Genomic DNA, 71,102 nt, shown 5'->3' with positions numbered 1-71,102 from the left:
TTGGGGGGCTGTGCCCCCCATCACCTGACCCCACCCTTCATGGGGGCCATGACTCTGCTACTTCTCAGTTAAAGGCCAGGCTCATCTCCTTTCCCCCAGGCTAGGGTTTACAGCAATACAAACTTTATTAAAATAAAATAGTAAACAGAGTTTACTTTAAATATTCTAAATCTGTCCAAATTTTAGTACTGAATCCAAAGTTCTCTTAAAGATCCCATCAGTAACTAAAACCTAAATGAAAAATGGAAACCAAAAACAAGGCTTAATTTAAAACCCAAACATTAAGAAAAACTTTGTTTGTAAAAATAAAAACAAATGCTGTAAATTAATAATTTCAACATTTTATCAAAAAAGTGTGCTACAGCAGAATGATAAAATAACATCAAATAAATAAGCATGACCACTAAAACCTCCTGTAAAGGAATTGAATCCTTGAATACTGGTCAAATCTGTATAAAATATGCAGAACTATGTCAAAACTGGTGTTGCAAGTCAGCCATTCAAATCCAGCAAATGTCAATTAAAAGCTCCAGTCCAACCAAAAAAACCAAAACAACCCAATAAACCAAAATGGTCACAGCCTGAAACAAACCTACACAGAAGCAAAATTAAACTATACCAACGCAGGAACAAACGATCTAAATTTCTAATTCTAACTTCTTGTTTCTCCCAGGAGGAAGGTGTTTTGCACCCCAGTAACCAGGCTGTCACTGCAGTTTTCCTTTCACTAAATAAGATTTTTACCAAATATAAATTGCCCTCCAATTTCTCTAAGAGAAATTGAAATTGTATCTTTGTACTAATATCCCAAGTGTGCAAGTCCATCCCCTCAGAGCAGCCCCTCACCCTGAGGCCAGGGGAGAATCCCAGCTGGTTTGTGCATTTGTAACCCTGGGGCCTGAAGCTGATGAGAGAAAGGGAAGTGAGCCATCTTGGAGCTTTCCGATACCACCTGCGGGGAGCACAGGGATTTGACTGAGGGTACGTCTTCACTACCCGCCGTATCGGCGGGAAGCAATCGATTGCTCGGGGATCGATATATCGCATCTCATCTAGACGCGATATATCAATCCCCGAACGCGCTTATATCGATTCCGTAACTCCACCAAGCTGAACGGAGTTGTGGAATCGATAGGAGGAACCGTGGACATTGATCCCGAGCCGTGAGGAGGATGAGTAATTTGATCTTAGATATTCGACTTCAGCTACGTTATTCACGTAGCTGAAGTTGCTTATCTAAGATCGATTTTCCCCCATAGCCTAGACCAGCCTCAGTGACATCCTGACTAATTTTCCCCTTGTTCTCTGCCAGCAGGCTCAACTGAAGAGCTCGGGAGTGACTTGACCATGGCAGCACCCTATTTACACATTAAAAGCCGGCATTTGGGGGCCAATGGGGTGAAATGTGGTTACTTTTGGGGTTGGGACCCAAATAAGAAGGGATGTGGACAAACTGGAAAGAGTCCAGCAGAGGGCAATAAAAATGATTAGGAGACTGAGACACATCATTTATAAGGATCTATCCTGTATGTTAAGCTAAGGCAAAGTTAGCATATCTATATTGTGACCTTTTACTCAGAGAGGAAAATCGACCTTTATCATGTTACTTAAATAGATAAGTACCCATGCCTGTCCAAGACCTTTACCTAGACCAATCGACAATGGAAAATGGCATAGGGGTTTTTTCAGTGTTATACCCACAGATTTAACAGGTACACCACAAGGTAACTTATGTGCATATGTACATGTCATCAACAAGCACAAACATACTAGCCTATGAAGTAAACGTACCCTAATGTTTTGTGGGTGAGGAATGAAATTTGGGCATAGGAGGAAGGATTTCCGGCCCTTGTGCCCTATAAAAGAGGTAACCCACCTCGCTAGAGCACTTTGCTCTATCATTCTGACTTACTTCCTCCACTCTCTCTCTATGTACTATCAGTAGGCTGTACTTGTTCTTAAACTTTAAGTTTCAAGGGAACTAGGTTAAGTTCAGTTTCCCTAAGTTGCAAAGAATCCTGTGGCACCTTACAGACTAACAGACGTTTTGGAGCATGAGCTTTCGTGGGTGAATACCCACTTCCTCAGATGCATGTAATGGAAATATCCAGGGGCAGGTATATATATGTGTGCTAGCAAGCAAGCTAGAGATAACGAGGTCAGTTCAATCAGGGAGGATGAGGCCCTGTTCTAGCAGTTGAGGTGTGAAAACCAAGAGAGGAGAAACTGGTTCTGTAATTGGCAAGCCATTCACAGTCTTTGTTCAATCCTGAGCTGATGGTGTCAAATTTGCAGATGAACTGAAGCTCAGCAGTTTCTCTTTGAAGTCTGGTCCTGAAGTTTTTTTGCTGCAGGATGGCCACCTTAAGGTCTGCTATAGTGTGGCCAGGGAGATTGAAGTGCTCTCCTACAGGTTTTTGTATATTGCCATTCCTAATGTCAGATTTGTGTCCATTTATCCTTTTCCGTAGAGACTGTCCAGTTTGGCCGATGTACATAGCAGAGGGGCATTGCTGGCATATGATGGCGTATATTACATTGGTGGATGTGCAGGTGAATGAACCAGTGATGGTGTGGCTGATCTGGTTAGGTCCTGTGATGGTGTCGCTGGTGTAGATATGTGGGCAGAGTTGGCATCGAGGTTTGTTGCATGGATTGGTTCCTGAGCTAGAGTTATTATGGTGTGGTGTGCAGTCACTGGTGAGAATATGTTTCAGGTTGGCAGGTTGTCTGTGGGCAAGGATTGGCCTGCCACCCAAGGCCTGTGAAAGTGTGGGATCATTGTCCAGGATGGGTTGTAGATCCTTGATGATGCGTTGGAGGGGTTTTAGCTGGGGGCTGTATGTGATGGCCAGTGGAGTCCTGTTGGTTTCTCTCTTGGGTTTGTCTTGCAGTAGGAGGCTTCTGGGTACACGTCTGGCTCTGTTGATCTGTTTCCTTATTTCCTCTTGCGGGTATTGTAGTTTTGAGAATGCTTGGTGGAGATTTTGTAGGGAACTTTCCCTAAGTTGTTATTCTTTGTTTATTAGGTTTTGATTCTAAAGTTTAACATATTCTAGTAAACCTTAAGTAACACCAGCTTTTTCTAAGCACTGCATCTTTCAATTAAGAATTGAGAAACCTGAACTGCAAGGCTGGTCCTGTGTCTCTTACCATCAGGTTATCAAGGAAGGCTGTGAGTATATTAACCAAAACTTTGTTGCATATAATGCCATATGTATCTTCTGAATAGCAGTAATGCAACTATAACTTTGTAACTCAATTAAATTAAATTAAATGCAAGCTAATAAATTAAATTTTCATCAAATTATCCAAATTAATATTATTAGTATACCCTAAATCAGGCTACATGGGACAGAGAGTTGGAGTGCAGAGGGATGAAGACACTGGCTCTGGGGGTGCAGACTCTGGGGTGGGGTTAGAATGAGACATTGAGGGTGCACTAGAGAACTCAGGGTTAGGATAGAGAATTGGGCTGTGAATGCTCTGGAATGAGACCAGGAAAAAGAAAATTGAGATGCAAGAGAGAAATCAAGCTGGAGCAAAAAGCAAAGAAGTGTGCAATTTGAGCTCCAGAGGGAAGAAAAAAACCTCTGCCTGTCCCCTCTTACCAAAGCATCTAAGAACCAGATGAGAGACATTTTTCCCCCACTGCAACAACAATTCCAGTTGAATTAGACTGAGAAAGGAACTCTTCTTTTCTGCAGCACTAGCAATCCTGGACTGAGTCAGGAACATCTCATCCCCCCCACCTCCTCTGGTGTTCCTGGCCTGGGACATGGGAGAGGCTCCTCTCTTCTCCATTTGGGACATGGTGGGATGAGAGAAGTGACAGGGCTTTACGGGAAATCATTATTTGCCTGATTCATGTGCAAGTCCTAGTCCTTATTAACCCAAACAAACCATTTATCCCGCATGCTGATGCCAGTTTGGAGGGTCTGGGAGCAGTCCCGTACCAGGAAGTGGAAGGAAATGTAAATCTGTAGACTTTGCCAGCTGAGGACTGTCTGATAGCGAAACTCGCTATCCCATTCCACCAGCTGCAGTTCTTGGTCTTGAAATGGGCCATCACTGAGAAATTTGGAGACTACTTGTGTGGTGCTCAGTTTCAGGTGTGGACAGAGAACAATCCACCGACTTATGTGCTAACAAGGGTTAAGCTGGATGCTACAAGGCAGAGATGGGTGGCAACTTTTGCTAGCCATAACTTCGCATTCAATACCAATGAGTTGGTATAATAGAGAATATGATTTATCAGGACCACCAATTCTTTGCTTGGGAGAGGATGGAAGCAGATGAGAATGAACTCTACCCTGCCATCTGTTGGTGATCTGTTGTAAAGGCCTTTTGAGGCTGCTGTCATTTGCATGGTTCCACCCACCCCAGATTGCATGATGGGGGTGCTTGTCCAAAGGATCATTTCAGCTGCTGTGGGATCCTTAGTCTCTTTCTGATTAGGGCAGGGGTAATAAAGTGCAGTTATTCTGGTGATATGAATCAAGGACAGTAGAACGGAACTTAGCAGTTCATGATTTCGGGACTCACCCGAACCTACATAAATCTTGTTAGGCAAGGGACATGGGTTCCAAAAGATGGTGGAATAAAACAGATTGCAAAGGAATATTTGCACTTAGTGCTGTGGATTTTTTGTAAAATCTCTAAAGGCACACTTTAGGTCCTTTGCATCTCTCCAGTTTAAAAATACAATTTTTTATACTTCTATTCCATGTTTTGATCTATGCATAGATAGAGAGTGGTTAATGACTAAATGCAGTTTTTAAGTATTTCTAAACTGTGGGCTGTGATCTTTTTTCCACAGTGAAAACTGAAAACAACTCTGTAGTTGGGGAAAACTCTCCCCACCAGTCAGGCAGCAAGAAAATTTTGCAGAGTGGATTCTGGGAGTTAAGCTGTGGGAAGCAGATTTTGTGACACACTCCAAAACCAGATTCTTAGCCACAAGTCAGCAGGTGGGTTTACGCAAATTCTGGCCTCTAGGACCACAGCTGGGGGGGCAGGGCAGGCCCCCACAACTTTTGTGGCACATGCACCACCTCTGCAACCAACCTTTGCTCCCTCACTCCATAACACCACACACACACAGCAGCCTTTTACTTCTCAGAACCAAAACGCACCCTGAAAGAGATCCAATAGCATAAGCTTAAGGCAAATGACTGCACCACTGACAACAACTCAAAGAGATTCAAACAGACCTCTGTCTTTACACACGGGGGATGGCAGGAACCAAACCAGCAGGCACAAGCACAGGCCAGCAAGACCCAGACAAACATCTATTCCAGCTTTCCACAAGGCTTGGGCATTGGGAACCCAGACCCCTTAATGAGGAATACTTTTCAGGCGAGGGTGAAGCTCTCAGGCCTCAAATGCCAGGTACAGTTACTCTCTCCTTGATCCAAAACGAACATCAAAATACACTGCATTACTCCTGCCCCAATAACAAAGAGACTGGGGATCCCACAGCAGCTGAAATGACCCTTTGGACAAGCACTCCAATCATGCAATCCGGGGTAGGTGGAGCCATGCAAATGACAGCAGCCTCAAAAGGCCTTTACAACAGATCACCAACAGATGGCAGGGTAGAGTTCATAGCGACCTTGCTTAAACTAGATTGTGGAAAAGATTAAAAAACACTGAACGTTCAAACTCACCAAATGCGGGTCAATCCATCCTCATCGTCCTATCCGCTCGTTATACTCCACACCTGAACTTAGCCCTCACATGGACAACATACCCTCCCAACTCAGTGTCTGTACGTTAACCTTTTACCCCCAGTCGGGGCTATTGCAGATTATGTATTCCTTATGCTCCCCGATCTTAAACTGAACTTCGCACCCCCTGGGTAATCTGTACGTTGTTCCCTGATCACCAGAAACTTCTGCGCCTAAAGGCTGTACCGTACCCTTTTTTTTTCATTGAAGGTCATCTTAATAAAATGTTGACATTTGTTTGAGATCCTGGCTCCTCTTCCTTTGCAAGGCGTGTGCGTTTGCTCTGGGTTTTAGTCTGCTAAGACAGCGAGGGGGGCCGATTGAGCCAGAGGCGCTTGACTGCTGCAGACACGGATCCAAGGCTGAACCTCGTCCCCCACCAGCTGAAGACTTAACTGAAAACAGTTTAAGAAGTGCTCCCGTCTCCGGCACTCAGCTACCCAGCTCCCAGTGGGGTCCAAACCCCAAAGAGATCCCTTTTACCCTGTAGACGCTGTAAAATTCTGTGACCAGGGCAGCTGCCTAGCAGCCTGGGCATCTACCTGCCAGCGCGAGAGCGCGTAAGGCACTAATCTGGATAGTGCCGGCCAGGTGGCAGGCCTGTGAAGAGCTACGAGAGTGGCGCAGCAGAAGCGTGCTGGGCCCCTAACCCAGCGGTCAATGGATCGAAACCATCCTCTTCTATGTGTGCGTTTGTTTCTTTTCTCTCTGGGCCTTCCAGCGAGGTGGTGACCAGCAGAGCAGCAAGAGGTGGCTGAGGCGGTGGCCTGCCAGAGAGCTCCCTGGCACCTCTGGCTGCCTGGGCTGAAGGCAAGAGGGAGGTCTGGGTGTGGCAAGGGCCTCCTGTCCCAGAATGAGGCTGCAGTGCTTCCTGGTCCCCTTTTCCCACCCACCCCAGCGGGCTGCGGGAGAACACCAGGGAGGCTCTCGGGGCGCTAGGCAGTGCTGTGTGGCTGTCGGGAAAAAGCGGAGGCTACCAACTCGACCTGCCATTGACTCGCGTGGCTCTGCGTGCTGTCAGCCGGGGTGGGCCAGGCTGCGCACGTGACTCAGGCTTGGGCAGCATGGCCACTCTTTCCTGACGAGGCACGAGGCAGGCCAAGAGCTTTGCACAGCCTACAGGGAAGTGGGAAGGAGGCGTCTTTGAGCCGGCGTGTCTCATCCGCTTCTCCCTTGCCACTTGGGCGGAGACGAGAAGGGAGCAAAATGTTCCTGGCTGAAAGCTTTTGTGCTCGGCCTCGAGGATTAAGCCTGAGCTTCTGGCACAGCTGCTGGGAGACGGGTTTCTGAATGGCATCCAGCACGCTCTTTGGGCCACCAGCTGAAAGCACTGAGGCCAAGAGGCAGCAAAATGGGACTAGATGCTCTTCAGCCTAAACTCATTTCCTCGCTTTTCCTAGTGCCCCTCAATCCCAACCCTCACTCCCTCCTATGCACACTGCTCCTCACTCCCAACCAGAGCCTACTCCTCTTCACCTTTCTCCTCTGTCCCAACCCACAGCCCCCTCCTATTCCCAGTGACCCTCAATCCCAACCCACAGCTCTCTTCTTCCCTCCAGCAGCAGGTGCTTCAGACTCCCTCAGGAAGATTTTCTTGCAAAGTTTCATGTATGAGTTTGCATGTGGATTTTACAGTATGTTGGAAATATGTTGGGTTGCCTGCTGAAATGATCACTTTTGGCTGGTGTTGGGTTCCCAGTTTCCTTGTTATTGGAGCAGGAGAAATAAAGGGTTCTTATCCTTGTTGTGCAAATTGAGGGCAGCACAACTGTGCTTGGCAGACACCGAATGAGAGACTCACGCTCAGTTCAGTAGCACTTGCTAGGTGGGAGACATGGGTTCCAAAGACAAATGAGCTGGGTCCTGGGTCCTAATATTAATACTTGGGAGTTAGAGCAATGCTAGTATAGGGTGGCAGTGAAGGGATGAGTGAGTCCCTAGACAACATAGTGAGTATGGTGCCTTCTTATTTTACCCCCTTTCCACCCGGGATGGTAGATGAACTGTACAGAGGCACTCGTGGGCTTGCACTGACTCAGGACAACAGCTGTGAGTGGGGTGCAGAGAGGGGATGGCTCATGTTAAAGGACTTTTTGTTGCTGGACTTACAAACCGTAGGGAGAAGGACACTGCCCAGCTTATTTGAGGGGTAGGCCTATTCCTTGTAGTTTATGTTTATGCATTGGGGCTGCTGGCATGACTTTTGCTAACTCTGGGCTTACATTGCAATGTAGACATACCCTGAGAGGGCATCTGTAACGTAATAAAAGCAGTGTGGCTCGGCTGGCCTGGATCATCTGACTTGGACTCCTGGGGCTCATGTTGTGAGGCTAAAAACTGCAGTGCAGACATTTAGGTTCAGACTGGAAGCCAGGCTCAGAGACCCTCAGCCCTTGTGGGGTCTCGGAGGCTGGGCTCAAGCCCAAGTGTCTACACTGTAATTTTATAACCCTGCAGCACAAGCCACACAAGCCTCAATCAACTGACCCAGGATTTGAGAATAGAGACTTGGGTGTGTTTATGACAGTGTAGACATAATGCTACGCCATGTCCACACTGCAATGAAACACCCAGGGCTGCCCCATGCCAGCTCAGGCACCCGAGGCTTTGGCCATGGGGTGGTAAATTTGCAGTGTAGATGTCTCATCTCAGGCTCGATACTGGGCTCTGGCCCCCTCAAAGTTGGGAGGGAGTTTAGCAAGCAAAAAAAGTAAAACCACAATGAAGTATTACCCTGGACTCAATGGCACTTCTCCATTGATCTGTCTGCTTTGGGGCAGGGACAATAGCACATCCTGCTGCATTCATTATTTCATAGAGTGGTTTAGGATTTTCATTCTCAGACACTGGGCACAAAGCAGGACTCAACTCTCGGCATAAACTAAACGAGCTGCCCACAGATTCTGGCAGCCACAATGAGCATTTGGTGTGAGAGCTCAGACCTGCCCCTGTCCAAGAGGGAGGGGGTCATCCATGAGGGGACTGGACCACTGACCTACCAGCTCCTAACTCCCAAACGTTCAGTAACTCTGTTATCAGTGCCTGTGTGTGTAATTTAAACCATAAGAAAACCCACACTGGGCTAGACCAAAGGTCCTTCTGACAACAGCCAAGAGCAGGTGCCCCAAAAGCCACTCAACAGGTCACCACTGGCAGTTATTATCCCTGCCTCAAAAGCAGACAGACCAATGGAGAACTGCCATGAGTCCAGGGTAATACTTCCCTGCGGTTTTACCATTTCCACTTGCTAAACTCTCTCCCAACCTTCTGGGCTCCTAGACCTATCCTAATGTTATGTCTACACTATGATTAAAACACCCAGGTCACCTGTCTCAAAGCCCAGGTCAGCTGACTCAGGGTTATGGGACTTGGACTGCAAGACTATAAAATTACAGTGCAGACATATGGACTTGAACCCAGGCTTCAGTGTGAACACAAATATCTGCACCACAGTTTTTAGCCTCTCAGCTTTAGCTCCATGAGCCCAAGTCAGATGACACAGGCCAGCCATGCTGCCATCTTTATCCCAGGAGAGATGGATTCTAAGAGTACGTTCCCATTGCAATGGAAGCCCAGGTGTGGCACGCTGTGCTCAAAGCAGCACCCTGCAAGCCCCATATTCACCACTCTCATATAGTGATGATACGTTTTGAACAACGTCTGCCTAGCGAGGTATCATTTCAAAAATCTTGAAGTGTTCATCTGTTGAACCTTAATGTCTTCTTGCATTCTATGCGCTCACATTGGTTTGGGAAGTTATGAAGTTTGCTCTGTGTGCATTACAGAACTATATTATGAGGTTGGGAAATGCCCCCCACCAGCCTTTCAGATGCAAAAATGGAGGAGCCAGACTCTCTGCTGGCCCATTAAAGGTGGCTACAGTCCCAAGGACTATCCCAGGAACCGTGTACAATGCAGACTTCGCCGAAATAACACAGCAACAATGGACACTGCTTGACTCACATCATAGCAAAGGAGCTTTCTAGAAAGTTGGAAGAAACTATGAAAGAGGGGAAGAGACATCATGACTTGGCATCTCTCCCCCACAAATCAACAGCTGGAAACACACCTGGATGACAAAACTGATTCATAAATCGGACGATAATAATAATAATACATTCAATCCAAAGTCCCCAAATAGCTAGTATTGGTTTTTCAGCTGAAAATTTTCAGTCTGGGGAATTTTGTTTTCCCAGTCAGACCTTGCCAAGGAAAACTGGGAGAAAATGTTTGAGTTGCCTCCTTCAGAACAGCTTAGCCTAGACACTCTAGCTGTGGGTCACTGTCATGGCCTTGCTGAGAACTGGGGTATTTTAATAATTTGGGGAGGTCTCAGGGTGTTTGGGGGAGATTATGAGGCTTTTACCTTTTGAGATAAAAACTAAGACATACAGGACTAGAGCATTTTTTTTTAGAAATCTGAGATTTAGGCATTTTATTTAAAGCAAGGGGGTTTCTGAACAGGCTTTTGTTTGCAAGAGGCAACATTGTTTGATCTGTCATTGTACCAAAGGGGGAGATGGCTGTCTAGAAAGGAAGAATGAAGACTAAATGCATCCTTTGAGGATGGAATTTGAACCCATGCATGCAAAGCACAACAGATTAGCAGGCCATCACCTTAACCACTCGGCCACCTCATCTGAGATGTCAGAAAATGGACAGGATGAGATATCTAAGGCCAGCAGAGTTAGGGACACTAAGGTGTTTTTAAATACTAAGTGGAAGCAGGGGCTGAATGAGCTCCCCCATCACACCTAGTGACCAGCTGTGGGAAAGGCTTCAGGAACAGACCGTGTTTGCATAGACACACCTACTCCGCCTAGGTATGCATGGGGCCGCTTCCCCAAAATGACCAGTTTTAGCTGGTGGCGGGTTACAAATCACATTAGCACTGAGTGGTATGAAATGTTATTATCCTTCCTGCATGAGTGAAGGGCAGCAGAACATACTTAGTCGGTCCTGATGGGTGAGGAATAGCTTTTATTGGACTGCATAGAAGTGATTCAGAACGTCACCCTAAAGCAGTGGTCCCCAAACATTTTACAATGTGTCCTCTTATCCATGGCTGTGGGCCCTCGGAGCCACAGTTGAAAACTGGGGCTGGGAGTGGGGTGTTGCTTGCTGAAGAGAGGGGTGCAGATGGGGTAAGGGGGTCGAGGCCGAGCTGGCAATCAGGGGCCCAGGCTGAGGGTGGGGTTGGAAAAGAGCTGGGACAGAGTGGGGCTGACTGGTGCTCCCTCCATGGGGGCTGGCTCAGCCCCTGAGGTGCCCCTATGAATCTTCCTCTGTGTCCCCCTAGGAGTCATGCCCCACATTTTGGGGACCAGTGAACCCTACACGCTAAGCAGGGGCTAGTGATGCCAAAGCCCAGGGAAAGGGAGAACAAGTGCAGGGGCCCGAGCACTGGAACGAGGCCTCCTCACTTCTGTCTGTGGCTCTGCCCCCTGCCACATCTTCCACCCACGGCCCCATCCACTTTCACCTCTGTTCCACCCCTTCCCCCACTAGCCCCACCCTGTCACTCCTTTACCCCTGCCCCGCTGTGGCCCCAAGACCAGAGAAGCTCTGTGCCCCGGCTGCAGCCCTCGGGCCCTAGCACGGAGTGAGAGCTCCTCCAGCCCTGGGGCTGACATGGGGGAGACTTTTCCAGGGGGACCTAATTTCTCCAGGGCCCCTAGTCATGGGCTTCACTGCCCCTTGGTGACACAAGGTTTGGGGAGGCTGAGCCCCCCTGAGCCTCCATTATGTACTGTCCAGGCTACCGCTGCTCAGTGTGTGGCCAGTCTGTCTGTGTTCTCTGCTGTTTGTGCTGGGGAGCCTGGCTGGCCTTAGGGGTGGGGCCCCCGGCAGCCGCCCAGGACTTCAGGGGGTCAAAGGGCACTGTGTGCCAGTGCAAAGGTGCTCACTGCTCTCCCCTGCCCCAGTGCTCCTCCATGGCCCCATAGGGGGTTGGGGGGAGAGAGGAGCAACACTATGTGCTCCATACGTCCTGGTCACTTTCCCCACCTGGGCTGTGCTGTGAGGAGAGCATCAGAAGCTCCTGCTCTCTGCCCTCCCCTTATGCAGCCTGGCTGAGGAAAGTGACCCGGATGCAGGGAACTCAGATGATGTCGCTTCTTGCCCCTGCACCCCACCCCCGCAGCCCCTAGGGGTGCCCGGAGGAGCAGCGTTCCAGGGAGGAGCGGGCAGCAATGCCAGCTGCTCCATGCACACAGGTCACTGTCCCCACGTGGGTGCAGGAGGGGGTGCAGGGGTTAAGGGTGAAGGGGGTGCAGCAGAGGGGCAGTGGCTGGTAGCACAGGAAGGGAGTGTGGGACTTAAGGGCAAAGGGGACACAATGTAGGGGTTAGGGCACAGGAGGGGGCAGGAGATAGGGGTGAAGGAGGTGCAAGGGTTGGGAGTGCAGGAGCTGGGGGGAAAGGGGGAGGGGGATCGTCCAGGGGCGATGGGGAACTGCTAAAGTACAAGTTTTGCCCAGGGCACCATTTCCCCTAACTCTGGTCCTTGATAACATTTCTTGCTGGGAGGGGGAGGGGAGAGAGATGAGGCGTTTTCTCTCTGTTTCTTTCCTCTCCATTTTCTGCTCCTTCCTTCAATTCCAGAAACCTCCCTTGTGTTTCAGACTGTGCAGTGACGCCCTCCCTACCCCAGGCCTCTGGAGCCTTTGGAGCCGAAAGATCCCAGGAGCTGAGGAGGAATCCAGGGGTGAGTAGCTGGCAGGAAGGAGTCCTAGCAGCTCTTCTGGGAGTGCAGGGGAGAAATGACTCCCCCTTCTCTAGATTCTCCCCATGGGGCTCTGGGGAGCAGGGAGCGTTTTGTGATAAATTCCATCCAACATCCCCCTTTGATCCAAGCTGAGGGACATCTCAGCTCTGCACGTTCCCTTTGGTAGCACCAAACAGGGGATGTTTTCCACTACCTAGGAGACCCAGCCAGGGACTGATGTGCTGGAGATATGTTGGGAAAGGAACTGTCTGAATTCTCAAGGCAGGAGACGAACAATCTACAGCGACATCATTAACCACAAACACACTCTAACCATGATCCAGCCAGTAGGGAAATGGGCAGGAATTCTTGCTGTTCAGCCATGGCCACATGTACAGAGCTGCACAGCAGTGAGTGTGCTGGGGAAGCTGGTCTGAGCAAACAATTGGAAATGCCCCTTCAGTGAGAACAGAACCAGAGTGTAGAAAGGCCCCTGTGTTAAGTGGTTGTGGCTGAGGGCTTAGGGAGCTGGGGTATGACAGCATAGGGGTCTTTCTGTGGAGGTTTGATTTTTGCCAGCTAGGAAAGGCTGGTGTGTGGTGTCTTCATGGCTGTACTTTCAGTGATGCAGGTTTCTCTATCTCATTGTTCCATGGGCATCCTATCAGATTGCCAGCTGCTTTTCAACTGCAGTACGGAGACTGTTTGTGGGTGGGGAGAGAGAGGGTGTGTGTTGAAGTAGGTAAGACTGGATCATTATTTTCCCTACTTGAAAGAGGGAGAAGCTAAAGCTGAGAAAGGAGAATTGACTTCTCTTAGGTCACACAGCCAGTCAGTGGCAGAGCTGGGAAAAGGACTCAGGAGCCCTGATTTTGAAACTAACCATCAGATCTTGAATTTCAGACATGGAATGACCTGAGTAAAGTGCTCTCACATGAGCTCAAGACCAACAACAGTGCACAGTAATTATTCAGCAAGTATTTGAGGAGAACTGCAATGTTAGAGAGAATCACGAACTGCTCAGAGACCATTAATGCAGAGAAGCAGCAAAATTCTTCAAACATATGACTGGTTATGACTTATTTACTTGGTCGTAAAAGAGAAGAAAAAGGACCTGAGTCTCCTCCTTGTCAATAACCCCCTGCTCAGCCAATCAGGGTAGAGACTGAGGACAGGAGGCTGAGGGTTCTCACCAGAGGCCAAAGGACGGCCCAGGTCACTGGTGGGGATCATTGCCCGAGCACTATCTCAGCTGCACATTTTTGGGTGGACCTCCCAGAGTGGGAGCTACAGAGCACTCCCCCGCAACACACACACACACACACACTTTACTCTTGGTGTTGGGAGGGGAACAGGTGAAAGGACAAAAGAAGCAAGAGACAAAGAGAAAGGAGGGAGGGATGGATGGAGGAAAAGGTGAAACAAAAAGGACAAACCCTAATGTCCCTAGTGATTCTAAGGGAGAAAATCTCAGATATGGAATAAAATTCAGCCTCCTTAAGCTCGTGTTTTCCATGCCTAGAATTCAACTGTCACCAGATGGATCCGACTGAACAGGTTTCAAACCTTGAGGAGGCTCTTACCTTCTAAACAGGGATGGCTGTTTTCTAGTAAAATCAGGCAAAGGGAAGGAGAAAACTTGAAAGAAGTTCCTCCTGGCGCTCACGTATGTGAACCCGAATACTCTCTCAGTCCTCAAAGAGAGACCTGGAGAAGGAGACTTGCTGAAGCAAAGCCACAGGGGTCTCTGAGGTTTCCTTGGCCCCTCGCCGCCTCTCCTGCCTGGCTGATGTCAGCATCTCTCTGTGAGGTCATCACCTCCCCACAACCTTTGACCAATAATGTGAGGTCCTGGAAAAGGCTTTTGTGATATCATTGCCACATCCCTCCCTTGCTGTGCTAATGTCCTGCCCCTGGCCAGGCACTTTGGAGGTTTGAGCTACTCCCTGTGGATCACCCCACTCAAGGAGCGTTCGTTCTAGGAAGCAAGCCAGTAGTTTTGGATCATCTGCAAATTTTGTCACCTCACTGTTCAGCAGATCATTTATGAATATGTTGACTAGTCCTGGTCCCAGTACAGACACCACTAGTTACCTGTTTCCATCCTGAAAACTGACCATTTAGTCCTACCCTTTGTTTCCTATCTTTTAACCAGTTATTGATCCATGTGAGGACCTTCCAGAGGTGAAAGTAAACCGGTATGTTATGGTATGGGGTACTGGCAAGAGCCAGTACGCTGTGCCAGCCCGGCCCGTCTTCCCCAGGCTGGTGATTTAAAGGGCCCACGGCTCCCTGCTGCAGTTGGACCCCGGACCCTTTAAATCACCTCCCGAGCCCCCCTGCTGGAGTCCTGGGGAGCAAATCACTGCAGTGGATGCTGCTCTCTCCCACTCTGCGAACACAGAGCAGGGGTAGCAGAAGCTTCCTTACAGTGGGGGGGCACTGTTATCTGAACTGTGGCACCCCCATGACACTCCTTCCCTAAGGACCCCCACTCACAGCACCTCTTCCCTCGAGGCCACACCCACAGAACGCCTCTTCCCCAAGACTGCACCCTTCCCCCCCCTCGATCATTTGTCCTAACAGCCAGTAAAGCGTGGTGGAGCCATGGCCCTCTAACCCCCTGTTCCAGCACCCCTGACACAGAGCTAAGCAGGCAGCAGCGTGTACGTGTATGTGTGTGTGTGTGACAGAGAGTGCTGTGCTGTGCTGAGCTGAGCCAGTGAGAGAAGGGGGGCTGATGTCGGGGCTGTCCCCTGCCTCAGGACTGGTTGCTTCCAGCAGCTGTCGGAACTTAGAGACAGTGTGCCGACACACTCACTCTTCTGCAACACACACACTGTCTCTCCTCCCCACACACACATGCTCTCTACCCCAGCACGCACATTGCAGTTGAAAAGCAGCTGGCAATCTAGTAGGATGCCCATAGAACAATGGTATAGAAAACTGTATCATGTGATGCTGTACCAGCCTGTGAGGCTTTGCAAACCCTTCCCAAAGCACCCTGCAGCCAGTTGCACAGTGGGATAGCTACCACAATGCACTGCTCTCTGTGGCCATCCAAGAGACGCTAGCATGGATGTGCTCTGGTGACACAGGATGGACATGCAACAGCTGTTCAATTAAAACACTTTTACTAAAGTCACATCCCCCTTTATTGTAGGCCTAGCATGAATGTGAGACAAGACCCAGCTCCATTGAAATTAAAGGACCACAACTTCCTCCACTGTTGGTAGGACTGGAACCTGTGCAGGGAGCCCACAATGGACTTCTAGCCCATTGCCTTAACCACTTGACCACAACTATGTGCTTGACATGGGGCTCTCACTGCACTCTAGTTCTGTTCTCACTGAGTGATCAATTCCAGTTGTTTCCTCAGACCAGCTTCCACAACACACACACTGCTGTGCCGTTGTGTAAGTGTGTCCATGGCTGAACAGCAAGAATTCCTGCTCCTTTCCCTTCTGGCTGGAGCATGAGGAGAGTGTGTTCATGGCTAATGACGTTGCTGTAGCTTGTCCATTTCCTGCCTTGATCATTCAGACAGTCCCCTTCCCTTCATATCCCCAGGGCTTTGCCAGGAGGTTGATGGCTCCTTTCTTTCCTCACCCTGGGGTAAACTCAGCTTTTTATTCCATCCTTGATGTTTCAAGGAATAACAACAGATGGCCAAAGAAAGAGGTGGACAGGGTGGGTCTCAGGGGAGGGGTAGAGAGATGTGGGTGGTGGGCAGGGCCGGCCTCAGGGGAGGGATCAGAGAGGTACAAGCAGTGGGCAGGGCAGGTCTCAGGTGAGGGTCAGAGAGGTGCAAGTGGTGGGCAGGGCAGGTCTCAGGTGAGGGTCAGAGAGGTGCAAGTGGTGGGCAGGGCTAGTCTTAGCGGAGGGGGCAGAGAGGTGTGAGCGATGGGCAGGGTGGGTCTCAGGGGAGGGGGCAGAGAGGTACGAGCAGTAGGCAGGGCAGGTCTCAGGGGAGGGGCAGAGGTGTGGGTGGTGGGCAGGGTGAGTCTCGGGGGAGGGGGCAGAGAGGAGTGGGTAGGGTGAGTCTCAGGGGAGGGGGCAGAGAGGAGTGAGCAGTGCGGGTCTCAGGGGAGGGCTCAGAGAGGTGTGGGCAATGGGTAGAGTGAGTCTCAGGGGAGGGCGCAGAGAGGTGTGGGCAGGGCAGGTCTCAGGGGAGGGGCAGAGAGGTGTGGGCAGTGCGGGTCTCAGGGGAGGGCTCAGAGAGGTGTGGGCAATGGGTAGAGTGAGTCTCAGGGGAGGGCGCAGAGAGGTGTGGGCAGGGCAGGTCTCAGGGGAGGGGCAGAGAGGTGTGGGCAGGGCGGTCTCAGGGGAGGGGGCAGAGAGCTGTGGGCAATGGGCAGAGTGAGTCTCAGGGGAGGAGGCAGAGAGCTGTGGGCAATGGGCAGAGTGAGTCTCAGGGGAGGAGGCAGAGAGGTGTGGGCAGTGCGGGTCTCAGGGGAGGGGGCAGAGAGGTGTGGGCAGGGGGGTCCCAGGGGAGGGCTCAGAGAGGTGTGGGCAATGAGCAGGGTGAGTCTCAGGGGAAGAGGCAGAGAGGAGTGGGTATGGTGAGTCTCAGGGGAGGGGGCAGAGAGGTGTGGGTAATGGGCAGGGTGAGTCTCAGGGGAGGAGGCAGAGAGGTGTGGGCAGCAAGCAGACCTTGGGGTAGAGGGTGGAGAGGCGCGAGGAGGCCTTGGGGGAGGAGAGGAGCGAGCGAAAGGTGAACCAGCAGGCCTCAGCCAAAGAGGAAGAGCAGGTGTGGGAAGTGGCCAAATGGGAGTGAGGGCAGAGCACAGGTGGGGCCTCATATGGAGGAGAATGAGTGAAGGGGGTGGAGTGGGGGGACAGCACCTTGGTCTGGGCAGGGCTGCCCACAGGATTCAGGGGGCCTGGGGCAAAACAATTTCGGGGCCCCTTCCATAAAAAAAAGTTGCAATACCATAGAATACTATATTCTCATGGGGGCCCCTGCAGGGTCTGGGGCAAATTGCCCCACCTGCCCCCCCTCTGGGCGGCCCTGCCCTCAGCCTCTTCTTGTAACTCCTCTGTCCCCTAATCATTTTTGTTGCCCTCCCCTAAACTCTCTCCAATTTGTTACTGTATTGGGGGAGGGGTGCAAAATCTGGACGCAATGCTCCAGATGTGGCCTCACCAGTGCTGAATGGAGGGGAATAATCACTTCCCTCCATCTGCTGGCAACGCTCCTACTAACCTAGCCCAATATGACCAGTTCCCCATATTGAATGCAGACACAGCAATATTTGATAAATTGGTTCCTGTCCATTCAGGAGGTTATTTCCCACCTATTTATAAATAATGAAGATGCTCTAAGTGGAGGGGAGAGAGCTGTTCCGTCCGTGCAGTTAATCCATCTCCCCGAGAGGTGGTAGCTATGTCACTGGGGGAAGCTATGCTGGTGTATGTGCAAGCTGTGATGTCTACATGTATATATAAAGTTTAATCAAACCCCATTTTTAAAACCCCTGTGGTCTGGGAATAGAAAAGGAGCTCTCTGAGGCAGAGCCAGTCCTTCAAAATCCTTAACATCACTGACTTGCCTTTGTAAATGTCATGGGGGTATAGCTCAGTGGTAGAGTGCTTAACTACAGATCAAGTAATCCTTGGTTCAAATCTAAGTGCTCCCTTACAAACTTGTTCTTTCAACAAAAGTGATTCTATTTCCAGTATGTTCAAGAGCTCCACTAAACAGGGGTCCCTGCAATGAATAGACACATTCAATGTTTTCCTGTGCAAATGAATAAAAACCTAGCAAACATGTTCCTCTGCTGAAATCAGTTCCAATCCTCTAAGTGTCTGGGTTTGTTTTCATCAATTAAACAAAGGCACCTGAAGTCACATTTGCAGCTCCTTGGCCTCCATGGGCTACAATGTGCAGAAGAACAAGAACCACATCCACTTGGGAGGAATGGACTAGTTTCTATTACATTTGGTAAATAAGTTGCCACTCGGACTGAAAACTCTATTGGAGATGGATAGGAGCCTGTTACAAAAATAAAATAACCAAGATTTACCAAACTCCCTGTGACACATTCAAACCTCTCTTTGCGCACACAGTATCAATTGGGGCTCTAACAAATGTTAACCTTTCTGTAACACAGATCATTATTCCTTGTAACTTTCAGATGCATTCAAATGGCAGCTGTTTACAGGTCATGGGCTGCTAGTTCATGAGCAGGAGCAGAGTCTCTGTAAGTTTACCAACCATAGAGCTTGTTATGTCTGCATCTAAGTAAGTGCAGAGTTATTTCAATGGCTCCTACACTGATATCTCCTGCCCCTTCTGGCTGGTTAATTGCACTATTTGGAACCTGCTCCTAAAATTGCACCCTTTCTGGGAGTGAGTCAAAACTGCCCAAGGAAACCCCATTGGGTTTCAAGGGCAGTTCAGGCAAGGAGGTGATGGGACAGCACAAGGGTCTCAGAGCTTCTCTTTTATCGGGCCAGAGGCTGCTATTAGCATGACTGTGGGGTTCTATTCCTAGCTGTAGGAGGAAAGGGGTGTCTAGTGAATTAGAAGTGAGGGCCTAGAAGTCAAAGAGAAAACATCTCCCTTTTCAGCTTCAATGCTTATTGAACAAGAACATGGCTTCTCAGGTTTCAGAAGAGCAGTTGTGTTAGTCTGTTTCCTCAAAAAGAACAGGAGTATGTGTGGCACCCTAGAGACTAACAAATTTCTTAGATTCTGTTGCCATCATGTGGCCATTTCATTTCACTTCTTATTGTTAAAAGGTTTGGGTACTTCACACAGAAACGTTATTTCCTTGGGAAAGACGGAGAAGTGGAAGCTGCATTGATTTAATCCTCTGAAAATTAAATAAGGATTAAAATATTCCCCAGACAGCTCAGTCCCAACCGTTCTCCCTCTGCTGCCAGTGAAGCTCAGTTCTGTCCCACGGCCCCAAGAACTGCTAGGTGAAAGTCCTGGGTCTGATGTGCAGTAAGGAAAAAAAAAGATAATGGATGTACCCTATCTCCTAGAACTGGAAGAAACCATTGAATCCAGCCCTTTCCTTCATTGGCCAAACCAGACAGTCTCTACGTAAAAGAATAAATGGACACAAATCAGATGTCAAGAATAATAACATTCAAAAGCCAGTTGGAGAATACTTCAATCTCCCTGGTCACTCGATTACAAACCTAAAAGTCGCAATATTACAACAAAAAAACTTCAAAAACAGACTCCAACAAAAGACTGCTGAATTGGAATTAATTTGCAGACTGGACACCATTAAATTAGGCTTGAAGAAAGAGTGGGAATGGATGGGTCATTACACAAAGTCAAACTATTGCTCCATGTTTATTTGCCCCCTACTGTTACTCACACCTTCCTGTCAACTGTTGGAAATGGACCATCCTATCACTGCAAAACAGATTTTTTCTCCTGCTGATAGTAGTTCACCTTAACTGATCACTCTCTTTATAGTGTGTATGGCAACACCCATTTTTTCATGTTCTCTGTGTGTGTGTATACATCCAATGAAGTGGATTTTAGCCCAGGAAAGCTGATGCTCAAATAAATTTGTTCATTTTCTAAGGTGCCACAAGTACTCTTCCTTCTTTTTCCAGATAAATTAATGGAGGTTAAGTCCATGAATGGCTATTAGCCAGGATGGGTAAGGAATGGTGTCCCTAGCCTCTGTTTGTCAGAGTGGTGATGGATGGCAGGATAGAGATCACTTGATCATTACCTGTTAGGTTCAGTTCTTCTGGGGCACCTGGCATTGGCCACTGTTGGCAGATAGGATGTGGAGTTGGATGGACCTTTAGTCTGACCCAGTATGGCCATTCTTATGTTTTTATGAAGGGAGGGGCAAAATCCTGTGACAGAGTTTCTGTAGTGTAGTGGTTATCACGTTTGCCTAACATGTAGAAGGTGTCTGGTTTGAAAGCAGGCAGAAACATGAGGGCTTAATTTTCCCAGCTCCTACTGGCCTGTCCCTACTGTTGTAGGAGCAGTAGTGATTTCTATGATCAAAAGGTCTCTTATACTTCCCCTGCTCCCACTTTTGTCTCCTCTCCCTCTCTGAATGCCCGTGAAGTGGCTTTACCCTTCTCGCTCCCTCCTGGACTACTCGAGGGATGAATGGGCTGGTAGAAGAGCAGAAAAGCTTCCAGGCAGACAAGGTGTCTGGGACTCTAATTAGGCAGCACTCACACACCCAGAGCATGGACACTGCCCAAGGTGGAGTGTGACCAACCAGATGCAGCCAAGTCATCTCTAGTTGCAGACCATTAGGTGCAGGTCCTTAAAAGGAGAAGGGGCCATGTGCTCAGGAGAGCACTCACAAACTTGTACCTCCAGTGAATGCCCTTTGCCCGGACCGCCTGGCCAGTGGTTCTCTGCGTTGTATTTCATTGTGCCTCAGGAAGACTTACCTTCATCGCACCGTCCATAGCTGTGCTGTGGGACACTTACCTTGCAGAATCCTGACGTGTTCAGTGCTGTGCCTGTCCTGGGAGCGTGAGTATGCGAGTGTGAGTGTGACACTCCCCTACTTCTTCTTTTGAGCTTAGCTGTCAGTATAATAAATGTGCTGCTTTCTGCCAAACTCTGGTGGGTCATTAGTCCTCCCTACACTTACTAGCTAGCCCAATTTTGGGTAACACCTGCGATAAACTCAACTCCACAGGATAGAGGGTGGTGAAATGAGCTGAGAAAAAGCCTTAGCTTCAGTATCTCCCATACGGTCCATGCTGGAGCTCTTTTTTGATTCTAGGATTGCATGGTCACCTGTGCTGATCGGTGCTCCACGCTGGGCAAACAGGAAATGAAATTCAAAAGTTCATGGGGCTTTTCCTGTCTACCTGGTCAGTGCATCCAAGTTCAGATTGCTGTCCAGAGTGGTCACAATGGTGCACTGTGGGATAGTGCCCGGAGGCCAATACCATCGAATTGCAGCCACACTAACTCTAATCCGATATGGCAATACCAATTTCAGTGCTACTTCCCTCGTCAGGGAGGAATACAGATATTGGTATTAAGAGCCCTTTATATCGATATAAAGGGCTTTCTTGTGTGGACGGGTGCAGGGTTAATGCAATTTAATGCTGCTAAATTCAATATAAACTCGTAGTGTTGACCAGGCCAGTGAGAGCAGCAGATTTCCCCTATTGTTTCTTGCACTTGTTTTCTTCACTAGCTTTTCCTCTGCACCAAGTTGCTCTTGTTCTTTGTGAGCCTGGGTAGTTCAGTTAGCAGAGCATCAGGCTTTTAATCTGAGGGTCCAGAGTTCAAGTCCCTGGTCAGGTGATAAACTACTCACCAAGCTCTTGACTGTCTTTTTGGAGTCCTCTTTGATGTTACTTTTTCTCTTCAGGATTTTCCCTTTCCTCAGAAGGGCCTTATTCTGTGTCGGTTTGAAGGGGCAACTTCCTGACAGCCCCTTTGTCCTTGCAGCCTGGAGGAATAAAGGCCTCTGGGCATATAGCCTGTTCCTTCCCTGCACACACACATACAAACACCCAGAATATCCCTAAGGAACTAGAATCACCTGCTGCCTTCCCCTGTACTGCTGGATCCCCAAACGAGGATGCTCTTCAGCCTAAACCCATGTCGCCTCTTTTCCCAGTGCCCCTCAGTCCCAACCCTTAGTCTCTCCTATGCACACTGCTCCTCACTCCCAACCAGAGCCTACTCCTCTTCACCCTTCTCCTCTGTCCCAACCCACAGCCCCCTCCTTCCCTCCAGCAGCAGGTGCTTTAGACCCCCACCTCAGGAAGATTTTCTTGCAAGGTTTCATGTATGAATCTGCATGTGGATTTTACGGTAAGTTGGAAATATGTTGGGTTGCTTGCCGAAATGATCACTTTTGGCTGGTGTTGGATTCCCAGTCTCCTTGTTATTGGGGCAGGAGAAATAAAGCATTGTTATCCTTGTTGTGTGAATTGAGGGCAGCACAACTGTACTTGGCAGACCCCGACTGAGGGACTCACTCTCAATTCAATAGCACTTGCTAGGCAGTGGACAGGGGTTCCAAAGCCAAGTGGGCTGGGTCCTAATACTAAAATTTAGATGTTAGACCAACTTTAGGATAGGGTGGGTGTGGAGGGATGAGTGAGTCCCTAGACAGCATAGTGAGTACAGTGCCTTCTTATTTTCCCTCTCTTCCACCCAGGATGGTAGGTGAACTCTACAGAGGCACCTCTGGGCTTGCACTGACTAAGGACAACAGCTGTGAGTAGGGTGCAGAGAGGGGATGGCTCATGTTAAAGGACTTTTGGTTGCTGGACTTAACAAACCGTAGGACAAAGGACACTGCCCAGCTTATTTGGGGGTGGGTCTTTTCCTCATTGTTTATGTGTTGGGGCTCCTGACATGACCTCTGCTAACCCTGGGCTAACGTTGCAATGTAGACATACCCTGAGAGGGCATCTATACTATGACAAAATCCCTGTGGCCTGTCTGGCCTGGATGATCTGATTTGGATTCCTGGGACTCAGACTGGAATCTAGACTCAGAGACCGTCACCCCTCCTGGGGTCTCGGAGGCTGGGCTCAAGCCCAAGTGTCTACACTGTAATTTTATAACCCTGCAGCACAAGCCCCACAAGCCTCAATCAACTGACCCAGTGTTTGAGAATAGTGACTTGGGTGTGTTAATGGCAGTGTAGACATAATGCTAGGCTATGTCCACACCGCATGAAACACCCATGGCTTTCCCGTGCAAGCTCAGGCTCCCAGGGCTTGGGCTGTGGGGTGGTAAATTTGCAGTGTAGATATCTTGGCTCAGGCTGAATACCGGGCTCTGGACTCCACAAGGTTGGGAGGGAGTTTAGCGAGCAAAAAAGGTAAAATGGCAGTGGAGTATTACCGCGGACTCAATGGCATTTCTCCATTGGTCTGTTTGCTTTGAGGAAGGAACAATAACACGTCCTGCTGCGTTCATTATTTCAAAGGGCGGTTTAGGATTTTCATTCTCACACACAGTGCATGAAGCAGGACTCAATCCTCGGTGGAAACTAAATGAGCTGTTCACAGATTCTGGCAGCCACAATGAGCCATTTGGTGTGAGAGCCCAGACCTGCCCCTGCCCCAGAGGGATGGGGTCATCTGCAAGAAGCTTGGAACACTGACCTATCAGCTCTTCACTCCCAAACTTTCAGTAACTCTATTGTCAGTGCCTGTGAGTGTAATTTAAACCATGACAACAGCCATCCTAGGCTGGACCAAAAGTCCTTCTAGCTCTGTGTTTTGTCCTCTGACAGTAGCCAATACCAGGTGCCCCAAGAGTTAATCAACAAAGGATCACTGGGAGTTGAACCCAGGATCTCCTGTTTATAAAACAGGGGCTTTAACCAGCTAAGCCATTGTACCTTCCTGTAACTAGAGTACAGTGTCTGCTCACACCTGACTCCCTGCCATCCCCACCGGGGCCTGATAAGCTTTGCATGTGTTTGGATTCTGCAAAGCAGAGGAGCAGGTGAGGTTTTCCTTGCAGGTTGTGTGTGTGTGAATCTTTGGCCAGTTCTGCATTACAAAGTTATTTCAGCATCATTATATTGCTCAGATGTGTGAAAAACACACAACGCTCCCTTGGTTGGCCGCTTGTGGCTGGTGTACATGCTGCTATGCCACGTCCGGCAACAAAACTGCCCTGTTTTGGTGACAAAATAAAACCACCTCAATGAGAGGCCTAGAGCTTTTTGCATCAAACTTAAAGTGACAAATTGTCAGTGTAAATGCTGCTGGTCGTTATATCACCATAACTGGCCTCCACCAGTATCCCATAATGCCTGCCGTGAACTCTCCTGCCCTGCATTCCTGCTACAGAGGCTGGGCCCCTCCCCTTTCATAGCTCCAGAAAGTTCTAACAGCTGAGCCGCTATCTACACTGGGATTAGGTTGATATACTGCATTGCCAGCCTAAGTAATGTAATTAGACCAACCTAATTTTGTAGTGTAGACCTGTCCAAAGAATCCCACACACACCTTGGGAGCAAAACTTCACCTTCTCCTCAGCTTTACAGAAGCCAAACACTAGCAACACTTGTCAGGACGCAGTGGGGATTGGCAGAGAGTCAGGTGTGGGCAAGCACAATGCTTTAAATAACAGCAGACACCATGGCTTAGTTGGTTAAAATACCTCTTTTGTAAACAGGAGATCCTGGGTTCAACTCCCAGTAGTGCCTTGGGGAGTGGCTTTTAGGGCACCTGATATTGGCTACTGTCAGAAGACAAGATTCAGAGCTAGATGGACCTATGGTTTAAATTACACTCACAGGCACTGATGATAGAGTTACTGAATGTTTGGGTGTTAAGAGCTGATAGGTCAGTAGTCCAGTCCCCTCAATGTGGTTTTACCATTTCCACTTGCTAAACTCCCTCCAAACCTCTATAAAATTACAGTGCAGACATATGGGCTTGAGCCCAACCTCTGAGGCCCGGTGAGGGTTTCTGAACCCAGGCTTCAGTGTGAACACAAATATCTGCACCACAGTTTTTAGCCTCTGAGCTTTATGTCCATGAGCCCAAGTCAGATGACCCAGGCCAGCCATGCTGCCATCTTTATCCCAGGAGAGATGGACTGTAAGGGTACGTCTCCATTGCAATGGAAGCCCAGGTGTGGCACACTGTGCTCAAAGCAGCACCTGGAAGCCCCATATTCACCACTCTCATATAATGATGACATGGTTAGTACAAGGTCTGCCTGGTGAGGAATCATTTCAAAAGTCTTGATCTGTTGAACATTAATATCTTGTTGGATTGTGTGTGCTCGCATTGGTTGAGAAGTTATGAAGTTTTGCTATGCGTGCGTTACTGAGATATGTCATGAGGTTGAGAAATGCTCACCACCAGCCTTTCAGGTGCGACAAAGGAGGAGCCAGACTCGCTGCTGGCCCATTGAAGGTATCCACATTCCCAAGGACTATCCCAGGAACCTTGTACAATGTAGGCTTCTCTGAGATAGCACAGAGACAATGGACACTGCTTGACTCACATCGTAGCAAAGGAGCTTCCTATCAAGTTGGAAGAAACTATGAAAGAGGGGAAGAGACATAGACTCATAGACTCTAGGACTGGAAGGGACCTCGAGAGGTCATCGAGTCCAGTCCCCTGCCCTCATGGCAGGACCAAATACTGTCTAGACCATCCCTAATAGACATTTATCTAACCTACTCTTAAATATCTCCAGAGGTGGAGATTCCACAACTTCCCTAGGCAATCTATTCCAGTGTTTAACTACCTTGACAGTTAGGAACTTTTTCCTAATGTCCAACCTAAATCTCCCTTGCTGCAGTTTAAGCCCATTGCTTCTTGTTCTATCATTGGAGGCTAAGGTGAACAAGTTTTCTCCCTCCTCCTGATGACACCCTTTTAGATACCTGAAAACTGCTATCACGTCCCCTCTCAGTCTTCTCTTTTCCAAACTAAACAAACCCAATTCCTTCAGCCTTCCTTCATAGGTCAAGTTCTCAAGACCTTTAATCATTGTTGTTACTCTTCTCTAGACCCTCTCCAATTTCTCCACATCTTTCTTGAAATGCGATGCCCAGAACTGGAAACAATACTCCAGTTGAGGCCTAACCAGAGCAGAGTTAAAGCGGAAGAATGACTTCCCGTGTCTTGTTTACAACACACCTGTTAATGCATCCCAGAATCACGTTTGCTTTTTTTGCAACAGTATCACACTGTTGACTCATATTAAGCTTGTGGTCCACTATGACCCCTAGATCTCTTTCTGCCATACTCCTTCCTACACAGTCTCTTCCCATTTTGTATTTGTGAAACTGATTGTTCCTTCCTAAGTGGAGCACTTTGCATTTATCTTTATTGAACTTCATCCTGTTTACCTCAGACCATTTCTCCAATTTGTCCAGATCGTTTTGAATTTTGAGCCTGTCCTCCAAAGCAGTTGCAATCCCTCCCAGTTTGGTATCGTCTGCAAACTTAATAAGCGTACTTTCTATGCCAACATCTAAATCATTGATGAAGATATTGAACAGAGCCGGTCCCAAAACAGACCCCTGTGGAACCCCACTTGTTATACCTTTCCAGCAGGATTGGGAGCCATTAATAACTACTCTCTGAGTACGGTTATAGAGCCAGTTATGCACCCACCTTATAGTAGCCTCATCTAAACTGTACTTTCCTAGTTTATCTATAAGAATATCATGCGAGACCATATCAAATGCCTTACTAAAGTCTAGGTATATCACATCCACCGCTTCTCCCTTATCCACAAGACATCATGACTTGGCCTCTCTCCTCCACAACTCAGCAGCTGGAAACACACCTGGAGGAGAAAGACTGAACTGATTCAGAAATCAGAAGAGAATAATAACAATAATACTTTCAAATCAAAGTCTCCAAACAAACTAGTATTGGTTTTTCAGCAGAAAATTTTAAGTTTGGGGAATTTAGTTTTCTCAGTCAGACCTTGCCAAGAGAAGCAGGGAGAAAATGTTTGAGTTGCCTCCTTGAGAACAGCTTGGCCTAGAGACTAGCTCTGGTTCACTGCTCTGGCCTTGCTCGGGTTGAGGGTATTTTAATAATGTGGGCAGGTCCCAGGGTGTTTGGGGGAGATGATGAGGATGTTACCTTTTGAGATAAAAACTAAGAAATACACCACTAGAGAATTTTTTTTTAAAGAAAACTGGGATTTAGACATTTTATTTAAAGGAAGAGAGTTCTGAGTAGGTTTTGTTTGCAAGAAGCAACATTGTTTGATCTGTCATTGTACCAAAGGGGGAAAATGGTTTTTACAAAGGAAGGGTGAAGACTAAACACATGTGATAAGGAGGGGATTCAAACCTATTCATGCAGAGAACAATGGATTACTAGTCCAGCACCTTAACCATTTGGCCACCTCACCTGAGCTCTGATGAAAGAGACAGGAGGAGAAAACTAAGGCTAAGAGAGATAGGGACAATAAGGAGTTTTTAAATACTAAGCGGAAGCGGGGGCTGAATGAGCTCCCCCCCTCACATCTAGTGAGGAGCTGGGGGAAAGACTTCAGGAACAGACCATGTTTGCACAGATACACCTACTCTGCCTAGGTATGCAGCATCATGGGGCTGCTTTCCCAAAATGACCAGTTTTGGCTGGTGGTGGGTTACAAATCGCTTTAGGATTGAATGGAATGAAATGTTATTATTCTTCCTGTATGAGTGAAGGGCAGCAGAACATACCTAGTCTGTCCTGATGGAGGGGTGGGTGGGTGGATGAGGAATAGCTTTTATTGGATTTTGTAGAAGTGATTGAGGACATCACCCTAAAGCAGTGGTTCCCAAACATTTCACACTGTGCCCTCTTATCCATGGCTGTGGACCCTTGGAAGCCGCGGTCAAGAACGGAGGCTGGGAGTGGGGGTGTTGCTTGCTGGAGAGAGAGGTGCAGATGGGTAAGGGGGTCAAGGCCAAGCTGGAAGCCAGAGCCCCAGGATAAGGGTGGGGTTGGGGAAGAGCTGGGACAGAGTGAAGCTGCATAGTGCTTCCTTCATGGGGACTGGCTCAGGCCCTGAGGTGCCCCCAAGAATGTTCCTCTGTGTCCCCCTAGGGGTCATGCTCCACATTTTGGGAACCACTGAACCCTACTTGCTAAGCAGGGCTAGTGATGCCAAAGCCCAGGGAAAGGGAGAACAAGTGCGGGGCCCCCAGCACTGGAACCATGTGAAGGGGCTGCAGAAGAGGGGCACTGGCTGGTGGCACGGGGAGTTAAGGGCACAGGAAGGGGCAGGAGTTAGGGGTGAACGAGGTGCAAGGGTTGGGCGTGCAGGAGCTAGCAGTAAAGGGGGAGTGGGGATCAGTCAGGGGCAATGGGGAAGTGCCAAAGTACAAGTTTTGCCCAGGGCACCATTTTCCCTAATGCTGGTCTGAGCAAACAATTGGAAATGACCCTTCAGTGAGACCAGAACCATAGTGTAGAAAAGCCCCTTTGTTAAGTGGTTGAGGCTGAGTGCTTAGGGAGATGGGTTTAAAAACAACAGGCATCTCTCTATGGAGGTTTGATTCTTGTTTGCTAGGCAAGATTGGTGTGTGGTGTCTGCATGGCTGTATTTTCAGTGTCTGATTACCCATGGTGTCACAGGGAGCCAAGTCTAGATATATTCAGAGGCTCTATGCCAGGGTTTCTCAAACTTCCTTTCACTACAACCCCCTTCTGCCAAAAAAAACTTACTACATGGCCCTGGAAAGAGGGACCAAGCCCCTCCACACTGAGCAGAGGCAGAGGAGGCAAAGTCTGAGCCCTGCCCCACTGGGGGAGGGTGAAAACCAGAGCCTGAGAGATTCAGCCCTGGGTGGTGGGGCTCAGACTTTTGGCTTCAGCCCCAGGCACCAACAAGTCTAATGCCAGCCCTGGCAACCCCATTAAAACAGGGTCACATCCCATTTTTAAAACCATCTGTGGTCTGGGAATGGCAAAGGACATCGATGAAGCAGGGTTTGTCCTTCAAAGTCCTGGAGATCATGATTCCATACACTTGCCATCATGGGGGTATAGCTCAGTGGTAGAGCGCTTGATTACAACTCATGTGGTCCTCAGTTCAAACTCCAGCGTTCTCTTAAAATTTTCTTTCTTTTTTTTAAAAAAGGAAAACATTTTCATTTCCATTCTCCATTATGTTCAGGAGCTCCACTATACGAGGGGGCTTGATATGAATGTAAACATTCAACATTTCGCTATCCAAATGCATAAAAATCTAGCAAACCTGTCCATCAGCTGAAATCAGTTTCAACCCTCTAAGGCTACGTTTAGACTACCCGCACGGGTTAAAATCGATTGCTCGGGGATCGATATATCGTGTCTCATCTAGACACGATATATCGATCCCCGAGCACGCTTATATCGATTCCGGAACTCCACCAACCCCACCGGAGTTGTGGAATCGACAGGGGGAGCAGCGGACATCAATCCCGCATGGTGAGGACTGGTGAGTAATCCGATCTTAGATATTCGACTTCAGCTACGTTATTCACGTAGCTGAAGTTGCGTATCTAAGATCGATTTCTCCCCGTAGTGTAGACCAGACCTAAGTGTCTAGTTTATGTTTTCATCAATTAAACAAAGGTATCATATGAATGTGCATTTGCAGATCCCTCTTCTCTAGGAGCTATGTTGTGCAGAAGAACAAGAACCACATCCAGTTGGGGTTCAGGATTCTGATGAGCAAAGAGCCAACAAATGTTCTGAGGGCTGGAGAAAAATGCCTTCTAGTGAGCTATTGAACGAGCTCAACCTGTTTAGCTTATCAAAAGAAGATTGAAAGGTGACTTCATTGAAGTGTTGAAGGGCCTTAATGGAGAGAAAAGATTGGGTATAAAAGGGCTCTTTATTCTAGCAGAGAAAGGCATAACAAGACCCAATTGCTGGAAGGTGAAAAGAGACAAATTCATATTACAAATAAGACACAAATATGCAACAGCGAGGATGATTCACCACAGGAACAAGCTACCAAGGAAAGTGGTGGATTTGCCATCTCCTGATGTCATTTAATGAAAACTAGATGCCTTTCTGGAATGTGTTTGCCCCCAAAAGTAGCTATTGTGTCATACAGGAGGCCTGTGATATGCAGGGGGTCAGATTAGATGCTCTAATGGTCTCTTCTGACCATAAAGTTGACTAATTTCTGAAAAACTGAGTGTAGCACTGGGAGCAGCATCTGATGTGTTACTGTCTAGCCGGCTTGCTTCCTAGAACAAACGCTCCTTGAGTGGAGTGATCCACAGGGAGTAGCTCAAACTTCCAAAGTGCCTGGCCAGGGGCAGGACATTAGCACAGCAAGGGAGGGGTGTGGCAGTGACATCGCAAAGGCATTTTGCAGGAGCTAAGACTATTGGTCAAAGGTGGTGGGGAAGTGGTGACCTCACAGAAAGATGCAACATCAGCCAGGCAGGACAGGGGCAAAGGGCCAGGGAAACCTCAGAGACCTCTGTGGCTTTGCTTCAGCAAGTCTCCTTCTCCAGGTCTCTCTTTGAGGTCTGAGAGAGTATTCGGGTTCACAGACGTGAGCGCCAGGAGGAACCTCTTTTGAGTTTTCTCCTTCCCTTTTCCTGATTTTACTAGAAAACTGCAGTCCCTGATTAGAAGGTAAGAGCCTCCTCGAGGTTTGAAACCTGTTCAGTCTGATCCATCTGTTGACAGTTGAAATCTAGGCATGGAAAATACAAGTTTAAGGACGCAGAATTTTATTCTGCACCTGGGATTTTGTCCCTTAGAATCACTGGGGACATTAGGGTTTGTCCTTTGTGTTTCACCTTTTCCTCCATCCATCCCTCCCTCCTTTCTCTTTGTCTCTTTCTTCTTTTGTCCTTTCACCTGTTCCCCTCCCAACACCAGGAGCGGTGTGTGTGTCTGTGTGTGTGTTGCGGGGGAGTGTTCGGCAGCACACACTGTGGGAGGTCCACCCAGAAATGTGGAGCTGAAATAGTGCTCGGGCAGTTATCTCCACCGGTGACCTGGGCTATCCTTTGGGCTCTCTGGTGAAAACCCTCAGCCTCCTGTCGTCAGTCTCTACCCTGATTGGCTGAGCAGGGGGTTATTGACAGGGAGGAGACTCAGGTCCTTGTTGTTCTCTTTGAAGACCAAGGAAATAAGTCAGAACCAGTTATATATTTGATGAATTCTGCTGCTTCGGTGCATTAATGGTCTCTGAGCAGTTCATGATTCTCTTTAACATTGCAGTTCTCCTAAAATACTTGCTGAATAATTACTGTGCAGTGTTGGTCTGCAGCTCATTTGAGAACACTTTACTCAAGTTAGTCAAAGTTTAAAATTCAAGATCGGATGGTTAGTCTGGAAATCAGGGCTCTTGGGTCCTATTCCCAACTCTGCCACTGGCTGGCTGTGTGATCTGAGACAAGTCAATTCTCCTTTCTCAGCCTTAGCTTCTCCCTCTTTCAAATAGGGATAATAACAATCCGCTCCTACCTACCTTACAGTATGTGGAGACAGGGCCGGCTCTTGATTTTTTGCTGCCATAAGCAAAAATAATTTGTCTGCCCCACCCGCTGCCCGAGCCCTGAGTTCTCCCCTGCACCTGCACCCCCTGCCTCCCCAGTCTGGACCTCTCCCTACCCCCATCCCCACTCCCACCCCCCTGCCACCCCAGGCCTGGGCTCTACCACCTGATCCTCACCCCCCTGCCGTCCCAGCCCTGGGCTCTCCTCCCTACACCCGCACCTCCTGCCAAGCCAGTCCTGGGCTCTGGCACACACGCACCCCATGCTTCCCCAGCTCTGGGCTCCCCCCTTCATCCCCCACCAGTGCTCCCCCACCCACACACCCCCTGCCACCCCAGCCTTAGGCTCTGCTCCCTCCACCTGCACCTCCTGCTGCCCCAGCCCTGGGCTCTGCTCCCCCCATCTGCACTCTCCTTCCGCCCCAGCTCTGGGTCACTGGTAACTTACTCCTAGGGTGGGTCATTCAGCAGGAATTTTGGATGTGTACAGAACACACATAGGATTGATTCCCACATGGTTACAGAGCTGCAGTAAAGTGGAACAATTTTCAGCTTGTGTGATTGGAAGACATCTGGATGCATATTGTAAGACTGTCCTCCATAAATGAGGAAAAGTTAAGGTGCCTTTATTATTATTTTTTTGTTCCACTCTTCGTTTCTATGGGGAATTTGCCAATGCAATATCACGGTCTTCCTTTTAAACAAACAAAAGGCAATGGCTGTTGAAAATAGCAATTCCATTCCTAAAAACCTCTGGGAAGCATTTCTTGCTCAATTTTATCCTACTTTTTCTACAGGAAATTACAGTGGATCAGTATATTTGATTTGGGAGAAATGAAGTACCAGCTGCCCAAACTGAGCTTGAGCACTCCTGAACTTTGAGGTGTTCAAATCTGGAAGGCAGGTGCTAGATTCCCTTTCTGAATATTAGCTAAATCTGGAAAGGAGAAGGCAATTTCTGCTTCCATGGCTCAGAAGTGGAAATCCTCCTACGTTCCTGGTACTGTATCTAAAGCTGCCCAGGTCCAGTAGAGCCTCCCCTCCCTTACTTTGCATTTTAAATTCTAGTGGGACCCACATACCTCCCTTGCTAGGCTTCAGATAGAGAGGGGCACTGTCCATTTAGTCCACCCAATTCCTTCTTTGGGGGCTGCAAGGTGAGGTCACACCAGTGTCCCTAAGCCAGTCTGGGGATGTCTTCTGAAGGGAGTATCTGGAACAAAGCCTTCTACTTATTGGGCACATTTGTTCCCCATTCACAGTGCCACCCCGCTCTAGCAGTGAGCTCTCCATTCACAGCAAGCTGCAGCATGAGGTTTCAACTACCATACTCCCTTCTCCTCCCTTCCCTGTTGATAGCAGCCAAGGGAATGCTGGGAAATGTAGTTCTTTCCCTGCTCCAGGGCTGGCTCTATAGGCAGGGAGCTAACGAAGGAACTACAGCTCCCAGGGACCCCTGTTGGTTCTCAGCTCCCAGGCTTCAGAGTAGCAGCCCTGTTAGTCTGTATCCGCAAAGAACAGGAGTACTTGTGGCACCTTAGAGAATAACAAATTTATTTCAGCATGAGCTTTCCTGAGCTACAGCTCACTTCTTCGGATGCATAGAATGGAACACACAGACAGGAGATATTTATACATACAGAGAACATGAAAAGATGGAAGTATGCATACCAACAGGAAGAGTCTAATCAATTGAGATGAGCTATCATCAGCAGGAGAAAAAAAAAACCTTTTGAAGTGATAATTAAGATCAACCATAGAAGGTGTGAGGAGAACTTAACATAAGGAAATAGATTCAATGAATGTAATGACCCAACCGTTCCCAGTCTCTGTTTAAGCCTGAGTTAATTGTATTTAATTTGCATATTAATTCGAGTTCAGCAGTCTCTCTTTGGAGTCTGTTTTTGAAGTTTTTTTGTTGCAAAATTGCCACCTTCAAGTCTATCACTGAGTGGTTAGAGAGATTGAAGTGCTGTCCCACTGGTTTTTGAATGTTATGATTCCTGATGTCAGATTTGTGTCCATTTATTTCTTTTGCGTAGAGACTGTCCGGTTTGGCCAATGTACATAGCAGAGGGGCAATGCTGGCACATGATGGCATATATCACGTTGGTAGATGTGCAGGTGAACGAGACCTGATGGCGTGGCTGATGTGATTAGATCCTATGATGGTGTCACTTGAATAGATATGTGAACAGTGCTGGCATTGGGCTTTGTTGCAAGGATAGGTTTCTGAGTTAGTGTTTACGTTGTATGGTGTACGGTTGCTGGTGAGTATTTGCTACAGGTTGGGAGGCTGTCTATAAGCGAGGACTGGCCTGTCTCCCAAGATCTGTGAGAGTGAGAGATCATCTTTCAGGATAGGTTGTAGATCTTTGATGATGTGCTGGAGAGGTTTCAGTTAGGGGCTGTAGGTGATGGCTAGCGGCGTTCTGTTATTTTCTTTGTTGGGCCTGTCCTGTAGTCGGTGGCTTCTGGGTACTCTTCTGGCTCTTTCAATCTGTTTTTTCACTTCAGCTGGTGGGTATTGTAGTTTTAAGAATGCTTGATAGAGATCTTGTAGGTGTTTCTCTCTGTCTGAGGGATTGGAGCAAATGCGGTTGTATCTTAGAGCTTGGCTGTAGACAATGGATCGTGTGGTGTGGTCTGGATGGAAGCTGGAGGCATGTAGGTAAGTATAGTGGTCAGTGGGTTTCCGGTATAGGGTGGTGTTTATGTGACCATCGCTTATTAGCACAGTAGTGTCTAGGAAATGGACCGCTTGTGTGGATTGGTCTAGGCTGAGGTTGATGATGGGATGGAAATTGTTAAAATCACGGTGCAATTCCTCGAGGGCTTCTTTTCCATGAGTCCAGATAATGAAGATGTCATCAGTGTAGCACAAGTAGAGTAGGGGCGTTAGGGAACGAGAGATAAAGAAGCGTTGTTCTAAGTCAGCCATAAAGATGTTGGCATACTGTGAGGCTATGCGGGTACCCATAGCAGTGCTGCTGACTTGAAGGTATATATTGTCCCCAAATGTGAAATAGTTGTGGGTGAGGACAAAGTCACAAAGTTCAGCCACTAAGTTAGCCATGATATTATTGGGGATACTGTTCCTGACGGCTTGTAATCCATCTTTGTCTGGAATGTTGGTGTAGATGGCTTCCACATCCATAGTGGCCAGGATGGTGTTTTCTGGAAGATCACCGATGAATTGTAGTTTCCTCAGGAAGTCAATGGTGTCTTGAAGATAGCTGGGAGTGCTGGTAGCATAGGGCCTGAGGAGATAGTCCACATAGCCAGACGATCCTGCTGTTAAGGTGCCAAGGCTTGAGATGATGGGGCATCCAGGATTTCCAGGTTTATGGATCTTGGGTAGCAAACAGAATACACCTGGTTGGAGTTCTAGCCATGAGTCTGTACAGATCTGTTCCTGTGCTTTTTCAGGGAGTTTTTTGAGCAGATGGTGTCGTTTCTTTTGGTAACTCTCAGTGGGATCAGAGGGTAATGGCCTGTAGAATGTGGAGTTAGAGAGCTGCCTAGCAGCCTCTCCTTCACATTCCGACCTATTCATGATAACAACAGCAGCTCCTTTGTCAGCCTTTTTTATTAGTATGTCGGAGTTGTTCTTGAGGTTGATGATGGCATTGTGTGCAGTACGGCTTAGGTTATGGAGCAAGTGATGCTGCATTCCCACAATTTCAGCCTGTGCACGTTGACAGAAGCAATCTGTGTAGAAGTCCAGTCTGTTGTTTCCACACTCATGCAGAATCCTCTTTATTATAACGTTGGTAGGAAGAATTCTGTGGGTTAGGATGTTGTTTAGAGGTGTGTTGGAAGTATTCTTTGAGTCGGAGACGACGAAAGTAGGATTCTAGGTCACCGCTCCCAGGCTGGATCCCTCTTAGCTACTGCCTCTGCAAATGGGCTGCCCCAAGTACCTGCTTGCTTTGCTGGTGCCTAGAGCCACCCCTGGGACCGACACATGTTTGTTTTCATCCTCTGAGTCAGGAAACCCACAAAAGCCTCTTCTTTTGTACTGGGGCAGGCAAAAATAAGGTGACACTAAATTATTCTGATTGCTAAAAGCAGGTTTAGGGAGTTGTGTATTTTTGAAAAAAAAAATAAAAAAAAATAATATCCTTCTAACTAGCAGCATGAGATAAAAAAAAAACACAGACAAACCTTGTCAGTAAGGGCTAATGTCCTAAATGGAAAATCAGCAGCGGTTTGTAGCTAGGGGAGCGTACAGTCTGAATGTGTATGACGTGACCCCAGCCCCCACCCCCAATAGCAGTAGGACTTGGCACTCTCTCTGTGCATTGGTGTGGTGGCTGAGTGGTTAACCAAGCAGTGACAATTCAATGAGGTTCCCTGGGTTGGTTTCACTCCTCAGGAGATTCTGCACAATAAAAATTCTGTGCACAATAGTTTAAAATTCTGCAAATTTTATTTGCCAATAAATAAATGTGGAGGCTCCAGCATGGCAGTGGGGAGCACAGGCTCCTGGATGCCCAGAGGTGGGATATCACCCTGCTGCCCCCTCTCCCTTCCAGGGAAACAGACTCTGCGGTGAGGCTGCACCTCTCTGCTGCCTACTCCCGGAGCTCCCAAAAGACTCCCCAGAACTGCTCACGAGGGGTGCATGACCACTCTTGTGGCTTCCCTTTGCTTCCCCATCAGAAAGCCTGAGCAGCTGGCCCCGGGTGATTTGAAAGGGCCCGGGGGTTCCTGCCACCACTACCGGCAGCACAGTGGGGCTAAAGCAGATTCCTGCCCATCCTCGATTCACATGGCGCACCACTCCCAGAAGCATCTGGCATGTCCCTGTGGCCCCTGTGGGGTGTGTCTCTTGCACGCTGCCCCCACCCCAGTTGCCAACTCTGCCATTGGAACTGCGGCAATGGGAGTGGCAGGGGTGCTACTTGCGAGCAGTGGTGCCAGGGGACTCTCCCAGCCTCCTTCATGTAGGAGTTGTGCCAGATGGGGGTGTGGGTCACTTTCAGGAGCTGCCTGAGATAGGTGCCACATCCCAACTCCCTGCTCCAGCCCAGAACCTGCACCTCAAGCACCCAAAATCCCTCCCAGAGCCTGCCACTGTCCCCCTTGCACCCCAACCCCCTCCCCCAGCCCAGATTCCGCACCCCATCCACACCCAAACTCCATCCCGGAGCCTGCCACCGCCCCCCCTGCTTTGTTGGCGGCTTTGTTCCAGCGGCTGGGGAAACACCACAACATTAAAGAAACCAACGGTACCAAGTCCTGCAGCGTCACCTGTGGGGTTTCCACAAGAGCATCCATGCTGAGGAGCCAGTCAGCATGTGACTGTACGACCGGATCAAACGACAGCTGGCCGAGTTCCAGGAGATGAGGCTGCAGCTGGCCGATATGAGCGGGAGCACTGAGTGAAGGAAGGGGCGGTTCCCCTAACATTTTTGCGGCCTGCAGGGAATGGAGACAAAGCAGGGGGATGCGGGGACTCAGGGCAGGACCTGTGGATCAGATAGTGCAGGACCACAGTCGATGGAGGAGGAGAGAGAGTCCTGCAAGAGGAAGCTGCTAGTGGGAAGCAGTAAGTGCAGGGTGAAAACCAGCCAGCTGAGAGTCACAGGGGTCTAGAAAATGAAATGGCAGCAGGTCCCATGGTGTAATGGGCAGCACTCAGGACTTTGGATCCTGGGTTTAAATTTCAGTGGGACCTCGTGGAGCAATGCTGGTTTCCTGCAAAGCCATGGAGCTCAATGTGCTTGGCTCCCCTCCCTCAGGGTGAAATAGAGTGAGTTTTTTCCCTCCTGCAGGGTGACTGATGCCCACTGGAGATAGGTCTTTGGTCCAGCCAGTTCAATGAGCTGGCTGCTATAGGTTGGGGTCCTTGAACTTAACACTCTGGCTGGAGAGCCCTGTGGGTTGACCATATGGTTGTTTCTCACTGCTTCATCTGATGTCCACAACTTTGGTCCCTGCAGCTGCCACACTCTTCCTCTTGCCCACATGACATTCAAAGGAAGGAGAGCCAGGGCCAGGCTTCATAGTCAGGGCTAGGCAGGAAGGAGGAAGAGTCCCAGGCTGGAGCCCAACACACCTTTCCTGCTCTGGGCACCTCTGACAGCTCCAAGGGAAGGTTCACAAGCCACAGAGCAACCGAGGGCAGGGCAAGAGGAGGAGATACCATGCCTATGCATGGCCAACAGACTGCCACAAAGACACCCAGCCAGCCTGCTCCATGCCATGCCAAACCCCCACTGAAGGCCACCCACAGACCAGCATTCGTTCTGCAGCCAGCATCACAAGATGGTTGGAAAGCAGGTGGGGCCTCTGACCGTTCCTACTCAAAGGGCTCCTTTTGGCGGTGGGGCAGGAGATATTTCCCCCAAGAGGCTCTTTCCCAGCTGCTGAGAAGCACAGAAGTACCCAGTGTTTGCTCTTGCGGTGAAAGGGGTTAATATGTTTAGGCAGCCTGGCTAGCTCAGCTGGCAGCACCTCTACCTCTTACTCTGAAGGTTGAAATTACAATTCCCTGTCTGGGTGCTTGGGGCTCCTCTTCAACAATACAACACACAATCTGCCTAAGCCCCCACCCAGTAACCTGGCTAAACTAGCCCTGGCCATTGGGTGCCTCTCAGAGATGATATTTTCCCCACTCACAACCACTGAGTGTAGCAAAGAAACTTTAAGAAAAAGGAGGAAACTCACCTTGTAATAACACCACAATCAGGATTCATAACACAACACTATGAGCAAAACACCCACCCACAGTGAGCTGGGCAGTGGCCTTTGCCTCGGGCTCTTAAATCCAGACACCAAAAGCTCTGTGGATGTGCCCCTCCCTTCACTGCACCTCACCCACAGCTGCTGTCCTGGGTCAGTGAAAACCCACAGTTCACCTCTCACGTCCCGGGGGGAAAGCCCCTTTCTTCCTCCACCCTCTGCTGTCTGGCCACATTGTCGGTCACTTGCCCTTCCCCTCTGTCACCGTTCTGCTGGCCCCTCTCTGCCCTGGGACATCTTGTGGTCCCACCAGGAGTGGAACAGACTCCCTAAAAGTAGTGACCACCAGAGCCCGAACAATAGCCCCATCCCATCCACTTGAGGCCACGCCCCTGCACCGAGCCCTTCTCCCCAAGGCCCTGCTCCCATGCTGCCTCTTCCCCCCAAGACCCTACCTCCCGCTTACTGCTATCCGCCCCCTTCCGCCTCACTCCCCCTTACGGTCATTACAAAGTGGCATGGCAGAGCCCTCCCATTTTGAAAAGTCCTGGGGTGTTGTTCCCCCCTGTTCAAGCACTCGTGGGGCCCTGCACTTCACACAGCTCTCCCTGATTTCAGCTGTTAGTGAGGGAGCCTCACTGCTAGCGCAGACTCAGCAGTTTCTTGCATGAGAGACACTGTCCCAAAACAGGACTAATGCTTAGAGCTGGTGATCAGTGATTTCAGATCTGTTGGTCTGCAGCAAGACTCTACAGTGAGTCTTAATCAGCTCTGTTATTACACAGGGACGAACAAAAGGGTCAAATGGTGCCTGGAAGCCTTAAGAAGAATCCACTCCACCAAGTACAACACTTGTCGCTACCTGCTCTCAACTCCACTGAGAATGTTTTGGGGTCACTCCTTGCCTTTATCAGCCTAGGGAGAATAGCAATTAACAGGTGCTCCAGTGGCACAATTGGTTAGTGTGCAGTACTTATAGGGCAGTGCTGAGAGGAGCTATGCTGAGGTTGTGAGTTCAAACCTCACCTGGAGCACTGGTTTTCATTAACCAAATGGCATCACCCCCTCATTTGGCTCTATGGAATGTACAATTCCAGCCCAGGGGACACTGAGGCAGGGAAGAAGTTAAAAATGCCCCTTCACTCATTAGCTCCTCTCCAGAGTGCAGGTCAGAATCTACAATCCTTTCTCCCCACCAGCCCCTGTGCCAGGATCCCTCCAGCAGAGCCTGGAGTCCTGCCCATGGCATCTGTACTATTGACAAGCACTAAGTGACAGGGACAAAACACTCATATCCCACCTGGTGCAGGGAGCCAGGTTTGCGCTTTAAATTCTGTCGTTCATACATTTCCAGGCCAGGGAATATCCCACAACAGCATTTAATGGGAAGCTGCCTGCAGAACAGTTACACTGCACAGAGCTGCTATGGAGGAAGGGTGGGAATTGGTAACATTTTGAGGATTGTTTGGGAAATGAGCCTTTTTTTTTTGTGAGGTTAATAACTATCTCCTCAACTTTATTTACTCAACTTAAAAATGGGTGTCACTTGATTTTTGCATCTCCCTGTGAAAATACAACTGGCACATGTGGCTTTCTACAGGGGGTCATGATGTTAAAGTTGGGGAATTCAGTCTCTGTACTTCTGGGGGAGTGTTGCTTTTTTAAACTGCCTCAGTGCCAGGCACACTGGGCTGTTAGCTGCACCCACTGTCCTTGCCAGGGGCCCTTGCTGAACCCTGGGCGGCTGCACTGCCGTGCTGGGGTTACTCTGCAGGGGGAGAAGCTGCTGGGGAGCAATGTGGAGCAGGTGCAGGAAGGAGATGGGGTCACTATTCACATTCTGAAGTGCACAATTTTCCAAATTTGGGAATAGATTCATAGATTCATCCTCCAGCAAATGACCCCGTGCCTCATGCTACAGAGGAAGGCGAATGTCTGAGAACAATTCTAAGGGGAAGGTGAATGCAGAGCTATGACACTGGAGATGCCCAGACCTCCAATGGGGGCAGCATGGCAATTAATAATGGGAAGATCATTTGCAAAATTAGTCATCACTGACAAGATTTGTCTCTGTTCCTATTTCACGCTGTGGTGTTAGAGGAATCAGTACAGAGTTTTACTATATTAATTAAACACTTAATTTTATGTAACCAAGCCAAAAACTTAGTGTCACTTATTTTTTCTCTGTCCTAGCAAGAATGAATTGAATTTTGTGACTTTCTGGAAAGTGCAACAAGATTAAATGTGGGGAATTCAGTCTCTGTGTTTGTGATCTGATGTTTTCCTCTCACAGGTCAGTGCCTGCCTTGAAATACCAAGAGGAATCTAAGGGCTGGTGTACGCTGGGCACTTCACTGGCAGAGCGACGTCTCTCAGGGTGTGATCTCCCCCCAACCCATAGAGTTAAGGTGACCTAAGCCCTGGTTAGATAGTGCTAAAGAAAAGAAAGAACTGTTCTGTCAACGTAGCTATTACAGGGATGGGAAAACCCCTCCAGTCACTGTCTGCTCCAGAGAGCTATAGCAGTGCCACAGCAGTGTTTTAAATGTAGATAGAGTGAAACTAGATCTGGCACCAGTTCACACTGGGGATGCTCAGGCACTAAGGGTGCAATAATAACAACAACACCACAGTTGTCAGGATTTGAACCTGTACCAGGAAACCACAATGGATTTGTGATCTATCACCTTAACCACTTGGCCACAACTACTTAACATACACTTGTTTCACTACATGATGATTCAGTTCTCACTGAATTGTCATTCCCATTGTTTGCTCAGACCAGCTTTCCCAGCACATTCATGGCTGTGCATCAGTGTAAGTGTGTCCTTGGCTGAACAGCGAGAATTCCTGCCCATTTCCCTTCCGGCTGGAGCAGGATGAGAGTGTGTTTGTGTGAACGACATTGCTGTAGAATGTTGTTCATTCCCCACTCTGACAATTCAGACAGTCTCTTTCCTAGTCAAATCTCCAGCACATCGTTCCAATAGCAGGGGGCAGGATTTCTCTGGGGCACTGAAATATTTCCAGGGGCTGGTGCATGAACTCAGCCTTGCATTTCACCCTCGATGTTTCATGGATGAACAACAGCAGCAGAAAGAAAGAGCCGAGCCAATATCTCCCTGGCAGGGATGCAGGTGCCATGTCCCCTCTGTCTGCCCATCGCCATCGCAGGAGAGAAGGGTTCACTGGAATTGAATACCCTGGCTCAGACCAGAGACATAGGGAGGTTTTGCTGTTCATGGATTTGTGCAAAGGAAATTGTGTCTCTGTGTGAAATTGAGGTGGGAAATGAAATGTCCACATGGTGGCCCAATGCTCTAGGGAATGTGGGTGCAGGATTCGGGCTGAGAAATGATTTAACGGGGTTTGTTTCAATTATTTGCCCTGATTAAAAACCATGGCTAAAAGGCAGCTACTGTTGTTAGTACTTGTACCTGTGTAGGGACACCCCAGAGGGTGTTAAGTCCATTGCCTTCACCAAGAGCAGCTGATTTTTTATCAAGGTACAAATTTCTTGTGAAGGCCTAGAACACAGAGAAAACAGTACACTGATGATAAGAAGAAGTACATAAAAAGATTTTGCAGCCACCATGGGCATAACTATGATGTGTCGTGTTTCACTTTTTATATTTGGTACCACCTCCTTTCCCTTTCACCTTGTAGTTGACCAAGGGCAAAGCTGAACATCTCTTCAGATACCAGGGAGTGTTTATGTCCATCCCTGCGAGCTACACAAGGGTTTGATGTTGCTGCTTTCAATCCTCTGGCTCTGCCGGGATAAGGAACAATTCAGACTGTCACTGAACTGAAGGAGGAAGATCAGTTTTTGACAGGGAGAGGGACGCCTCCTCTTAAAGGTATTTGTCTGGCTGGCAGTCCTGGTTCCCAGGTCTTGCCCATGGGGCTTCAGCAGTTTTGGGACCAGTTCACTCCCTTGGCCCCACCTGCTGCCCCCAGGGGCTCCCCTCCAGTGGCCCTGGCAGTGCAGTATCTGCCTGCTTGCTCCAGTAGCTGCCGGCCCCTCCCCATGGCAGGGCGGGGCAGTGCTGTGCCTCTACGCGCTGCCCCCACTCCAAGCCCCTGCAGCCAATGGGACGCTGTGGGGGTGATTCTTGGGGGCAGCAGCATGCGAAGGCCCCCCAGCCTGTCCTACCTTGGACCTCAGGTAAGCGCCGCACCACTGACTCCCTCCCAGAGCCTGCACCCCCTCCCTCCACACACCCCCTCCCACTCGCTCCAATCTCCCTCCCAGAGGCAGCACCCCATCCCTCCTTTTATTCCCCCTACCCCTGTCCCAGCCCAGAGCCTGCACCCAGCACCAAAACTCCATCCCACAGCCTGCACCCTAGAACCCCTCCCCCACCCAAACTCCCTCTCAGAGACCAGCCTCTCACCCCTTTTGCACCCAAACTCCCCCCAGAGCCTGCACCCCTCCTGCACCTCAATCCCCAGCCCCAATCCAGGGCCTGAATCCTAGTCCTCCTCCCCCACCCAAACTCCCTCCTACAGTCTTAGGCAGGTGAGAGGCAGAGTTTTGGGGGGTGGGTTCTGAGTGGTATGAGTGACATTATTGGCCCACTGGGAGGACTGGAGGATTGGCACTGGCCCTAAGGTAAATTGAGGTTGAGACCCTGCTTTAAGGGATTGGAGCAATGCTGGAGAGACTGACAGACAGGGAGCTGGGGAGCCGTGTGTGCTCCAAGGAGAGTTGTTGTTGTGCTCTGGTGACACAGAGCGGGGGTGGGGAGTTTGTAAGCTGTGCTGTTTGTATAGAGAGAAAGTTTAGTAACCCCTAGGTTAAAAACTGTTCCTGCTCTGAGCTATACATGAGACTCTTTGTTGCGAGTATAGATCAGTGGGTGAATGTTTCCCTGCAGGATAATAGGTTCCTAGTCACAATCCAAGTGATTCCCTTGAAAAACTTTTTCGAATGAAAATGGATTTCCAGACCCATCTCCAGTACGTTCAGGAGTTCGCTGAATGGGGGCGGGGGGCTTGAAATGAATTTAAACACTCAGCATTTTCCTATGCAAATGAATGAAGACCTAGCAGAGCTGTCCAGCAGCTGAAATCAGTTCCAGACCTCGGCGTCTCTAAGAGGGACACTCTGTATCTGAGGCATGTGGGACACCTCTGTGGTGATGACAGGTGAAAAAAATGCTGGATTCAATGAAAGATGAGACCATAGGAGGGGAAGGTGAACGGCAGCATCAAACAGGGTCATAACACTGAGACACGGGGCTTCACTGTCACTACCCCTGTTTTCCATCATTTATATCCCCCTCCCCCACACACTGTCACACACAACCTTCTCCCCTTGAGCCCAATCCAACCCTCCCCCTCTCCCACACACTCCATGGGACACAACCTCTCAGTGACTCACCCAGATGGGGGCTTGTCTCTGCATCTCCCAAAAAAAGGGAACAGAGAGCCAAAAGGGCCCCAGGCGACCAATGGAGCTAGGCAGGACTAGAAAAGACTTCCCTTCCCTTTCCTTCTCTCCTCTTGAGTTCTGTTAATCACACCCATGGGACGTTCCAGCACTGGGTGGGCTCAAAGCACCAACCTTCCCCTCAGCAATGGAAGGGGGAACCAGCTCTATCACACAGAAGGAGGCTCCCCACCTTTGCTGCTGCCATTCAGCAGCCATTAATATGGATTTGTTTTAGTTAATGCGACCCCCTCAACCCCTAATTCATCCATGAATCAAGGAGGCAAGACCCTCAATTGGGCATCAGAGGGGTAATGGGTTAGTGTACAGGACTTATAGTAGCAGTGCTGAGTGGAGCGATGCTGAGGTTGTGAATTCAAACCTCAACTGAAGCACTAGCTTTCTTTAAGCAAATGGGTTCTGCCAATCAGTTTGCCCTATAGAAAATACAATTGCAGCTCAGAAGACACCGAGGTCCCCTTGCTTTACAGAGAGCAGGACAGATTCCACAGATCTACCAGGCTCTGCTCTCCACCAGCCACGTGTGTCAGGAGGGGTCAGGCAGAGCCCAGAGCACTGCCCCTGACTCCCCCTCAGTCTTTGCTCCCCAAACCACCTGTGTGCTCACCCTCTTCTCTGTGAGACTCAAACCCTGCCTGACTTTCTATATGTTGATGTGGTTTTCGTCTGTCCTGTTGATGTGCATGTGGGTCCTGTGTGATTTTGGTGGATGCCTGGCATAGTTTTGGGTGCGTGTGTGTATGATTTTTGCATACAGATTGTTTTTTTGCTTAGTATTCTTTTGGTATGTGGGTTTTGTGCTTTCTTATTGTGGGCTTTTGCAGTATTTTTTGGTGTGGATTTGTTCTTTCTATATTTTGTGTGGCTTTCCCTTTTGCATATATGTCTCTGTGTGCTGTGTGGGTTTGTGTGGGTTTGGTTTTTGTTTATGTCTGTGTGGGCCTGTGCAGTCTGTGATTTTCTCTTTCTCTCTGTGTGTTTGTCTCTCTGTTTGTATCTTCATGTGTAAATTCACTGGAATTTTTCAAAATCTTCACAGCTTTGCCAATTTTCACCAGGAATTTTTCTCTATTAACAAATTCTCACGTGTTCCCTACCAGTTGCTGACCATTGCCCCAGGGGCATGTCAGTCTCAGGGGCCTGATTGCCCATTGACCCTTCCCTTATTGGGATTGGGAACTAGCCAACCAAAAACCCCACTAAGTTTTAGTAAAGGGCCAACAGTCCCTTACACGAGCCAGCCCCATGAGGGTCACCGATGGCCAGAAAAGGCAGCACAAGCTGGTCCCATGGTGTAATGGGCAGCACTCAGGACCCTGAATCTTGTGGTGTGAGTTCAAATGTCAGTGGGACCTTGTGTGGGTTTGTGGTAAAGCCCTAGTGCTCAATTTCACTGTCTCCAGTTCTCTAAGAGTGAGTCTTTTCCCTCCTGCTGGGTGACTCACACCTACTGGAGCCAGGTGTTTGGTTGGGATGGCTGCAATGGATTGGGGTGTAGAAGTGGCTATGGCTGCCTGTAGTCCTGTGGTGTGACCTGATGGTTGGTATTCTTGCTGCTTCACCTGATGCTCACGAGTTTGGCCCTTGTGCTTCCTGGCACACTATTCCTCTGGCCCACAAGGCGCTTGAAGAAAGGAGTGCCAGGGCCAGGATTAATAGTCAGGGCTTGGCAGGAGGGAGATGGAGCCCAGCCTGGAGCCCCTCACACCTTCCCTCCTCCGGACACTTAGAGCAGAGGCAGCTGGTGCTGACAGCTCCAAGGGAAGGTTTATAAGCCACAGAGCAATTGAAGGCGGGGCTAGAGGAGGGGAGAACCATGCCTTTGAATGGCCAGCAGACAGTCACAAAGACCCCCGGCCAGGCTGCTTCCTGGCATGCCAAACACCCACTGAAAGCGACCCGCAGACCAGCATGTAGGGCAGCTGCTGATGCTCTGTGGCCAATATCAGAAGAAGGTAGAAAAGCAGGGCCAGCCCCCTGGTGTGGCCTCTGTCTGTTCCCACTCAAGGTGCTCACTTTTGCTGTGGGGCAGGAGATTTTACCTCAAGAGGCTTTCCCCCAGCTGGCTAGAAGCAGAGAAACACCCAGGCTCCCAAGGTGCTATTTACCAACCCCCTCAAGCACAGGGACAGGTGCACACTTGGAAGAGGGAAACTGCTCTACACGCCAGCCTGGGCAGCCGCCCATTTTCTTTGGCAAGTCAGGAATGGCAAAGGCTAGACTGGAAGGACTTGGGGCTCCTGCCCCAGCCTTTGTGACACCCAACCCCCAACTCCTTCCCGGGGCTCTAGCTGAAGCCAGAGCATTGGCCTGAGCGGCCAAGAAGAGGTTCCAGCCCTGAAGGGAGCAGGACTTTCAGCACGAAGGTAAAACTGCAGCAACACAACCATGAAGGGACTTGAACCCTCAATTTTCTGCTCTATAGTCAGGCACCTTATCTATTAGGCCACAGGAGAAAAGCCTCTCCAAGCCTTTCTTTAGAAAAGACAGACACTATGTTTCTTGGGTCTTCTACTGAGTGGGGCTGAGACTCTCTGGGCACAAGAAGTAGATGTCACGGAGTGTGGGGGAGTCCGGCCCTGCACCCCTCTTCCTGGGACCCACAGTGACTCTCGGCCAGCCAGTACAACAGAAGGTTTATTGGACAACAGGAACACAGGTTACAGCAGAGCTTGCAGGCACAGTCAGGACCCCTCCACCGAGTCCTTCTGGGCTTTCAGGGTGCTTGGATCCTAGCTAGGATACCCTGAATTCCGCCCACACAGCCCCAAGCCCCAAACTCCAACTGCTTCCCTCCTGCCACTCCCTTCCTTTTTTCCTTCCCGGGCAAAGGTGTTGACCTTTCCCCTCCCTTACCTAGCTCAGGTTACAGGCCCTGGCATCGTCCATCCCCTAAAGTCCTCCCCTGCTCTCCCACTCCCCACACAGACAGTCCCTACTGCATCACATCTCTCCCCCCTTCGAGACTGAACTGAGCGGGGTCACTCTGCCCAGTGACCTGGGGAAGTTCAGGGTCCCCTCTCCGGGACAACGCATCCGCTGTCAGGTTGGCACTTCCCTTCACATGGACCACGTCCATGTCATAGTCCTGCAGGAGCAGGCTCCACCTCAGGAGCTTGGCGTTGGCTCCTTTCATCTGGTGCAGCCAGGTCAGGGGAGAGTGGTCGGTGTACACGGTGAAGTGTCGCCCAAAGAGATATGGCTCTAGCTTCTTAAGGGCCCACACCATGGCCAGGCATTCCTTCTCGATGGCCGCGTAGCTTTGTTCCCGGGGTAGCAGCTTCTTACTCAGGTACACGATAGGGTGTCTCTCCCCCTTTTCATCCTCCTGCATTAACACCGCCCCCAGTCCCGTGTCTGAGGCATCGGTGAACACCATAAAGGGTTTGTCAAAATCTGGGTTTGCCAGAACTGGGTCGCTAACCAGAGCCTCCTTCAGCGCCTGGAAAGCCTCCTGGCACTGCTCAGTCCAGATCACCTTGTCTGGCTTCCCCTTTTTGCACAGTTCAGTGATGGGGCCGGCTATGGCACTGAAGTGGGGCACGAACCTTCGATAGTACCCCGCCATCCCAATAAAGGCCTGGACCTGCTTTTTGGTTTGGGGAGCAGGCCAGTCTCTGATCACCTCCACCTTGGCTGGTTCCGGCTTCAGGCAGCCGCTCCCCACCCGATGGCCCAGGTAAGATACTTCAGCCATCCCCACCTTGCACTTCTCAGCCTTTACTGTTAACCCAGCCTTCCGGAGTCGGTCCAGGACTTGTTTAACCTGGGACACGTGGTCCTCCCAGGTCTGGCTGAAGACGCAGATGTCGTCAATATACGCCACGGCAAAACTCTCCATCCCCCTCAGTAGCTGATCCACCAGGCGCTGGAAGGTGGCCGGCGCTCCCTTGAGGCCGAAGGGCAGGGTCAAAAACTCATAGAGCCCCAGAGGGGTGATAAAGGCCGATTTCAGCCTGGCATCTGCGTCCAGCGGCACTTGCCAGTAGCCTTTGGTAAGATCCATAGTGGTGAGGTACCGTGCACCTCCCAGCTTGTCTAGGAGCTCGTCAGGCCTGGGCATAGGGTAGGCATCAGATACGGTGATGGCATTGAGCTTTCGATAGTCCACACAGAACCGGATTGACCCATCCTTCTTGGGAACCAGCACTACTGGCGAGGCCCAAGGGCTGGAAGACGGCTGGATCACCCCCAAAGCCAGCATGTCCCTGACCTCTCTTTCAAGATCCTGGGCAGTTTTACCAGTGACCCGAAAAGGGGAGCATCTTATAGGGGGGTGTGACCCCGTCTCCACCCGGTGGACAGTCAAATTAGTGCGTCCAGGCTGGTTGGAAAACAGCTGTCGGTACAGATGCAGCACCCCTCTGATCTCAGCGTGCTGGCCCGGGGTCAGTTGCTCAGAGAGGGGAATCGCCTCCAGGGGGGAACCAGCTTTTGTCCCAGGGAATAGATCCACTAAGGGGTCATCTCCCTGCCCCTCCCAATGTCCACACACGGCCAACACCACATTCCCCCTGTCATAGTATGGTTTCATCATGTTCACATGGTACACCCGACGGTGATGTGCCCGGTTTGACAGCTCCACCACATAGTTTACCTCATTCAGTTGCTTGATAACCTTGAAGGGCCCTTCCCAGGCGGCCTGGAGTTTGTTTCTCCTCACGGGGATAAGAACCATCACCTGATCCCCGGTGGCGAAGGCACGGGCTCGTGCTGTGCGGTCATACCAGACCTTCTGCCTCCTCTGGGCTCGGGCCAGATTCTCCCTGGCCAGGCCCATGAGCTCGGCCAGTCTTTCCCGGAAGGTCAGGACATACTCCACCACTGACTCTCCTTCGGGAGAGGCCTTCCCCTCCCATTCGTCCCTCATCAGGTCTAGGGGCCCCCTCACCCGCCTTCCATACAACAGTTCGAAAGGTGAAAACCCGGTAGATTCCTGGGGTACCTCCCTGTACGCAAACAGCAGGTGAGGTAAGTACTTGTCCCAATCTTGCGGATGCTGGTTCATAAATGTTTTTAGCATCATCTTCAGCGTCCCGTTGAACCTTTCTACCAGCCCGTTGGACTGGGGGTGATACGCTGAGGCCCAGTTGTGCTGGACCCCACATTTCTGCCATAAGGACCGGAGCAGGGCCGACATGAAGTTGGACCCCTGGTCCGTTAAGACCTCCTTGGGGAACCCCACCCGGCTGAAAATTGTCAGCAGCGCATCTGCCACTGTGTCTGCTTCGATAGAGGACAAGGCCACCGCCTCGGGGTAGCGAGTGGCAAAATCCACCACCACCAGGATGTATTTCTTCCCTGACCGGGTCATCTTGCTGAGAGGTCCCACTATGTCCATGGCCACCTTCTGGAAAGGTTCTTCTATGATGGGTAAAGGCCTCAAAGCCGCTTTCCCCTTGTCCCGGGCCTTCCCCACCCTCTGGCAGGGGTCACAGGATTGGCAGTACTGTCGGACATGGGTAAAGACCCCAGGCCAGTAAAAGTTCTGTAGCAGCCTCTGCCTGGTGCGCCGGATTCCCTGGTGCCCTGCGAGAGGGATGTCATGGGCCAGGTACAACAGCTTGTGACGGAACTTCTGGGGAACCACCAGCTGCCTCCTGATCCCCCATGACTCTACTTCCCCTGGGGGAGCCCATTCTCGGTACAGGAACCCCTTCTCCCACAGGAACCTCTCCTTGCAACCTCTCCTCATGGTCTGTACCGCACTAAGGTCAGCCCGGTCCCTGTGCTTCCGCAAGGAGGGATCTTTCTGCAACTCGGCCTGGAACTCAGCAGCTGGGACAGGAATGGGGACCGGCTCTCTCTTGCTGGCTGGGTCTGAGGCCGCAGCCTCTCTGCACCGTGCCCCTGGGCGTTCCCCGCTCCCTGAGTTAGGGTCCTGCACCTCAGGTCGAGTACCTTCCCCGTTTTCGGGGTGCAGTGCCATTTGCCGACTCTGACTACGAGTCACGACCAGGGCACTCTGGGTGTTACTAGGCCAGTCCTCAAGGTCCCCTCCCATTAACACGTCAGTGGGCAAATATTGGTGTACCCCCACATCTTTGGGGCCCTCCTTGGCCCCCCATTTCAGGTGTACCCTTGCCACGGGTACCTTGAATGGGGTCCCGCCCACGCCCATCAGGGTCAGGTAGGTGTCGGGCACCATCCGATCTGAGGCCACCACCTCGGGCCGGGCCAGCGTCACCTCTGCGCCCGTGTCCCAGTACCCAGTGACCTTCCTCCCATCCACTTCCAGGGAAACAATGCACTCTTTCCGGAGGGGCAGCCCCGCGCCCACCCGGTAAACCAAAAACCCGGAACCGGGAGCATCCATAGGTGGTATGTTGCCAACCCCCCTTTCCTGGGAATGTAGCCCCTCCTCCGATTGGGTTTTTACCCAGTCCACCCTCTGCGGGTTGGGTCTGCTTGGTCTGTCCCTGAGCTTGGGGCACTGGGCCCGTATGTGACCTCGTTGGCCACAGCGATAGCAGCCCATATCTCGTGGGTCCCCTTGAGTGGGTCGGAGGGACCTGCCGCTGGATGTTCCCCTTTTGGGGGGGTTCTCCATAGGCCCCCTTTGGGAGGTCCCATGTTGACTCTCTCTCTGCGTTGAGGCAGGCCTGCTCCTTCGAGACTCCTCCCTGCCATCCCCTGCCCGACTGTCCACAAATTGGTCGGCCAGCTGGCCTGCATGCTGCGGGTTCTCCGGCTTCTGGTCCATCAACCACAGCCTCAGGTCGGACGGGCACTGCTCGTACAGGTGCTCCAGTATGAATAGTTCAAGCAGGTCCTCTTTAGTTTGGGCCCCAGCTGTCCACTTGCGGGCATACCCCTGCGCCCGGTTGACCAGTTGTAGGTATGTGACCTCACGGGTTTTACGCTGGCTCCGGAACTTTTTCCGGTACATCTCAGGAGTCAGCCCAAACTCGCGGAGCAGGGCCTGTTTGAACAGTTCATAGTCCCCTGCCTCCGCCCCTTTCAGTCGGCTGTACACCTCCACGGCTGTGGAGTCCAGTAAGGGGGTGAGAACTGCAATCCTGTCTGCAGGGTCAACCCTGTGCAGCTCGCAGGCATTCTCAAAGGCCGTCAGGAAGGTATCTATGTCCTCCCCCTCCTTACGCCGGGGCAGCAAGTGCTTATCAAAGCTCTTTGTAGGCTTGGGTCCCCCCTCACTCACCGCAGCTGGAGCCTCACTGCTCCTCAGCCGGGCCAGGTCCAGCTCATGTTTACGCTGTTTCTCCTTCTCCTCCCACTCACGCTGGCGCTGGTTCTCCTCATGTTTACGCTGGTTCTCCTCATGTTTACGCTGGTTCTCCTCATGTTCACGCTGTTTCGCCTTCTCCTCCAGCTCTCGCCTCTTTAACTCGAGCTCCTCCCGTCTCAGCTCCCTTTCATATTCCAGCCGCATCCGCTCCACGGATGCCGAGCGTTGCCGGGAGGATCCCCTGCTGGGGGGTGGGCTTCGCCGGGCAGATCCCCTGCTGGCCGGGGGTGTCACGGTGCCCTCGGTATACACTGGGCTCCTCCCCGCCCTTCCTCTACGCCTAGGAAGGGGGGGTCTCGGGAAGCCCTCGTCCGCCGGCTGACCACTCCCAGCGGGGACAGACACTGGTGCCTGCGCTGCATCTGCTCGGCTGCTTCCCTCAGAGACAGGGCTCCGTTCATTCATGCGGTCTCCCTGCTCCAGCTGTGCAATCAGCTGGTCCTTGCTGAGCCTCCCTGGGTGCAGCCCCCTCTGCTTGCACAGCTCCACCAGGTCACACTTGCGCCGCTTGGCATACATCTTCCTGCTGACCACTCACAGGCCGGGGTGCTCGCCGCTCCCCACGGTTTCCAGGGGGACCCCTAGTGCACCAGCCCTTCTTGAGGTCACCACCTCTCTGCCAGGGTCGAGCTGCAGACTCCTCCGCCCCTGGGACCGCTCGCTGCAATCCCCCGGGGGACCCTGTTACTGCAAAGTCCTTCTCACTGGGCACACACTCCCAGGGGTTAACCACCCCTTCGTTTTACTGCTCCCCAGTCACTTACTGCAGGAAGCGCCGTCCACGGGGTGCAGTATCTCCCGCCGCTGCCACCAGTTGTCACGGAGTGTGGGGGAGTCCGGCCCTGCACCCCTCTTCCTGGGACCCACAGTGACTCTCGGCCAGCCAGTACAACAGAAGGTTTATTGGACAACAGGAACACAGGTTACAGCAGAGCTTGCAGGCACAGTCAGGACCCCTCCACCGAGTCCTTCTGGGCTTTCAGGGTGCTTGGATCCTAGCTAGGATACCCTGAATTCCGCCCACACAGCCCCAAGCCCCAAACTCCAACTGCTTCCCTCCTGCCACTCCCTTCCTTTTTTCCTTCCCGGGCAAAGGTGTTGACCTTTCCCCTCCCTTACCTAGCTCAGGTTACAGGCTCTGGCATCGTCCATCTCCTAAAGTCCTCCCCTGCTCTCCCACTCCCCACACAGACAGTCCCTACTGCATCACAGTAGAGTTCCCAGCAACACGTGAGAATTAATTCTATGGAGCCAGGTGCAGGACTTTGGCAGGGAGGCTCAGGCATGGGGGATTGGGGTGCAGTGGACGGGCTGGCTGTCTAGGTGAGGAGATTTAGTGACCCTCAGGTGCAGAAGAGAGGAAGAGAACGAGGAATTGGCAGTGGCCCTGGAGAAGAAGAGGAGGGGTGGCGGCTCCTAGCAAGCCTGGCTAGCTCATTCAGTAGAGCATCAGGCTCTTAATGAGAGGAGCCAGGGTTTGAGCTGCAGTCCAGGGACTCAGCTTTTAAGTTGCCTTGTTTGCCAGGAGCCAAATCATTCCTGGTGGTGCCCAGAGCCATGTGTGGGACAGAGAGGCTGAGACTTGTGGCGCTTGCTCTGCGGCAGGGATCCTGGCAGCTCAGACTCAGGGAAGGCTTCTGCGCTCAGAGCCGCTGACTTAGAGTTCCCGGGCAGTGCACAATGCCTACTCCACCTCAGGCCCTGCCCCCAAACCATCAAATCTCTTCCTACCCGACCCTACCCCACTTCTTTCTCTTCTCACTCCTCCAGCACACCCCATCAATGGCCAGCAGGAGGTGCTGAAAGAGAAGAGGAGGAGCTTGTCAGCCAGGCCTGCTAGCAGGTGGGAGGTGCAGGGGCAGAGGTGGCTGGTGGGCAGCTTTTTTTTTTTCCTCTGTTTGTTCTGCAGCCCTGTAGCACCCATGGAGTCGCTGACTTGGCTCCTTTCACACGCTAGAGAGAGGAGCAGAACCAGGGCTATGGCTGATCTATGGGGCACTAGGTGAGTGGCAGAGGCAGCAGGTGCTGAGAGTTTGCCTGACCCCTCAGGGACACAGTGTGAGGTGGTGTCCCAGGCATCTCTATGAAAGGAGCAGAACAGGATTTACTTGGGGTGGGGAGAGAATTGAGAGTGTCTCAGGGGGTTGTAGAGAGGTATTGCCCGGGTTAGAGACTGGCTAAAACACAAGCCTCACTGTGAGCAGGATTTGAACCTGCACAGGGTAACCCTATTGGATTTCAACTCCAACACTTTAACCGCTCAGCCATCAGAGCTGTGAGCATAAAACTTCCCCAATGCCAGAGAAACTGGTAAAGAATCACAATGCCCAGGCTTGAAGTCATCTGAACTACAGAATTCCCACCCCAAACCTGGCTCCCAAAGCACAGGGGGGGATTTTGAGTTTGTTCTCTTTGCTTACCCATGTGCAGTCGCACAGAGAGCATGTTTAAAAGTTTCCCCTCCCGCAGAGCGGGAATGGGAAATGATTCTCAGCTTGAAGCCTGATGTGAATGAGAATGTCTGGGCCACAGGGCCAGGGACTGGCCTTTGCTATAGAAACCAGTGACACACAGAACCAGGCTATGGAAAATGTTTCCTGGAGTCAATAAGTGGAATAGCAGCAGTATTGTGCAGAGAAATGTCTCACAAGAGGAGTCAGCGCATTGGTGGTTCAGTAGCAGAAGTCACAGATACAGCGGGGGAGGTCTGTGGATCGGGAGTGAGGGGCACTGGCAGAGCAGTAAGAGGGGAGCCCAGGGCTGGGATAACAGGGGCTGTGGGTCAGGACAGGCAGTTCTGTGCAGAGTGTTCAGAGGTGCCCTGTATCTGCCCTTTCACTGCACCGTCCCTGCTCCCAGAATGCACCAGGCCCTGAACTGAACTCTTCCCCTGCAGGCTGAGCTGGTTTCGTTTGCTGTGATCTTGTTGGATGGGGAGGGGAGGAAGTGACAGTCCCAGCCCAGAGCCAATGCCCCCTGTCACCCAGCACCCTTGGCCCTGGATCCACTCAGCCTAGTAGAGAACTCAGCAGGGCAGGTCAGCCAGGAGCTGTGCCCTGCCAGGCGCTCAGGGGCGTCTACCCTGCAGCTGGGGGATCTCCCCAGCGTGGTCCATGGGAGCTCACGCACTAATGGGGTAGTGGCAGCAGCTGCATGGTGGGTTGGGCTGGTGACTCGGGTCCATCTCCTGGGGTCGGCTGGCTTCATGCTCAGGCGACTGGCCCCAGTCACTGGCCAAGCCCCTCAGCCACGCTGCCTCTGTTAGTGCACTAGCCTTGGGTGGAAGCTGCTGGCTGGCTGGACCCTGAGGGTGGGTCAGGCACTAGGGGAAACCCTCCGGCCTGGAGATTTGTTGCCGAGATTCCTGGGAGCTGTCCATCCCCATGGCTTGTGTGGCTGTCCCCCGGGGCCCAGAAATGGCTCTGGAGGGTGACTCGTGTCACCTGGGGGGAGGTGATCCAGGCAGTGGGCAGCCAGGGGTTCTGACTTACTGATAAAATTGGTCTCTTCACTCCATGGTGCTCGGTGGCCTGGGTCAGTACCAACACTTCCCAGGAATAGGTCGGGGTTGGGTGGGGTTAGAATTTTCCTCTAAAGCGATTTTAGGGTCTGATCCTGCAAGTCCCCCATGTACCCAGTACAGGATGGGTCCAGGCACCTCACTCGATCCAGTGCTGGCATGTACAGCAGAGAATTGGAAGCGGCAAATCGGGGGGTCCTATAAAGGGACAAGAAATACAAGAAATTACTTTTGAAAGGAGAAAAGAAAAAGACGACATTCTCGAGCTGTTTAATAGGGCGAACTGCCCCTTGCAGGCTGCGAAGGGAAATCTCAGGGGTTGTGTTCACCTGTTCCTAGGGCTGTGTCCTCAAGACAGATTTGTGGAAGAAAGAAAATCACCACCGAGAGAGGAGTTGGGCTTAGTGTGGATTTTTGTGCTTTGGCAGGGAATTTAGGATCTGGGACTGGAGCCTTAAAGAGGGAGCGGGTGAAGGCTCCCCTCTGCTTTCAGGCTGAAAGAATCCTGGGTTTGGTCAGTCCATCCGGGGGGTCACATCGCTCCCAGGCAAAGAGAGGAGGAGAACTCCCCCCACAATGACACATGCAGATCCTGGAGAAGAAAGAGTAAAGAGACCAGCAGCAGGTGAAGGTGACTGAGGAGGGGAATCCCTTGTGCATGTTACAGAGCACTTGGGCAGCTGTGGCCATTCAAACACACTGAGCTTTACTAATGAGTAAGGCCAGACTGCTGTGACTCAGAGAAGGGTTTAGGTGTCATAATTGACAAACAGCTCAGCATGAAATCCCCGTGCGATGCTGTGGTCGTCCTTGGATGTACAGACAGGAGAACAGTGACTAGATATAGGGCACTAGTGTTAGCTCTGTACAAGATTGATCAGACCAACACTGGACTTTTGCACACAGTCGTCCTGGCCACATTTTAAGTTGAAGAATGAAAAATTGGACAGGGGGGCAGAAAAGAGGAAAAAAGCGTTGAAAAGTTGCCTTCCATTGCGAGACAAGAGCTCAATCTGCTCAGTTTATCACAGAGAAGACCATGAGGTCACTTGATGACAATGCGTAAATCCCCTCCCAAAGAGAAAATCCTGGGTACTGAAGGGCTCTTTAACCTAGCAGCAAAAGGCAGAACAAGAACCAGTGGCTGGAAGTTAATGGCAGAGAAACTAAGATGAGAAATAAGGGACACATTTGCAATCGGTTGATTAAACACTGGAACAAAGTACCCAGGGCAATGACAGATTCTTCACCCCACATGGGGGTGGCAAGAGGGGACGGGGGAGGGGCTGAAGAAAGTGCTCTCGGGTGAGATAGAAAACCATTTCTCTCTGGTGCTTGGCTGGTGGCCTTGCTCTCATGCTCAGGGTCTCCCTGATCTCCATTGCTGGGGTCAGGAAGAAATTTCCCCCAGCTCACACTGGCAGGGATGTTGGAGTTTTTGTCATCCTCTGTGGCATGGGGCACAAGTCACTTGCCCGGATCAGCTGGGTACATCTCACCAAATCAATTCCAGTTCAGGGTCCTCCAGTATTGGTACCCCTCTGCCTCTCCTATGCTCTGCCTGTGGCACACAAAGGGATATTCTCCTAAGGGCTGGAATATTTTGTTTAATCCTGGTTGTTGGGCTCAGTGCAGGGTTGACTTTGTGGCCTGTCACGTGTATGGGGGTTAGACAGGATTATTTAGTTGTCTTGACTGGCCTTAAAATCTAGACATGGATGTTCTGGCTACAATGTTGCAGTGTGTGACCCATGGTCTCTCCAGCTCCCAGGGGCCTCATTCCAATCGAATCCCAGGCCAGGATTCAGAGACTGGCAACTGCAGCGCAAGGCAATCGGGGCTGGTGGGAGTCACTTTGGGGCTGTCACGAGTCACAGAAAACAGAACCTCTCCCAACATCCCGACTGCTGCCCATCAGGACATCTGGCCGTAGAGGAGCCAGGCCAGTGCCCCCTGTGGAAGGAATCAGGCGAGATGGAAACCCCCAGGATGGGGAGTTGTGTGTTTCAGCCGTGTTGGTATCACTCAAACACATGCACTGTGCCCACACGCAGAGCCAGTTCGTGCTGTAAAACCCCCAGACCCACGAGGGACGTGTTAATCTCAGCACAAGTTCTGCTTTAACCCATTAGAAATAACCCTGTAATTATTATGGCGTCTCAGTGCCAGAGGATGCCAAACCCCTGAGCTGTCAGTAGAGGGCCAGGTGTAGCGTCACTGGACACTGTCAGTGCTTCAGCAGCGACGCCTTGTACGTGCTGGCCCTGGTGGCTCAGACACATGGATAGGGAAAGGGGAAGGTTACACACATCCCCAGCCGGAGCCCTCACCCCTTCCTGCACCCCAACCCCCTCCCCAGCCTGGAGCCCCTTCCTGTACCCTGAACCCCTCATTCCTGCCCTTCACACCCCTTTACAGCCCTCACCCAGTCCCACCCCCCGTTGCAGCCCAGAGCCCCTTCCCATACCCTGAACCCCTCATTCCTGCTCTTCACCCCCCTTTACAGCCCTCACCCCCTCCTGCATCCCAACTTCCTGCCCAGCCCGGAGCCCCTTCCAGTACGCTGAACCCCTCACTCTTGGCCTTCACCCCCCGTTAGAGCCCTCACCCCCCTCCTACACCCCAACCCCCTGCCCAGTCCAGAGCTCCTTCCCATACCCTGAACCCCTCATTTATGGCCCTCACCCCCCATTAGGACCCTCACCCCCTCCCGCACACCAACCCCCTGCCCAGCCCAGTGACAGTGAGTGAGGGTGGGGAAGAGCGAGCCACCGAGGGAGGGGGAATGTAGTGAATCAGGGGTGGGGCCTCAGGAAAGAGGCGGGGCCTTGGGGAAGGGGCGGGGTTAGGCTGTTTGGTTTTGAGCGGAAAGTTGGTAACCCTACTTCAGGCCTAAAGCCTGGGTTGACCTCTCCACTCCAATCTCTAGCCAAGCAAATTGGAGCCTGCAGGTTTCCAGGCCAGGTTCACTTCGTGTCTCTCATTGGAGCTGCTCTGTACTGGCTCCCTGCCCAGCCGCTGCTGCTCCCCCAGAACCCCACCCAGACCTGCAGCCAGCTGTAAGATCTGGGAGTCACAGCCTGTTCCACATGTGGCTCTGAATCCGTTCCTGGGGATTGCCCTCCGCATCCAGCTCTCTGCAGATCCTCACCTGCCACGTGGCCACCACTTCCCACAACAGCCTGGCCCTTTCCTGCCTCAGGACTGTTCCCGTGACCTGGCCAGAGGAAAGAGAAGTACAGAGGGGAAGGAAATGGTGGGGATTGTAGTCCCATTCTTAGCAGATTTATCGCAGTCCCAAACATAGGCTGAAAGACGCTGCAAACAGACAAAGTTCCTCTCTGCCCTATCAGATTATGAGTCCCAAGGTTTTTGGGGTCACATTGATTGCCCCCTCTTGCTTAAAGAAACAGTCTTAAAGTCTGCAGCTGCCTTTTCAGCTCCTTTCTGTACCTTTAACTGCAAACTTTATATTATATCCTTTTGGTAACACCCTGATTTCCTGTATTTTTTTACCGATTCAACTCCAAAAGATCCATGAAATGTTACCAAGAAATAGAAAATTGAGAAAGTCAGTGTGTTTGTGAAAATGTTCATATTTTTTAAAGCCATCTCTTGGGTCAGTGAACCCTGATCCATGGACATTCGAGCCACACTGAAGACTGGGCACCTGAAGGGAACAACCAGTTGAGAGACAAAGTTTCCCTCTTCCCCAGCAGCAGGCTCAGCAAAGCCAGCGTCACATGAGCTGGCAGGGACCATGTCCAGGACAGGTCGGTACATTTCCAGAACCTTGGAGACCATGGCGTGAGGCTCAGTAGGACTGACACTCTGTAGACCCGAGTTTAGGAAAAGAAAAGGGATGGACAGTGAAATGAAATGAAAAAAAATCCTCAACGTTTTAGCTTTGGGTTTAGATTTCCATTGAAAACCACAAAGGTTTCTTGAGAAATTAAAAAAATCCTTCAGCCCAGGCTGCCCGAGGTGCCAGGCTCCCTGGCAGGCTGACACCTCAGCCACCTCTTGCCTCATGGCCTAGGCTCTCAATGCTCTGCTGGTTGCCTCCTCCCTTGAAGGCCCCGAGCAAAAAGAAACAAGCACATGCCTAGCAGAAGACGGTTTTGATTCATTGACTTTTGGGTTATGGACCCACCACGCTTCTGCTGCGTCACTCTGCTGGCTCTTTACCTACAGTCTCCAGCACCCACACTTGCCTTGTGAGCTCTAGCGCTGGCAGGCAGATGCGCAGGCTGCTAGGCAGCAGCCTTGGTAACAGCAGACATGTGTCTCTGTGGCGCAATGGGTTAGTGTGTTTTGCTGTTAATTGAAAGGACGGTGGTTTGAGCCCACCCAAGGATGGCGATAACCCCTTGCTCCTCAAGACCTGCTGGGAGCCTCAAAGGCCACCTTAAACCCATCTCTCGTGGCCCAAGTGGTTTCAGCTCAGGCCCGAAGACTGTGCTGGATGCGACTCAGAAATCCATCTCCCAACGCCCATGCCGGAGGTTCAGGCCTAATCCTCAAGGCCGAATGCAGAACCTTCAGCCAGGCGTGTTTTGCTCCATTCCTGCCTCCGCCCAAGCGGCAATGGAGAAATGTAGGAGAAACGCCGGCTAGAAGACGCCTCCTACTCACTTCTCTGTAGGCTGTGACATTATTAATATCAACTGGGACCATATAGATCATTGCTGCCACCACTGTTATATATTTGCAGCAAATATTGTGCAAAAGTTGTCGTGTGAGGTGTCCGTGAAAAGGTTATGATTTGCTGGTTATAATTATACTAGCTGTATGTGTGTACCATTTTTGTATCTGAAATTATGAATATGGGCTACGTACTTGTATCTCAAATGTATTTGATTTCAAGTACCATCAGTGATGTATTTGGTCAGCTTCTTGAAAAAGGACTATTCTCAGTAAGTGCCCAGTCAAGAAACGCTTCACTGACAATGGACTTTGGAAAATGCCAATCCACATCTGAGCTTTCCTAGGAACATTCAAACTAAGATGTAAACAATGGCGTAGGCCTGCAAATTGAATCATGCATGGACATGAGACCTACCCGTGTGACTCCAGACTCCATCTTGCTGCTGTGATTTTGCTAGGTCAGCCCTAGGACCAATCCTATTCAACTTATTCATAAATGATTTGGAGAAAGGGGTAAAGAGTGAGGTGGCAAAGTTCACAGACGATACTAAACTGCTCAAGATAGTTAAGACCAAAGCAGACTGCGAAGAACTTCAAAAAGATCTCACAAAATTAAGTGATTGGGCAACAAAATGGCAAATGAAATTTAAGGTGGATAAATGTCACGTTGGAAAAACATAACCCCAACTATACATACAATATGATGGGGGCTAATTTAGCTACAACTAATCAGGAAAGAGATCTTGGAGTCATCATGGATAGTTCTCTGACGACGCAGCAATGAATTGACACATATGACCCCAAGATGAGATCATTAATACACTAACCTGAGGAGAAGGACACCCCAACACTAGTAAGGAGAGGAAATACAAAAAGGGAAGAGGGGAGAAACCCCTACTGAACATGCATCACACCTAGCGACGGCGGCAGAACAGATTATCGGCTACTCAACCCAAGAACGGGATCTGCATGTTGCTGTAGACAGATCAATGAAAAGCTCCACTCAATTCACAGCTGTCAGCAAAAAAGTTAACATCATGTTAGTATTCATAAGGAATGGGCTGGAGAATAACATTTGTATACAAACCAAGGGGGAAGCCTCCAATACCCTGGGACCACCCTGCCTACTACAGCGCTGCACACAGGATATTTTATATCTATCTTTGAGAACTGGGGAAGAAATGGGTCTAAAAAGAAACATTTGCTAATAAGAGAAAACCACCCAAATATGAAGAGATTTTATATTAAGTGAGAGTAATTGGACAGTGAAAGTTCAATTAACAGACAGCAATAATTCCCCCTCCACACACACACACACCATTCACATGGCAGCAGGGAGCCCTTTGGGGAGGTGCTTTAAGAGGGTATGTGAGGGGAGTGTGGAACAGGAAAACTTCCTGGCAGTGGGGAGGAGGCAGAAGCAGGGGCAGGCAAGTGACTGGCAGTTGAGAGTAGCAGTAGAAAGGACTGCGTAACCTTGTGCTGGACAGTCTCCACTGGGGACTTTTTCCTTCTGTCCCCTTCCTCGCCAGCAGAGAAAGGCCACCCCAGCCTACCCCAGAGGCAGCTGTGTCTCAGGACTCTGCAAACTGCATCCATTAAGCCCCTTCTCTTTTGGGGAATGATTCAGGACAATTTCCCAAAGAAAGGAAGAAAATTTGCTGCAGGTCAAACGGGTGTGAAAATATCCCAAATCTGAGATTGTTAAATTAACATTGGAGAATTAAAGAGAAAATGGGGCAAAATCTGAAAAGGAGATTAGAGAAAGTGTCAATAATTGCTCCACCAGCACCGACCCCTCATGGAGCCCTTGCTGCTTTTACAGCTGAGAGGAGACGTCCTCTCTCTGACGCCTGGGCATGGTGGAACTGGTGACCCAGTGAAGCTGACGCAAGGTAAGCAAAGCTGAACCAGCTGCCCAGGGTACGGGGTTGGAAGTCAGAATGGGGGGTGGGCCTGGGTTCCCCTACATCAGTGGTTCTCAACCAGGGGTACGTGTACCCCTGAAGGTATGCAGAGAACTTCCATCAACGCATCTAGTTAATTGCCTCATTTTACCACAGGCTACAGAAAAAGCACCAGCAGAGTCTGTACGAACTGACATCCCCGCACAGACAGTGGCTCGTACACATGGCTCTGTGCCCCAGGCACTGACAGGGGAGCGCAGGGCTCACACCCCTGGGGTGTATGGATAATTCTCAGGTACAAGGAGACGGTTGTCAGCCATGCGCAGTCCCAGGGCACAGGGACAGGCAGCTGTTTCCAGATCGGACACTCGGGGTCTACAAGTGACCTGCTGCCCGACACCAGGTCCTGGAGTTGCCTCTTGGGCAGGAGACCCCCCAGCCCCTCCCCCAGTCTACCCCCTAACCTCCACTCCCCTCCCTGAGCTGGGGGAGAACCCAGTAGTCCTGGCTCCCAGCCCTGCCCCTCCCCCACTCTAACCCCTAGCCCCCTTTCCCCGAGCTGGAGGAGAACCCAGGAGTCCTGGCTCCCAGCCCTGCCCACCCCCGTATTTCCATAGGGCTCCACCCAACGCCCCCCCCCACCGAGTGGGGCAGCCCCGCGGGGCACATCGGGGCGGGCAGAGACGAGGCCAGGGGAGAAGCAGGTGCCCAGCAGCCCCCACCACACTGGGGGGCGCCGCGCTGTGGGGGGCGGGGCCAGGCCGAGACCCCAGGACACGAGAGTTCGCGTCAGGAGCCGGAGACCCTCCCCTCCCCGCTCCCAGTGTTTGTGTTTGTGTTTGTGTTTGTGTTTGGGGGTTACTTGCTGTGTGCTGAGCTTGTGTTTGTCAGTCTGTTTGGTTTGTTTGTTTGAAGGACCGTGTGCTGTAGCTGGCAGTTGGAGGTGGAGCTACTAGGAAGGTTTGAAAACTAGAAGCCTCTGGTAATTGGCTGAGCCTTAACCAGTGGGCTGGGCATTCACTCAGGCCAGGGCTTTATAAAGCTGCGCACAAGCGACCAGGGAGCTTAGTGAACAGGAGCTGCTAACAGGGAGTTTTGCAAGGGAAGTAAGAAGGGAGTGGCGGTCCCTTGTCGGTCTCATCTGTGACCCATTGGTCCCCTGAACCTGTAAACTGAACCACATCCAAAACCTTTCTGTTTACAGCAGAGCAGAGCGGACAGGGAGCTGTAGACGGGAATTTGAGAGAGTTTGACAGAGGGAGTCTTACAATGGTGAGGAGGACCCGCAACACCTGTGCCAGCACTGCTTCTGTCTCCTCCACCTGCGCCTGTAGCCAGACAGAGTACCAAAGCATGGATGCTTTTACCCAGATTCTGGTGTGGGCTTGCAAAGACTGTAATTTGCAATTTCCACTTACTGATATCCAGGCTGGGGGTGGCATCCAATGTGAAAGGTGCCTACTGGTGGAATCTCTCAGGCAGCAGCTGGGAGAGCTACAGGAGGAGGTGGCTAGGCTGAGGAACATCCATATCCATGAGCAATTCCTGGACAGTATCCATGTGGAGACAGCTGACAGTGCTGTCCCAGTTGACAGGACTACTGACACTCCAGTGGAGGAGGAGATGCCTCAGGGTGTATCTGACACACCAGTGGAGGAGGAGGCTCAGGGTGGACACAGCCAGCTGGTTACTTCTAGCAGCAGGCAGTGCTCCACCGCTGCTGCGAACCCTCCTGCTGTGGTAAAAGATAACCATTATGCTCTTCTTGATACAGGAGAGAAGAAATCACCCCCAACAGTTAAGGACGAGAAGCCTCGTACCCCTAAGGCTGGGAGGTCTGCTGCCACCACTGATAAAAAACGTAGGGTAGTGGTGGTTGGAGACTCTCTGCTGAGGGGGATGGAGACACCCATCTGTCGCCCTGACCGTTCATCCCGGGAGGTATGCTGCCTGCCAGGGGCCCGTATCCGAGATGTTACAGAGGCATTGTTGAGGATTATCCGGCCTTCTGACTACTACCCCATGCTACTCATCCATGTGGGCACAAATGATACTGCAAGGTGTGACACTGAGCAGATCAAGAGTGACTACAGGGCTCTGGGAGTACGGGTTAAGGATTTTGGAGCGCAGGTGGTATTCTCTTTGATTCTTCCTGTTGAAGGTAGGGGTCCGGGCAGAGACAGATGCATCGTGGAGGTGAATGCCTGGCTGCGAACATGGTGTCGCCAGGAGGGCTTTGGCTTCCTCGACCACAGAATGCTATTTGAGGAAGGACTGCTAGGAACAGATGGCGTTCACCTTTCGAAGAGGGGAAAGGCCTTATTTGCGCACAGACTGGCTAACCTAGTAAGGAGGGCTTTAAACTAGGTTCGACGGGGACAGGTGAGCAAAGCCCACAGGTAAGTGGGGAACAAGACCTGGGAGATGGGTTGGAAACAGGAGGGAGCACGGGCTATAATGGCAGAGAGGAAGGAGGGTCAGGGCAAAGCTGGGAGGCAAGATCAAACCAGTATCTTAGATGCCTATATACAAATGCAAGAAGTATGGGTAATAAGCAGGAAGAACTGGAAGTGCTAATAAATAAATACAACTATGACATTATTGGCATTACCGAAACTTGGTGGGATAATACACACGACTGGAATGTTGGTGTGGATGGGTATAGTTTGCTCAGGAAGGATAGACAGGGGAAAAAGGGAGGAGGTGTTGCCTTATATATTAAAAATGTACACACTTGGACTGAGGTGGAGATGGACATAGGAGACGGAAATGTGGAGAGTCTCTGGGTTAGGCTAAAAGGGGTAAAAAACACAGGTGATGTCGTGCTGGGAGTCTACTACAGGCCACCTAATCAGGCGGAAGAGGTGGATGAGGCTTTTTTCAAACAACTAACAAAATCATCCAAAGCCCAAGATTTGGTGGTGATGGGGGACTTCAACTATGCAGATATATGATGGGAAAATAACACCGCGGGGCATAGACTATCCAATAAGTTCCTGGACTGCATTGCAGACAACTTTTTATTTCAGAAAGTTGAAAAAGCTACTAGGGGGGAAGCTGTTCTAGACTTGATTTTAACAAATAGGGAGGAACTTGTTGAGAATTTGAAAGTAGAAAGAAGCTTGGGTGAAAGTGATCATGAAATCATAGAGTTTGCAATTCTAAGGAAGGGTAGAAGGGAGTACAGCAGAATAGAGACAATGGATTTCAGGAAGGCGGATTTTGGTAAGCTCAGAGAGCTGATAGGCAAGGTCCCATGGGAATTAAGACTGAGGGGAAAAACAACTGAGGAAAGTTGGCAGTTTTTCAAAGGGACACTATTAAGGGCCCAAAAGCAAGTTATTCCGATGGTTAGGAAAGATAGAAAATGTGGCAAAAGACCACCTTGGCTTACCTTTGAGATCTTGCGTGACCTACAAAATAAAAAGGCGTCATATAAAAAATGGAAACTAGGTCAGATCACGAAGGATGAATATAGGAAAATAACACAGGAATGCAGAGGCAAGATTAAAAAGCAAAGGCACAAAATGAACTCAAACTAGCTATGGGAATAAAGGGAAACAAGAAGACTTTTTATCAATACATTAGAAGCAAGAGGAAGACTAAGGACAGGGTATGCCCACTGCTCAATGAGGAGGGGGAAACAGTAACGGGAGACTTGGAAATGGCAGAGATGCTTAATGACTTCTTTGTTTCAGTCTTCACTGAGAAGTCTGAAGGAATGTCTAGTATAGTGAATGCTTACGGGAAGAGGGTAGGTTTAGAAGAGAAAATAAGGAAAGAGCAAGTAAAAAATCACTTAGAAAAGTTAGATGCCTGCAAGTCACCAGGGCCTGATGAAATGCATCCTAGAATACTCAAGGAGTTAATAGAAGAGGTATCTGAGCCTCTAGCTATTATCTTTAAGGAAATCATGGGAGACGGGGGAGATTCCAGAAGACTGGAAGGGGGCAAATATAGTGCCCATCTATAAAAAGGGAAATAAAAACAACCCAGGAAACTACAGACCAGTTAGTTTAACTTCTGTGACAGGGAAGATAATGGAGCAGGTAATCAAAGAAATCATCTGCAAACACTTGGAAGGTGGTAAGGTGATAGGGAATAGCCAGCATGGATTTGTAAAGAACAAATCGTGTCAAACTAATCTGATAGCATTCTTTGATAGGATAACGAGCCTTGTGGATAAGGGAGAAGCGGTGGATGTGATATACCTAGACTTTAGGAAGGCATTTGATATAGTCTCGCATGATATTCTTATAGATAAACTAGGAAAGTACAATTTAGATGGGGCTACTATAAGGTGGGTGCATAACTGGCTCGATAACCGTACTCAGAGAGTAGTTGTTAATGGCTCCCAATCCTGCTGGAAAGGTATAACAAGTGGGGTTCCGCAGGGGTCTGTTTTGGGACCGGTTCTGTTCAATATCTTCATCAACGATTTAGATGTTGGCATAGAATGTACGCTTATTAAGTTTGCGGACGATACCAAACGGGGAGAGATTGCAACTGCTTTGGAGGACAGGGTTAAAATTCAAAATGATCTGGACAAATTGGAGAAATGGTCTGAGGTAAACAGGATGAAGTTCAATAAAGATAAATGCAAAGTGCTCCACTTAGGAAGGAACAATCAGTTTCACACATACAGAATGGGAAGAGACTGTCTAGGAAGGAGTATGGCAGAAAGAGATCTAGGGGTCATAGTAGACCACAAGCTTAATATGAGTCAACAGTGTGATACTGTTGCAAAAAAAGCAAACGTGATTCTGGGATGCATTAACGGGTGTGTTGTAAACAAGACATGAGAAGTCATTCTTCCGCTTTACTCTGCGCTGGTTAGGCCTCAACTGGAGTATTGTGTCCAGTTCTGGGCACCGCATTTCAAGAAAGATGTGGAGAAATTGGAGAGGGTCCAGAGAAGAGCAACAAGAATGATTAAAGGTCTTGAGAACATGACCTATGAAGGAAGGCTGAAGGAATTGGGTTTGTTTAGTTTGGAAAAGAGGAGACTGAGAGGGGACATGATAGCAGTTTTCAGGTATCTAAAAGGGTGTCATCAGGAGGAGGGAGAAAACTTGTTCACCTTAGCCTCCAATGATAGAACAAGAAGCAATGGGCTTAAACTGCAGCAAGGGAGATTTAGGTTGGACATTAGGAAAAAGTTCCTAACTGTCAGGGTAGTTAAACACTGGAATAGATTGCCTAGGGAAGTTGTGGAATCTCCATCTCTGGAGATATTTAAGAGTAGGTTAGATAAATGTCTATTAGGGATGGTCTAGACAATATTTGGTCCTGCCATGAGGGCGGGGACTGGACTTGATGACCTCTCGAGGTCCCCTCCAGTCCTAGAGTCTATGAGTCTATGAGCTTGGGGAGGGCGGGGCCGGGGCTCTCTGGGGGGCGGGGCGGGAGGTGTCCGATTGACCCAGGGACCCGCCCTCTCCTGGGCTGGAGAGGACGGAAGCGCCCCGGGGGAGGCTGGGAGTTGTAGTTCCTGGCTCGTCTCAGAGCGGAAGTGACGACCAGTTGCTCAGGCAACGCGCCCCCTCCCGGTGCACACTGGGAAGTGTAGATCTCCCTCTCACATGCGGCCTCTATTGGAGGAGGGGCCGTAGCTCGGCAGTTCGCCGCGCCCCTCCCCGCTCCCTGATTGGCGGAGAGAGCGCGGGACAGAGACTCGGCGCGTGGGGTGCGGGCCTGGTTCCCTCGCCCCGAGGCTTCGCTGCCCCCACCCCCTACGCCCCGGAGAGCCGGGGGGGGGCACCAGTGGGACCCGCCCCGGCGCTGCTGGGGGGACGCGGGCTCGGGGGCAGCCGGCGGGCGGGGCCGGGCCGAGGGGCGCTGAGGCGGGACAGGGAGTGGCGGCTCCGCACGTGGGGGCTGGGGGCTCAGACATCCAGTTCCAGGCACCAGGCCCAGCCCCTGCCCCGGGAGCAGCCCCGGGCCCGTGGGAGCCGGGCGGGGGGGGGCACAGGGCAGAGGCAGCGCGGAGTGAAAGGGCTTCACACCCCCCCCGCTGGGCCTGGGGGGGCAACGGGGGGGGCTGAGCTGCCTGGCAGCAGCCCCACAAGCAGCAGCCTGGGGCCACGGGGCCTTCAACCTCCCCAACCTGCCCCCCAGTGTCCCCCCCGTCCGCTGTGACTCTCCTGCCAGCACCGCCCCCTCCTCTCCCTCTGTAGGGCCCCAGCAGCCCATTCAAGCACCCACAACCTGCCCCCTCAGTGTCCCCTCATCTGTTGTGACCCTCTCGCCAGCCCCACCCCCATCTGTGGGGATCCCTCAGCCCCCAGCATCCCCTCCCCCATCGTGTTCACTCTACCTGGCCTTTCCTTTCTCCCTGACCTCCTCCTCCCCCCCCCACTCTCAGCACCTCGACACCTACCGCCTCTCGCCCCACCCCCCACATCCTCCTTCCCGTCGTCAGCACCCTGCCCCCCCCTTTCTCCTCCTCCCCCCCAACCCCGTACTCAGCGCCCCACCCCTAATTGCCTCCAACCCATTTCTCATTGCTGGGCCCCACTTTCCCATCCTCCCACTCCCCCAGTCCTTCCCCAGGGTGTGAGGGTCCTCATCTTCAATCTCTGCTACACCCAAACCTGCCAGGTTCCCCTTTTCAACCACTGTGGGGTCGTCCAACCGCCGACATCCATCCACTCTGGGCTCTCTGAATCCCACATTCCCACAATGCTCCTTGGTAACGCCACTCTTCTCTATCCCTAATCCTCCTATTTCCTTCCCTCAGGTCCTCCTGGACACCCCAGCCCACAGTCAGGCCTCCTCATACATCCCAGTCATTCACATGCTGAGCTAGTGACCCCCACAGCCCAGCAAACTTCTCCATCCATGAGCCCCATGGACCTGTGGCCAGGAAGGTGAGGAAGATCCCACTTTGGCTGGGCTGGGTGTGGGTGTTAATCTTTTCCTGTCTTGTTGTGTGCTGTACTCACAAAGGCTTTTTGCTCCCTCAGGGTGAGGTGTGGTTTTGGCCGAAGATGAGGTGTTTTGGTAGCCCTGTGGATGCTGTGTGGTGTCTGGAATGGGGTGTGTGTGTTCCCATCATGCCCCTTCCCCTCTGCCTGCAGAGCTGAGGACAGACAGGTCTGAGGAGCAGAGCAGGAGCTCTGGGAAGGAGAAGAGCAATATGAAGATGGAGTCTAAGATGAGGCCAGGTAAGTTCTGTGGAGGGAGACATGCTGGACAGGGCCTAGGATTGGGGAGACAAGCAGGTGTGAGCCCTGGGCTCAGATTTCTAATTGTAGCTGTAATGACAGAATGGGAGGAGGGTTGAAGCAGAAGCCCTGGGGTGCGGGACTAGCGAGAAGAGGAACCTCACCACCATTTCTTTTTCTTTTCCTCTTGTGTTGTGTTTCATACCAAGGGAAAAGAAGTCATGGGGACGGAGTCCAGCCCTGAGGTGAGATGGAAAGTGATCAAGAGCAGTGACAGTGTGAATCCTGTTGATGCCAGGCAAGAGCTCCCCAACTGGGACAAGAATAACCGTCCCTGTCGGTGAGATGTGTATCTGGTTTGGGAAGGGCTCTGGTCACAGCCCTACTGGCTCCAGGCAGGGACTTCCCGTTACCTGGGTGTGGGTTTCCGGACTAGCTGTGGCTTCAGGGGAGATGATGTTGCCATTTGCAAGAACTGATCATCTCTCTGGCCAGGAGTGGTGTGTGCTCCCTAGCAGAAAGTTGGATCCATGAGGGTGACTCCCTGTTGTGAATTTCTTTCATCCTCCTAGGTTTCTCTGTCTGTGTTGGCCAACTTTCACTCAAACTCTCTCTCTCTCCTTTCATGCACACCTGTCATGAAAATTCCCCAAACTGAAAATTTTCTGCTGAAAAACCAATACTAATCTGTTTGAGGACTTGATTTGAATGTATTATTGTTATTCTCTTCTGATTTATCTCATTTCAGTCTTTGTCCTCCAGATGTGTTTCCAGCTGTTGAGTTGTGGGGGAGAGAGGCCAATTCATAATGTCTCTACTTCCCTTTCATAGTTTCTTCCAACTTGCTAGAAAGTACCTTTGCTACGACATGAGTCAAGCACTGTCCATTGTCTCTGCGCTATCTCAGAGAAGTCTGCATTGTACATGGTTCCTGGAATAGTCCTTGGGAGTGTGGATACCTTCAATGGGCCAGCAGGGAGTCTGGCTCCTCCATTTTTGCACCTGAAAGGCTGGTGGGGGGCATTTCCCAACCTCATAACATATTTCTGTAATGCACACAGAGCAAACTTCATAACTTCCCAAACCAATGTGAACACATAGAATGCAAGAAGACATTAATGTTCAACAGATGAACAGTTCAAGATTTTTGAAATGATCCCTCACCAGGCAGACTTTGTTCAAAACATATCATCACTATATGAGAGTTCTGGGTGCTGCTTTGAGCACAGCTTGCCACCCCTGGGCTTACATTGCAATGGGAACGTGCCCTTAGAGTCTATCTCTCCCGGGATAAAGATGGCAGGATGACTGGCCTGGGTCATCTGATTTGGGCTCATTATGCTAAGGCTGAGAGGCTAAAAACTGTGGTGCAGATATTTGTGTTCACACTGAAACCTGAGTTCAGAAACCATCGCCCCTCGTGGGGTCTCAGAGGTTGGGCTCAAGTCAATATGTCTGCACTGTCATTTTATAGTCTTGCAGTCCCCGCCACATAAGCCTGAGTCAGCTGACCCGGGCTTTGAGACAGCTGCTCTGGGTGTGTTAACGGCAGTGTAGACATAATGTTAGGGTATGTCTCCAGTGCAATGAAACATCCAGGGCAGGCCTGTGTTGGAATTATCAGGGTAATGTGGTTTCTTCTGTAAAGTTGCAGTGTACGTGTCACAGCTCAGGCTCAGTACCCTGCTCTAGGAGCCCAGAAGGTTGGGAGGGAGTTTAGCAAGTGGAAATGGTAAAACCGCAGTGAAGTATTACCCTGGAGTCATGTCAGTTCTCCATTGGTCTTTCTGCTTTTGGGGCAGGGATAATAACTCTCAGTGGTGCCTTGTTGAGTGGCTTTTGGGGCACCTGCTCTTGTCTCCTGTCAGAAGAGAAGATTCAGAGCTAGATGGTCCTTTGGTCTAGCCCAGTGTGGTTTTTCTTATGGTTTAAATTACACTCCAGGCACTGATAATAGAGTTACTGAAAGTTTAGGAGTTAGCAGCTGGTAGGTTGTGCATGACCCCCTGGGGCAGGGGCAGAGGCAGGGGCAGGTCTGGGCTCTCACACCAAATGCTCTCTGTGGATGCCAAAATCTGTGGGCTGCTCATTTAGGTTACACTGAGTGTTAAGTCCTGCTTTGTGCACAGTGTATGAGATTGAAAATCCTAAACCGCCCTTTGAAATAACGAATGTAGCAGGACGTGTTATTGTCCCTGCCCCAAAGCAGACAGACCAATGGAGAAATGCCATTGAGTCCAGGGTAATACTTCATTGCGGTTTTACCTTTTTTGCTTGCTAAACTCCCTTGCAGCTTTGAGGGGGCCCAGAGCCCAGTATTGGAAGCACCTGACCTTTCTTTCTTCTCTTGCTCTTTGTCAGCAAGGGGAAGAAAAAGAAGCTCTCCTTCAAGCGGGAGTCAGAAGGGCGACATCAGGATGACTTTCTGAGTGCCGGCTCTAGTCATTTGCTCTACCAGCTGACCTATCGAAGGGCTGCCACCTCTCTCTCCAGGTTCGCCCATCGGTGTGTTCAGAATGGAGAGGGGTAACTAGTGGTGTTCCCCAATGGTCAGTCCTAGGACCAATCTTATTCAATTTATTCATAAATGATCTGGAGAAAGAGGTAAACGGAGGTGGCAAAGTTTGCAGATGATACTAAACTGCTCAAGATAGTTAAGACCAAAGCAGACAGTGAAGAACTTCAGAGACGTATCACAAAACTGTGATTGGGCAACAAAATGGCAAATGAAATTTAATGTGGATAAATGTCAAGTAATGCACACTGAAAAAATACCCTCAACTATACATACAATATGATGGAGGCTAATTTAGCTATAAATAATCAGGAAAGAGATCTTGGAGTCATCATGGATAGTTCTCTGAAGACTACCATGCAGAGTGCAGCAGCAGTCAAAAGAGCAAACAGGATGTTAGGAATCATTAAAAAAGGGAGAATAAGATAGAGAATATCTTACTGCCTTTATATAAATCCATGGTACACCCACATCTTGAATACTGTGTACAGATGTGGTCTCCTCTTTTCAAAAAAGATATACTGGCATTAGAAAAGGTTCAGAGAAGGGCAACTAAAATGATTACGGGTTTGGAATGGGTCCCATATGAGGAGAGATTAAAGAGACTAG

At 50.5% G+C, this 71,102-nt stretch overlaps 3 non-coding genes across 3 annotated transcripts; 2 read left to right on the top strand and 1 right to left on the bottom strand.

The window, feature by feature from the left end:
* The first annotated feature begins 18,001 nt into the window (after window positions 1-18,001).
* On the top strand, window positions 18,002-18,073 carry TRNAC-ACA (transfer RNA cysteine (anticodon ACA)). Its single transcript has one exon. It is a non-coding gene; the product is annotated as a tRNA-Cys (tRNA).
* Window positions 18,074-38,977: 20,904 nt separating this feature from the next.
* Window positions 38,978-39,071, top strand: TRNAI-UAU (transfer RNA isoleucine (anticodon UAU)). Its single transcript has 2 exons — window positions 38,978-39,015; window positions 39,036-39,071. It is a non-coding gene; the product is annotated as a tRNA-Ile (tRNA).
* Window positions 39,072-52,930: 13,859 nt separating this feature from the next.
* On the bottom strand, window positions 52,931-53,012 carry TRNAS-UGA (transfer RNA serine (anticodon UGA)). The gene has a single exon. It is a non-coding gene; the product is annotated as a tRNA-Ser (tRNA).
* Window positions 53,013-71,102: the final 18,090 nt, after the last annotated feature.

Source organism: Gopherus flavomarginatus (genome assembly GCF_025201925.1).
Source record: "Gopherus flavomarginatus isolate rGopFla2 chromosome 13 unlocalized genomic scaffold, rGopFla2.mat.asm SUPER_13_unloc_2, whole genome shotgun sequence".
NCBI lineage: Eukaryota > Metazoa > Chordata > Testudines > Testudinidae > Gopherus > Gopherus flavomarginatus.
Note: the sequence above shows the minus strand (reverse complement) of the source record. Positions and strands in the feature narration are given on the sequence as shown.